General features: G+C 31.7%; 1 protein-coding gene across 1 annotated transcript; it reads right to left on the bottom strand.

Moving 5' to 3' along the window:
- Nucleotides 1-6220: 6220 nt before the first annotated feature.
- Nucleotides 6221-24581, bottom strand: Smp_002350 (asparagine-rich protein, putative; the record flags this gene model as incomplete). The annotated part of the gene is made up of 5 exons (XM_018791538.1): nt 6221-6282; nt 9018-9975; nt 11893-13176; nt 23386-23483; nt 24026-24581. The coding sequence occupies 5 exons, from the start codon at nt 24579-24581 to the stop codon at nt 6221-6223; spliced, it is 2958 nt and encodes a 985-aa protein (XP_018645311.1).
- Nucleotides 24582-62550: the final 37969 nt, after the last annotated feature.

The raw sequence follows: 62550 nt of genomic DNA, 5'->3' as shown, positions 1-62550 counted from the left end.
TCTCGTGTGCTTGTCAGCCAATCAGGGATAGAATCGTTTTCGTCTCTCTACCCCCAATTCGAACTCACGCGTACTAGCCTCAAGGTTAAGCCAGCCAACCTATCGAGTCATAGTCTTAATCTACATCAGACAAGTTATCCTCGGCACGAAAGCGGGCAGACAGATCAAGGATGTAACAGTTTCAATTATAAATAAGTTGAAAAATAAGTGGATTGTTCGTGGTAAAAGTAAATATATTTATCATATTCTAATAAGTACAAGGTGTTTGGCTTATTGTAGGCTGCTTCTTCAGAAAATAACTATTTATTTATCTATTCCAACTAACACGAAAAAAATAGATTTCTATGTGTGAGTGATTTACACTGATGACTAACTTGCAAACTTGATTGAAAGGAATCAGTCAGCATCACGTAGTAACAAGTATGATACTAATAACTAATTAGTAATCGTTTAATATCCTATCAATTTTGTTGTTCCATTTGACAATAGAATCCTCAAGAAAGATATTATGTCATTTTGAAAAATCAATACATATATATATATATATATATATATATATATATATATATATATATATATATATATATATATACGGGCTTCAGAAATACTATCGAGGTTTATTTCATTCGTTCAGAATATCTTATTTTTGGTCAAGTTGAAGAATGAGAATCAGTGTAATCCAGGGGCCGAATTTCTTTCTATTCGGGATTTTTCATCTGGTTGCACTTGTATACCGATGTTGATGTTCAGAAACTGATCAACTAAAGTCTTTAACATCAACAAAATTTGATGCCAACACATGAGAGCAATACCACACTTTTTTTATTTCAAAACCTATCTTTTCTTGCACACCATGATGTTTCTTTCTTATTGTGTGTTGGTCTGTAATATGTACACGACCACAACTGACAAATCAAAGTGCTTTCTACACATCATTAGTCTACATGATGCAATTGAATGCTTGAAGATTGATTTCGTTTCAAGTTGTCTTAACTTTGAAAAACAATATTAATAAACCTCAGAGTGGTCATGTGGTTTGGGTTACCAATATCCACGTGAGTAGTATATGGTGATGGTTGGACATTGAATGTATTTCAGTAGAAGATCGAATGGGAGAGAACGGGAACGGCACGCAATTGGTACGAAAATGCATGAACAATTATAATCGGAGACTATGGACGGATATTTGCAGAAGAAACAGTCAAATTGAGACAATTGATTGTTATTTTGCAAATTAACTATTCACTATATGGTTCTCATATTTTAATGAGATATTCTGTAATGTTGTGCCTAAAATACATTTGATTGTCCCCACTCGTGTTTTGTTCACTATAGTCACACCATACACAGTTTATAATAGAATGGGTTAATTTACAGTTCAATTTTTGTTGCCTTAATTTATCGATTATATTGTGCAGGATACCAGTTTGAGTCTCTCGCATTCTTCTGTTTTTAAAGGAACTCTGTTGTATACTGAGTTATTAGTTTATCAAATTAACTAATAAACCAACTATATACGACCTGAATAACAAATTCCTTGTAAAAGATTCCGTCTGTGAATTTCGTGTATTTAGTATTTAAATGAGAATTCAGGTTTGTACTTCTCATAATTGAACTTGTGTTAACGTAATGTGGTGTATATTCTAGTAGATTCCTATAAGTTGCAATGAAATACTTGTAATATTTTGCAAGTTGATATTGTAGTGTGGGCTACTTATATCCATATAAGTAGTATATGGCGATGGTCGGACATAGAATTTATTTTGGCAGAAGACCGATAAGGAAAGAACTGAAATGAAGCGCAATTGGTGGGAAAATGCATGAACAATGAAATTAGAGAAAATGAACTGATATTTACTGAAGAAACAGTGAAGATTGAGACAATTGATTGTTATTTTGCAAATTAACTGTTTGTTGTATGGTTATCAGAATTTAATGAGATGGTCTGTAATTTTTGCCCAAATACATTCTATTGTACCCAACCGGTGTTCCGTTCACTGCAATGTGATCCAAGATTTGTCAGGGAAATGATGAGAACTAAAATTTATGTTTGATTAAGATTAATTTACTAAAACTAATTAGTCATTTCTAGTTAAAGCTTTAATCTATCCTTATCTATATACTTTACACTTGTATACCATGTTTTAATCAGTTCAATACACTGAAATGGGATATTTTTCCTCAGCATTATTTTTCAACATCTGTCTCGAATGTGTTTAAAGTAGACATATATAAAAAAGCAAACGCTTAAATGAGTCTATCAGTCTTCATATAACAACATTTCTGTACTATATAGTTAATCAAGGGTATATGATACTTAACTGTTAAAAAGGAAACTTATACCAGGTGTTATTCATATGGATTTAAGTAGTTATATTTGTCTAGTTCAATTGCCTTGGGAATTAATGTCTATATTTTGAACTTGTGTGAATTACTATCTATTTTCTTACAACTGACCTGATTAGATAGTGTTTCCCATTCGTTCAAAATGTTTGTTTATACTGAATATAAAAATATCACATTTAAGTATTTTACATCTATAGAATATATGTGTATAAGAATAAATATGTTCAGTTTGATGTTTCAAATGTTTAACATAGTAGTAGTAGTAGTATACAGTTAGTAAAGCTGTGTACAAATGTTATTCTAACTAATATTATATGACATTGATCTTACTAGAGATATATACAGAATAGTAACATATAATAATAACTCCGCCTGTAGCTCCTCCGAGGGTTACTGCCGGTCCCAAGCCCGGGTAAAGGAGGAGGGTTGGGCAAACATATAATAATAAATCCAATTAGATAAACAAATTATTTTGAAAATGTATAGTGAAATATAACTGTTTTTATCAGAAGGGGTTTTTGTGGAGATTTTAGGAAATTAATAGTTGAATTCATGAGCTAGTTAAAGTCGGATCACCATGGGAAACCTGAAAACACTGGATGGCCGTTTCGTCTTAATATGGCACTACTCATCAATGCGTCTACGGTTCCGCACACGGGACTCGAACCCAGGACCTTCGGTGTCACGAGCGAAAGCTCAACCTATAGACTACGGAGCCCAAATCCAATGGTGTTAATGTCTAACTTTAACCAATCCATGATATTACGCCACCGTTGACCATTGTTTTCAGTGAGGTTAAGCGTTCCTGCGCAAGGCTGATAGATCCTGGGTTCGAATCCCGCGAGCGAGATCGTGAATGCTCACTATCCCGTACTAGTACAAGACCGTCCAGTGCTTGCAGGTTTTCCATGGTGGTCTAGCTTTATTGGCTCATGAATTAAACTATTAAATAACTGTTTTCATTGGACACTTTAAACATAAGTCTACTAATGTTGTGTTTGAATGTGTCCAAGTGTAAAATTATCAATAATTGGCAAATGGTGTTTTGGGATTTAATACTAATTAGCTTGAAAGTTAAATATTCCATTAGTTTTCTTATGTTTATTAAAGTCACTTTAGATTAATGAATAAATAAATTCTCAGTTTTGTATTCAGTGAAACAACGATCATGGCAATGTTTACCTTGTTGACAAAAGAAAACGTGTTGTTATCAGTTTTTCTTCGGTCGATAATAAACTGATTACTCATTATTTAGGGTTATTGTTATCTTTTATTTCACATAGAGTAAATCATTCTCAAATAAAAATTTTCTAATTATTTACCTTAAAGTATATGAATACATCGCAGTAATGATGTTGTGAAGAAATTTATCCTATACTAAATGTACGTTTGATCGTGACGGATATGGGTTATGAATAACATACCAGCGAATTCCATATCGTGGATTATTAGCTGATGCTAGGAATGGTTTCAAAAAAGTGGGAAGGTAGTCAGTTAATAATAAGTTGACGGTTCATGGGAGTAAGCTATATAAGAATGGAATATACTGGTCCATCACCATCACCTGCTTGAAGTTCGAGAGATACCGTAACTCAATGGCATGAGACGTTATCATTCAGTGGTTGAATATACTGCTCTAAATTTAATCAATGTTTTTTTCTTGCAAAAAGAAAACATGACAAAAACAGCATAAAGATATTTTACCATTTCGGTTTCTGACTTATTCGGTTTCACTGAAACGTTCAATAAAGTTTATCATTGAACTACAAACATATCACTATTTAATTAGTTGTCTAGTTATTTTATGAAACTGACACTTGCCCAACAAATCTGACCTTTTTACTATAAGGGGACTGTGAAAATTACCTGCATTATGGATTGATGTCAGTTTGGCTGGGGCAGCATATAATGGTTCATACACCTAACTTCAGTCAATTTGTAATATTAAGTAGCCACCAGTGGTCTAAATATTCAGCACTGTATGGGAGGCATGAAGGTTTTAGGCTCATTTCCCATCTGAGTCGTAGATGCGCTTTGCTGAAGTATATGTCAAGTGTTTCTTGCTTTTCAATATTTGTTTAACTAGGATCAATTGGTCTTGTAACCCATGAAATCTTACATAATTTTTCTTGTCTATCATACTATACCATATCGAATTTCATTTTGATCGTTTCTCAAAATGTAACTTTATACTGTAAATAATTCAATACTATGAATTATTTAAAATTTTACAATCAAAGGTGTGTTTCATTACACATAAATTGTACTGATATTTTAGATGCCAGCTCAGTGATTTATAGGTTAGGAGTTCGCGCGCGAGACCGGAGGTCATGGGTTCGAATCCATTTGATGTGAGATCTTGAGTACTCACTGTTGAGGGGTCTGACAATAGGATGAAACGGCCGTCCAGTGCTTCCAGATTTCCACTGTGGTCTAGCTTCAATTGACTCATGATCTCAACTATTGAAATTAGCTATATATCCACTAAACCCCTTCTGTCATTAAATAATATTAATTTACTGAAACTTATATAATCAATTATAATGAAATAAACAAAAGAATATTGTATATCAGCTACTTATTTGTTATATCTTTATTGAAATGACATATTTCACATTATGTAAATAATAATGAAAAGGAATGCTGAAATATAAATAAACAATTACAATAGGATTACATAAGCGATAAAACACCCAATAAGATCATATATATATATATATATATATATATATATATAGGGAGAGAGAGAAGGTGATAAAGCATACATGGTCTATGGAAAGCACCCAGCTGCGTCACATTGCAAGCCCTCACATGGAACCCTCAAGGTCAAAGGAAAAGAGGAAGACCAAAGAACACATTACGCCATTAAATAAAGACAGAGATGAGAAGAATGAACAAAAATTGGATAGAACTAGGAGGGAAGGCCCAGGACAGTGTGGGTTGGAGAATGCTGGTCGGCGGCCTATGCTCCATTGGGAGTGACAGCCGTAAGTAAGTAAGTAGGTAGGTAGGTATACATAATCTATCATTTGAAATCACTATATTCCACATATTATTACGTCATGGAATTACAATTTAGAAAACTAAAGAAAAAGAGAAATTATTTAAAGAAATCGAATTAGTTTTTCTTTCCTTGTTTGCTTGTTTTTATGTTTGTTAGAAAAAAATTGTACATAAATAGTCAAATCACAGATTGTTTATATCATCCACCTTCTTATTTCTATTTGAATTGTAGAAAATTATAATAAATAATAACATAACAAAACTACCTATAGAAATAATGTTTACAAATTAGACTACTTAAAAGTTAATTAGTAATAGGTATCAATGTCAAGTTATTTTTAAATTAATTGAGCATTAAGTAGAAAATTAATAGGAAGTATATATATATATATATTTGCTATATTCTAATAAGTACCAAAAATTGTGTGTTCTGGTGTTTCATGACTTCATTTAAACGATTTCTTCAGAGTAAACAAATAACCATAAGAAATTAATACAAGTTTAAATAGTATTTAAGAAACAATACAGAATATTTTTTTTAGCATTATTTTAACTTGTATTCATTTAATTTCAGTTACCTAGTCATTTTAAAGAAGTAGCTTACATTAAGTTACGAAACTTAAGGATACATAATTTCTTATATTCATTAAGATATAACAGAGAAGTGTATTCATTGTTAATTGACATATTCAACATCAATTTATCTTTCTTCTTATTTGATATCTTCATAATTCATGAATGACATTCTTTTTTTTTTTTCCTTTTTAGATTACTTTCTTCTAACTTTTACATTTGATCATCCTCTATTTCATTTGTTGTAAAGTGTTCGATCTCTTTATTGTGTTCCACTTGATATTAATTAATTAATCAATCAATCAATAATAGATGACTTTTGAAGTTCATTTGTACATTTCTTAAAATTGACTAGTTCATCTAAATAATAAATAAAAGAAATCAAGTGAAATGTATTAAAATTTCATTAAATAATGCATCGTATTATTAGAAATAATCATTAGAAATAATTATATGCTCACTAAGGACTAGCTTCAAAAAGTATATCCTAGAGTTCTAGTGAGAAGCAGTAACCAGTGAAGTTCAATCGGGGTCGGTTGTGAGATAGTAACTCACTGAAGACAATGGTGGAAAGTTGCTCAATTTCGTGGATTGATTGGAGTTAGACTTTAGCAACATCAGATGCTGTCTCAGTGGTCTAGTGGCTAAGCGCTCGTGAGCGAAAATGATAGATCCTCGTGAGGTGGGATCGTGGATGCCCACTGCTGAGGAGTCCGACAATAGAACGAAATGGCTGTCCAGTGCTTCCATGTTTTCCATGGTGGTCTAGCTTCAATCGACAAATGAATTCAACTATAAATCTACTAAAATCTCCACAAAACCCCTTCTGATAATCATTAATGAAGTAAATTTAAAGCTCAATTTATTAGAAACTACTAATAAATGTCACTAATTTATAAAATTCACTATTTAAACTTGTTTTTAATAACTGTGGGTAACTATGTTCTTATTCCTAAAGTAGAAACCTTAAATTAATGACATAAATCAACCTACGATGATTGGAGAGTACTGTGCTCTCGTATAACAGTACAAAACAGCATTGAAGTATTGTAGTGAACCAGAACATAAGTGAGGATAATCGAATGTAATTCAACACGAAATTATAGAATCTATTAGTAAAATCTGAGAACTATACAATAGATACTTCATTTGCAAAATGTCAATCAATCGTTTTAGACTTTATTGTTCTGTCGTTTCCACATCAATTATTTGTTGTTCTCGTTCTCTTTTCTCTGATCTTCCTAACTTTCTGCCTCCAGACATTTCACTTTCCATTGATGATACATCCTACTTATATTTAACGATATCAATAGCACACAATACAGTATAATTTTTAAAAATAAAAAAGATATTCGATACGTATAAATCATTGATTTTAAATATTGGACTTAATATATAGGAAGATTCAAACAAACAATACTAAGTGAATTTAAACTTCACCCCATTGTACAAGTAAGTGGCTAACAGGACTCAGTAGCTAAGTAGATAACGTGATGGCATTTGAAGCAAATGGTACTAGATTCGAGTCCAAGAGTGAACATCAACTCTGACATGCAGGTACATCCAGTTGACGAGTCCCAAATAGGACGATACGCGCTTCCTGGATTCCACTCTCAGTCACTATCTATCTTTGTTTACAATGCATGTGAAATAAGGCTATATCGAGGCAATACGCACAGTATGCACATATGCCAATAAGAGACTGATCAATTGCAGTCCTAAGCATCAATGGGAAGATTCAAACAAACAATACTAAGTGAATTTAATACATGATTTCAAGTAAGAATTATCTAAACAATTTTTTTTCATTTTTCGCTTGAATTACCTAAGCTTAAACATTGTAACTCATCAGATAGATGTGAGATGTATTATGAAATTATCTCATGACGGTTTATGGTTTTGCAGATTTACCATAGAAACCATTGAACTATCACTATGTTGTCCTACATTAAATAAGCAACCATTTGCTTTTAATATATTATATGATTTATGTATTTTGGTGTAAATAAGTGATAGAATAAAAATAGTTAGTACACTGGTTGGGTTGTCAGTCACATTATCAATCAAAGACTAACTCGGTAGATTGTATTCATGAGACTTACATCTAAGATTTAGTAAAATCGTTTTAGCAGCAGCTCTATGAAACTGTTCAGTTATGAGTACTTAAATAACAAACTGAAAACTGCCAAAAATAAGACTGATTTCAATCAACACAACACAGATTCCTCAACAAAAAAACACTTTCTATATGATTATTCATTTAACAACTCCGTGACTGCTTTTATTCTTTAGTGTCATTATAATTTTAGACTTCATCAGTTTGTCGCTAACCAACCTAGACTTCAGATATTTATCATATCAGTATGAGGTTGTGGAGATGGTTAGCTTTTGATTTAGATCGTGAATCGATTGATGTTAGGTCACCACTAAAAACCTCGAAGCACTGGATGGCCTTTTCATCTTAGTATGAGACTCCTCCGAAATGCCCATCCATAATCTAGCGCACAAACTCTTAACCTCTAGACCACTGAGCCGGCATTCAATGGTATTATTGTTTAACTTCAATCAATCCACGAAATTGCGCGACCATCTTCCATTGTCTGAGATAGATGTCTGTCCCTACTAGTAACGGCTTCTCACTAGAAATCATAAAGCTTAAAATATTTATAACGTTTTACGCTTAGAATAGTTTTGTTCGACAATGATATTCAAGTTATATGAATAAAATTTAGGTAAACTTATTTACAGTAATTCCCTAACATTTTTATTTCTATCAGAATTTATTTTTAAGTACCTAGAAAAACTAGGAAGCTTGATCATAATTATAATGTACTTTCCCGAATCATTCAATCATTAATGCATGAAATGCAACCGCAATAATCATTTGTTTAATGTCTACTGTAAGCTTTCATATAACTAGTAAATGATCCTGTGCAATTGAAGATGCTTACTTAGAAGTCGTAGATCTTTCTTTGCTTCCAAAATTTCCTTTTGTAATACCAACTCCGAACTACATTATTCAGTGAATCCTTTTATAGCATTTTTTAACGAAATAAATTATTATATACTTAAAAGGCTATTAAATAAAGACTTACTTTCTTTATGTATAGAAGAGCATAATGTTGTTGGTATCCTTTGAGTGGAAAGATCTGTACTTGGTACATCATATTGATGTCGTAGCAGTTCAAGATAATATGACTTCATATAAGTTTCAAGGGCTCCCGAATTTTGATTGTGGAAAGTATTGGAATTTGACAAACAATTAATTGGTATTTGATTTTTTAAACAGTATATCAAATGAAAAATGTCAGTATATGATTGATATAATTCAGGTATACTAGTATAATGCTCCAATAATTTACGATTAACTGAAACATTAGGCAGCCCTGTAGGACTTGAAAAAGCGGACTGTCTTTCTCTGAATGCATCTATTTGTTTTGTTATTGATATGTCTATTGAGCCAGTGTTGCTTCTGAATAAATTATCTCCACTTGTTACATTGGATATAAACTGTTTACTTACTTCATCAGTACAATTATTTGCGGATTCCGAATTACAAAGAACACATGGGATTGGAAGTTGTCCTGTTTTCCGTTTTTCTTGTGGATTTTGAGTGGACCAATTAGGGCAGTTACACCCTAGTGATATTGTATCTTTCTTTTGAATATCAGGAATTAACTCATCATGATGTGTTGCCGATGATGCCTTATTTTCGGAAGACAAATTTTCGATATTCAGTAAAGATGAAATGGTGAATTGTTTAGAACCTGAATTCGATTTACTCTTAGAGTTTGACTTTATTCCTGATGGGTTTACTACGTGTTCTCCCTCTCTCGAAATAAAGTTAGTTTTCCTATCTGAAGTTTTATGATCATTAGGGCAGTCATTAAAAAGTTCTGGATTAGACATATGTACAGAGTTTCTCTTATTTACTAAAGTATTTATTCTAGATTCCGGCATTTTTGGCAGTATTCCATCATCTTTTTCGTGTTTTAAGAGATCTGTCATAAAAGTGGACATCATAAATGGCAGAGATCCTGGAATACTTGAATTCTGTGAGAGAAATAATTTAAAAAGAAGAATTATTGTTTAATAGTTTATTAGGCATAAGAAAACACTTCACTTAACTCAGTTTATGTATTAAACTAAGAATTTTAACGATCATGTAGTTGTAGTTCGTACTTTTGCGACGTTCGAAAATCTGTTACTTTCTATTACAACTTGGGTAAGTCAAAAACGTACCTAAACGCTTCAGTCGATTTAACTGCACTCAACTGTACAATTATATAATGCAAACAAGTACCATTCAACGCAGAAGAATATTTTTATTCAAAACTGAAATATTTTATTGATAATGATAATATGCGGAGGCCTCTGGTTTGACGTATAAATGAAGTGCTCCCCTGGAGTAGTGAGCCCGACGTGATCTACTTCTGTGGCCAGAGGTCCCGGACCACAAAATATATATTATCAACTTGGGTACACAAATAGATTATTATAATTATCAGTCTGTAATAAATAGACTATTTTTAATGTAAGCCAAAATTTTCCACAATTCTACTTACAAAAGCTATTAGCAATCCCTGATTCATTTGTCCACAAGAGAGATTTTGTCAACCTGTCTTTCTATTAGTCCTGTTAACAGAATATTTTGTAGATGGATTGTATTGCACCAGTACCAGTATTCAAATAATTTTTTGTAAAGATCTGTTTCGATTGTTCTGATGATTTCAGAAATCTGACAAGATTTCAGGTTAGTTCTCATTACTTATTTTCAGACCGACTTCAGTTTATGACAAAAATATACCTTAGAGTTTACTTGATTACTCCAAGGCTACTTTTAGATCAGTCGAAAAATGTCCTCAAGCATTTTTAGCTGTGACGTTCTTGATTTTTTTTATGTATGAAGCAGTTTAAGATCCATTACATTTTTAAAAGGCTCTAAAACTTGGACTCAATCTAATTCTTGTCAATAATATGAGGAAAATAGTTCTGTGACCTTGAAGAGAAACCTTCCGTCACATTCAATAGCACAATCATTTCCATCAGTACTGTTTTTATTCTTGGTTTAATTTATACAGGAGAAAATCGTTATATTCTGTGCAATTTCTAGAGTTATTACTTTCTGTTATACAATACGGAAAGAATAGTAAGGTAAGGAATTCTTTAGAGTGAGATAATGGAAGTACGGCTTTTAAAAATTATCCTTATTTGTTACAACTATCATGTGTTTCATCTTTGAAAGCTACATAACCTTTGAACTATTTCTATGGTTAGAACATGTCGTAGTATACAAAGTTAAGAAATGATTAGCTTTCATTAAGAAAACTGGGTTATAACTGTTTTAAAATGTAATAAACCTGATCTTAAAGAGTTGCTTTATCTCATCTTTTCTCCAGTTAATTTTGGTACATTTATAAATTTATCAATGGAAAACCTAATATGCCTACCACAGACTCTAATAGATCAGAGATCAACCACAGAATCAATTAATGCTAACTTATATGAAAAATAATCACTAAGTTAAAAATCGTGACAGCTAGCTTGAACCAAAATACTAATATTATACTTAATTCTAATGAACAAATGAGAATTACTCGGGTTTTTTTCTCGAGATTATAGTAATTTCAAAATCAAATTACTAATTTAAGATTGATTTGTATTAGGCGGTGGACGGTGATTCATTTTCGTGGATTGGTTGAAGTTAGACATTACCGTCTCATTGATCTAGAGGTTAAGTGTTCGTGCATGAGATCGACAGTCATAGATTCAAATCCCGCGATTGAGACCATGGATGTACACTGTTGAGGAGTCTCCAAATGTGACGAAACAATCTCTCAGTGTTTCCAGGTTTTCTATGGTGGTCTAGCTTCTAATGACTCATGAACTCAACTATTAAATTACTATAACATTCACAAAACCCCTTTCTAATAATAATTATTTAAATGAGGATCTTTAACATTAACTTACAGGAGAAATTTGTAAATTTGGTGAGTGAGAATCTTTGTAAATATTTTGAGTTGAGAATTGTTGTATACATGGAACTTTTATATTCTTAATATTATTAGTTAATATATCACTTGTGAGACTCATCTGTGTATTTATTGAAGAGTCTAATAACTGATTTGATCTTTTACGGTAATCATTTACTGTTGTCTGTATTTCTGTAGGACTCAATCGATAATTTCGATGCGATTCATTAGCTGAAGTACTATTGTTATTATTATCTCTATTGCCACTTCCAGTGTGACAGCTGATGTCATTATTGGTACATAAACTTGAAGTCGATTTCATACTGGTTGATAACTTATATGAATTGTTTAATGTGGAAAATATTTGTGGCATTAATAATGAAGATATTGACGAAGTTGGCATGTTTGGTGATGACAAGAGAGAGTTCATTGAGACATAAGATTTCAAGAAATTATGAAAATTTTCTGACTTAGAAGGATATATACACGAAGAACATTTAGATATTGGAACAACTGTAGAAAATGGTGAAAATGAAGGCATCATTGAATTAGTGCTTGAAGGCATCACTTTTGAACCTAATGTTCCAATGTAGAATCTATCTTCATTATGGGGATATTCTAATCTATTACAATAATGTCTAGGTGTATCTGTAGGAGAATTTTGTAAAGGAAACGACTTTTGGAATATTGAGGGATCATCCCAATCTTCAGGCATAAGTTTTGATAAACCTTTTAAATCTTCAGTAATGCTTCTATCTTGTTTCACTTCCGGTAAGGTTCTATATTTTTTGGAACAAGAGTTCCGAGAGTATCTTGGAGTCATTTTCGTTGTCTGATAAAGCTTACGATCTAACTGTTTATCCTGTTTAGCCAATGGATGTCGAAAATCTGAATCTCTACTCATTAAGCTGTCATTTTTCGTATCGATATTTTTTAAACGATTCATAATTGAATGCTTTTCAAGTAGGCATTTATTAGTATTATTGAAATCGTTTGTCAAAATTTCACTCGATGATTTCACATTTGAAATTTCATCACAGTTTTTTGTAGGGTCACTTTGATGAAGACAATCTGATTTCCGGTGCAAGATATTAGGTATATCGGTAGAAGAATTGTAGTTAGCGACTCCAAGCATAGTATACTGTTTAATTAATTGATTAAATAATTTTTCCCTCTCAGATTCAGACATTCCTATCAATTCCACATGTCTTCGGACAGTATGACGCTTGATAGTATCCACTTTTCTTTGAGTCATCACTTTATGACAAACAAGACACATCACCTGAAAGAACAGATGAACAAAACAGACCATTTTATTTGCTGATTAACAATTTAACTACTTACAAATAATTTAGTAGTTTCAGAATAAACAGTCATTTCTTTACTTGTATGCAATAATCTATGGTTTAGTTTTCTCACTCAACAAAGATCAAATTAACTTGTACAATTCAAGCGCTAATCACTTACACCATATCACGTAGTATCAGCCAAATGTTAAACCATGATAAGTAAAATAAATGAACAAAGTAAAATCCACAGTCTAACAGTTTATCGTGAACTCACTAAAATTAGTCAGACCCATGTACAAGCGGTGTCTATATATATTTTCATATGTACATAGTACTTACAGAACATATAGTGTACTATGAAATTCATGTGTGTTGATTAAAAAGCAAACTTTATTTACTTAATAATCTATTATGACAGCAATTTTCTAGTTCTTCATTGGTGATCTTTTTGATGGATCAATAAACTTAATAAAACTATAAATTATGGTGTCATCTGTCAATTGTAAGGATGATACTTCTTAGATCATAATGTTAGTCAGTAGTGTTTACACTTAAAGACAATTTATTCACTAGAACATTATATATACAATGTAAATATATTGGATAGGTAGAGTTTGTTACGGTAAAAAGTATATGATTCTCGTTGTTTAAAGGATAAGCAATAATTGGAATAGAGATATTAACATTAAAAATGTTAGGTATAGTAATACTAGTACTAGGTATTCAAAAAAATATGATTATCTATTTGAACATTGAACATTAGCGGTCCTATTCAAACAAATAAGCGATCCATGCCATTTCATTTGACGAAAGAAGTATATTTTGGTAGTTGAGATCATGAATCAATTGAAGCTAGACCACCATGGAAAGCCTGAAAGCACTGGACGGCCGTTTCGTCCTATTATGGGACTCCTCAGCAGTGCGTATCCACGATCCCGCCTCGTGAGTCGATTTAATAACTTATATTTTAATTAAGTCTCAGTTAGTCTACTGTAATATGGAAAAACATGATTTAGTTAGATACTATGATTAAAAATAAAATCAAACTAGATAAGTGGTGTAGTATCATAGGGATTAAATCAATTGTACTACTGTGTAATGAGTAACACATTCATATAAAATCAGTATAATGTGCAATAATAAAAGTCGAGAATACCTAGAATAATAAATTCTAACCCTTTTGAAAAAAAATATTCTGAGCAAATTTTGATTTCATTTCAGATGTTACATTGACCATACAAAGAGTGCACTTGATAAACAAATATCCGAGCACTACTCAGGATGGTTAGCTAAAGGGGCATAGGAATCAATCAATAGCTCACTTCTCAAACACATAATCAGTATGGGTCACACCTCAAAATCCTCTACAAAATAAGAAGAACTGGTTCAAAAAAAGGTTTGGATGTGGAAATTGTGCACAGCCGAAGTTATAGCAATTCGTTATTTCAAATGTGAACACTGAGTACAGAAGAGTCATACTCAATCTCTTATTCTCTCACAGTCTTAGCACACCATTTAATCTTACAAATTACAATTGCCAATTATTATCTTCTTCTTTCCCTCTTTTATTACGTAGAAAGTTATATTTACTTTGTATTCCATAGATTATTACTTTTTATTACTTCCAAACTAGTACATCATGTAAGCTCTTGATAATTGTTGATTACTTTGCTGGATGATATAACCTTTTTTAATTCAATACTTATATACTTTAATTACATTGAAATAACAGCTACATGTAAAATGTTACCTATCAATAAGATTGTACAGTTTCAGAAAATGTTATCTCTGTAAAGAGAACTTTCTTTTGCTGAAATGCCTTCATTCTTATTTCAAAAGTATTGATGATAATAATAATCATATACTTTAAGTTAAACTAATCACTTGTAACTTATCACAATTTGGAAAGCTAACTAAAGTAAATGGGTTGGAGAATGCTGGTTGGCGGCCTATGCTCCTTTAGGGGTAACAAGGGTAAGTAAGTAACTAAAGAAAAGTTTTCCTTTATAAGTTAAATACAATTAGAAACTCGAAAACAATAATGATACATGCAATTTATTATTTATTAGCTTATATGAGAGTTTCTTTAAGTATATAATATGTCGGCTTTAATCTTGCTGAAGATTAACCATTATCATACTGATACTAATCAAATCCTACTTATTAATATACAATGTCGTTACCAGACAATATTATCATACGTTAGGTGATGAAATGAAATCAAGAGATAGCTTTAAATTTATGTTTCATATTAGTTCACACTTAATAAGCAATGCATCCCTACAATCTTCAAGAAATTAATGCTCCTCGGTAATGACAGTCAAAATAGTTCAATAGAAAAAAGTTTATGAGTTAGAAGTCAGATGATATAAATGTAAAACCCAAGGAGTGGATCAGTATTTTTCTATGCGTTTGGTTGAAGTTAATATTAACATCTTTAAATTCTGGCTCAGTGGTCTATCGGTTAAGTGCTCTGACGCGTGACTGGTAGGTCCTGGGTTCGAGTCTCGTGAGGCGGGATCGTGGATACACACTGCTGAGGAGCCCTACGATAGGGCGAAACAACCGTCCAGTGCTTCCAGGTTTTACATGGTGGTCTAGCTTCAATTGAATCATGATTTCAACTATATATGAAAAATTTCTATGTATTTGTTCATATTTTCTTGAAACCTGCTTTTAGTTACTTAAAATCATTTGTTGCACTTATTTCCCTTCATTTAACTGATCGAATCAAAACTATATTGAACACAGTACATTCTTTCTTATAATAATCCCCTGTAAAATTTATTCTATATGTTACACAGTCCTATAGTTAGAGATCTATACTTTTAAACCATTCGAATAGATTAACAGTCAAGTTATATCAATGTCAATATTACTGCAAATGACCACAACATTTTTCTCTTTTAAACTGTGATATTCAGTAACATTCCTATCCGGTATGAAAATTTTTTAATTTTAAAAAAATGAAAAATTTTTATAATTTCAAATTGATTTCACCTTGATCTATTATTTATGTATTACATTTTTTTTGTCTGGTATCCACTTGAAAAAAAACAAAAAACATGAAAAATTTCGATCAATTATCAATATCAATATTTAATTTTTTGGTTTTATTATTATCAACATAGGGATGATTAGTGACATTTTTGTATTCAACAGTCAATACTTAAAGTGTTATAAATATTCAGAAGGGGATTTGTGGAGATTTCAGTATATTTCAAAGTTGAAATCATGAGTCAATTGAAGCTAGACCACCATTGAAAACCTGGAAGCACTGGACGGCCGATTCGTCCTATTATGGGACTCCTCAGCAGTGCGCACCAAGTTGAAGTTAGACATTAACACCGTTGGATGCCGGCTCAGTGGTCTATCGGTTAAGGACTCTGGCTCGTAACTGATAGGTCCTGGGTTCGAATCTCGTGGGTGCGGGATCGTGAGTGCGCACTGTCATATATATATATGTATATATATATTCGTATGTGTTTATTTGTTGTTGTGTTTCCCTATTTGAAAGTATGTACATTTTTAGAGCGGGGTTTTGTGGAGAATTTTAGTAACTTTATATAGTTGACATCATGAGTGAATTGAAACTAGACCACCATGGAAAACATGGAAGCACTGGATGGCCGTTTCGTCCTATTGTGGGACTTCTCAGCAGTGTGCATCCACGATCCCACCTCGCGAGATTCGAACGAAACGGACGTCGAGTGCTTTCAGGTTTTCCATGGTGGTCTAGCTTCAAGTGATTCATCATCTTAACCATAAAAAATTATTAAAATCTCCACAAAAACACCTTTTGGTAATGATCACATGCTCACTATGAACTGGCTCCATGAGGTATTTCCTGCAGTTCTAGTGAGAAGCAGTGACCAGTGGAGTTGAACCAGGTCTGTTGGGAGATATCAAATCACTGAAAACAATGGTGAATGGTTGCTCAACTTCGTGGATTGGTTGAAGTTAGACATTAACACAGTTGGATGCCGGCTCAGTGGTCTAGTGGTTAAGCACTGGCGCGCGAAATCGATAAGTTCTGGGTTTGAATCTCTCGATGCTGGATCGTTGTTGCGCGCTGCTGAGGAGTCCCACAACAGGACGAAACGGCCGTTAGTGCTCTCAGGTTTCTCATGGTGGTCTAGCTTCAATTGGCTCATGATCTCAACTACATATACATTTTTGTTATATCCTAGTGAAGATTAAAGAACGGGTAACTTTTGGGATTTATGAATGAGCTAATATTCTATAAATATTCTTATTGTATAACTATTCAGTAATTAGATTGTGTATATCTTTATTTATCTTATTATAAGCTTCATTTCGATCTATAGATTATTATCATACTATTTACTGTTCGTAAATTACAGTCAGTTTATTAATTACTGTGTCCCATGTTGACAGCCACATTGTAGCTTGGTCTTGCATAAATGTTATTTCTTATTTTATAGTTCGTTGCAGTCTGTTTAGTTGATTTATAAACCCAGTATATCTGAAATAAATGGTTCATATAGTGGAAGCTGTCATTGGTGTTCTGGACTCCACTGGACGAGCTAGGAGGTGGTCAGAGGACCAATAAGGACGCCAGGCTGCTCATACCGGTCGAACGTCATTGGCTTGGCACAGTGTTAAGATTGGAAAAGTCGTATTTCGATTGATCAATAAATCACGTGATAAAAAGCCGAGATTAAATTCGCAATAATTTTTTTAAGTAGAGAAACAAGGGATAATTTAATGTGGGAGTGTGATGATTATTATACCCTTGTGTTCACTCTTTTCTGTTCTTCTCTTTTTTCCTTTTTGAGAGATGTAGTTATATGATGTAATCAAAATAAAATTATTTTAATGTTTTTTAGATTTTTGATTATTATTGTAGTGAATGAGAACACAAAAGGGGGCAATCGAATGTATTTCAACACAGAAATACAGAACATCTTAGTGAAATCTTAGAACCATATGGTAAATACGTCATTTGCAAAATATTCATCAGTTGTCTCAGACTTCATTGTTCTTCAGTTTTCACATCAATCATTCTTTGTTACCGTTCCCTTTTCTTCGATCTTTTTAACCTTCTGCCTCCAGCTATTTCACATTCGATTAATGATACATATTACTTATATCTTTCGACACCAGTAGCATATACCACATTATAATCACTTTTTGTTTACTTTATATTTATGTCATCACTCTTACCTATTCCATTATACTTTCTGTCTAATAGTTTATCCTTATCGTCATTAATATTTGTTATAATATTAATCGACGATAAGCATTATTATTACTATTATAAGACGTACTTTCTGGTTACATATATATATAGATTGACAATAAGTGATGTTGACTGTCTAAATTACACTATTATACACTAGTTATTAGGAATACATTGAGTTAGGTTAAGAATAAATGTTGTAAACCTTTGTCATCATCATCATCATCAATACCATTACCAGTAATGTCATTATCAGTTTTGCAAAGTTTAAATAGTAATACTCAAGAGGATTATTGTGTTTATGATATTACTTACTTACTTACTTACTTACTTTATACAAAGTGAATTACTAAAGAGGTAATATTAGTGATGACGAAAATGTTAATGACAAAATAGATAAAAGCAAACAAACATCAAATTCATTTGAATAAGAAGTAAACTTTGTTTGAAAGATCAAAAAGAAAAGAAAAGAAAGGAAGGGAAGAAAAGAAAGAAAGAGAAAATGAAGGCGGATATATTAACTTTGATTTGTGGTTAGCTCTTTCTCTATTACAAAACTTCAACTACTTTGAGTGTTTTCTTTAGTTAAATAGATGAGACAATGAGAAAAGAAAAAAACTCTAATCAAATGTATGTAATTGAAAAAATGGTGTCAATTAACTATAAATAATTAATGAAATGAACTGAGTTGGAAAAAAAGTTTGTCACAGTGTTACAATATTACTGTGTCATAACTATATAGTTTCTTGATAACGTCAACAGACAATTAGTGATTATGGAAATTGTTTTTGTTTTTCTCATTATATATACATAATTTTGTCCCAAGTAATATTAATATTATTGCATTCGAATATGATGGAACTATCTCACTGTATCCAAGATAAGTTAAACTTGAACATAAGTAACTTAAATAGTCTTTACACAATTATCTGATGATGTGTGCTACTGATGTTGACAGACATAAGTAGTATGTATCATCAATCGAAAGTGAAATGCCTGGAGGCAGAATGTTAAGAAGATCAAAGAAAAGAAAAGAAAAACAAAGAATAATCGGTGTGGAGTTAAAAGAACAATGAAGCCTGGGATGATTGATTGACATTTTGCAGAAGGAACAGTCAAGTTTGAGACAATTGATTGATATTTTTCAAATGAAGTATTTACTGTATGGTTCTCAGATTTTACTAAGATATTGAGTAGTTTTGTGTAGAAATACATTCGATTGTCCCCACTTGTGTTCTTGTTTACTACGATCTTATTATACTTTTCATTAAATAGTTAATCGTCAAAAATATCCCGTATTCTATTAGTGGTAAGGCGATATGAATATTTTCTATCATGACTTGGATGTAATAAAGAATAATATACTTTCAATCGAATCTAAATATCCAGAACTAAATACATATGAAGACTTATACTATCCTCAAATAATATTTCAGAAAATATTTGTTCTTTGTTTCCGTATAATACCAATCTATTTTGAGATACAATCCTCAGAATATTTTAATTCATTAATAACCAGTCGTAATTTTAATTTCTCCTTGAATTAGAATAAAAATCGATTAATCACTAGATTAAGAAATAATTATAATTTTGAGATTGTGAAGATTATTTGTAGCTCATGTGGATGATTTTAACTTAGTTTTGTTCTCTGAGCTGTATGGTTTAGTTGTGGAACTTTCATTGTTCTTCTGAACAATATCATCAGCATGTCTATCTGAAGTTTGTGCTGATGATATCGTTCAAGAGAATAATGAAAGCTCCACAACTAAACTATCCAGCTCAGAGAACAAAACTCCATAAATATAATTTATTAAGAACTAAAAAAATCTTTTGTTAAACAAAAATTCACTTGTTAAAGTATTTCAATGAAATCGATTGTATTTTCTGACTTTTTCAAAATAAGTAGTACACAACAACAAAACCAACAAACTAATTCATTAATTACTTCAATGACAAATAACATAAAAAATATTTTTCTCAAGTCTAATTATATTTTTTATCTATTTAATCTTAATCTCATAGTAACATGCCTTTTCTCGGATTTTTCTACTACTATTTAAAGAAGTTGTTCTTTCAAAGTTGAAATCATGAGTCAATTGAAGCTAGACCACCATCGAAAACCTGGAAGCACTGGACGGCCGATTCGTCCTATTATGGGACTCCTCAGCAGTGCGCACCCACGATCCCGCACTCGCGAGATTCGAACCCAGAACCTACCAGTTACAAGCCAGAGCCCAAAGTTGTTCTTATTATTATTGCTGTTAATTCATATTTGTATTGTTTGTTTGAATCATTCCATTGATATTTAGGATTGCAATCGATCAGTCTCTTATTGGTATATATACATCTTATAAGAATCGACTTGGTATTATCATGAGTCTCGGAGTGAACATCAACTCTGGAATGTAGATACATCCATCTGATGAGTCCTAATTGGAATGAGACGCTCATCCTATATTCTACTGCTAGCCACCATCCATCTTTGCTTACAAATCTTGTGACTTCAGGCAATATCGAGGCAATGCGCACAGGATGCACATATGCCAACAAGAGACTGATCAATTGCAGTCCGAAATAACAATGGGAAGATATAAGTAAACAACACCAAGTGGATTTAAACTTCAGCCCATTGCACAAGCAGGTAGCTATCAGGACTCAGTATCTAAGCGCATAACGCGATGGCTTTGGAAGTGAACGGTATTGCGTTCGAGTACCAGAGTGAACACCAACTCAAGGACAAAGGTACGACAGGCTGACGAGTCCTAAATAGAATGAAACGCGTGTACTGCATTCCACTGCTAGACACCATCCATCTTTGTTTATAAAAGAAGTGTTTAATTGTCATCTTAAATCCCAACAATGACAAACCTTTTATTATCATCAATATATTTTTTTCTAGTCCCGAATGTAATGTGAACATGTAACTGAACACCAAGCATATTGAAATAAATTTTCAATTATTCATTTAAACTAATATTATTTTAAAAGAAAAATTTAACTTGATGAAATGTTTTATTTTTTGAATGACCTATCCGAATGATAATGTAATACTCTAAGCCAATGTGTTCATCAGATAGCTATTTAATATTCAAATACACAAAAATATTATTCAATCAAAAACAAAACGCTTTTTCTGCTTAAGTGGAATCAACAATTATACGATTTTCACGGCTGAAATGACGAATCGATCTGAGCTAGATCATCACTGAAAACTTGAAAGCACTGGACGATCGTTTCATCCTAGTATGGGACTTCTCAGTAGTTCACATCCATGATCCCATAAGTGGGACTTGATTATTCTCATTTTACTCGTACTCTAAATATAACTATGATTATGAAAAATAGTAGACTGATGACTTTGTGAAATAATGGTAGTAAACTATAAATATATTACTAAGATTACTACTAATAGTTCCACAAACATCAGTAATTTGTATTTTAGCTATCAGATTAAAGAATATTACTTATTATACTTCCTTATCATGGTAATAGTCAATTAATAAACTTATGGAAATAGATTATTAGTCTAGTTTGATATACATTATAGTATAGTTATTTATTTATCGTGGATGCGCACTACTGAGGAGTCCCACAATAGGACGAAACGGCCGTCAAGCAGTGCTTCCAGGTTTTTCATGGTGGTCTAGCTTCAACTGACTTATGATTTCAACTGTGCAATTACTGAAATCTCGACAAAACCCCTTCTGATATTTATTTATTGTTAATTTGTACAAGAAAGTTAAACTTCTTCAATCAAAGTAACATAACAAAGAAATAAGATTGAACATTATGTTAGTGTACATTGGTTCAAGTTATCAATACTAGTCTATATTCAAACTATATTTTCATTTAATATTATAATGATAGATGTCATTGGTTACATTTCTATGTATGACTTAAAATATTTAGCCAAAATTAATTATGGTTGAACTTTAATATTAATGAGCAAATGTATAAAGTGAAAATAAATATATCATAATCTTAATAAAGAGTTTTTGTAAAGAGTGCCAAATTTTATAATTTACAACAAGGAATAATATTATTTAGAGAGGTATTAAGAGATAGGTTACATTGAAAAGTTATTTGGTCTTAGTATAGGACTCGCCAAAAATATGCTATGATTAAATCAGGGACTCTTAGGTCTTGTGTCGAATGATTAACCTTTAGACGACTGAGCTGATAATCAAAGGTTTACATACTTCAGTCAGTTCACAAAATTACTTGATTATTTGTCAATGCCATCATTACATAAATGCCTAACACACGATATGTGTGAACTCTACTGGTTATTTCACATAATCAATAGAAGGATGATAACCACTAAGGACTAGACAATAATTTCAGTAGTTAATATTCACAGATTAATTAATTTAACTGATGATATTTCTTCTTTGATCAGAATAAAATACCGATTTAAACAGATCACATTGCATAGAAAAATAATTAAGTGAATTTTGTCATTTCTAAATAATTGAACATTTACTCTATTAGCATTAATAAAAACCCAACTTTCAACTATATTCCCTCATACATACATACACACATATATGACATTGATCACCACACAGTGATCAATCAACTGTAAATACATATCAGTCTTACAGGAGGTTAGTCGCGGCCCGGATAGCTCAGTGGTAACGTCTCTGACTATGAAGTTGGGTAAAGTGGGATCGAATCCGTCAGGGAGCATCGGTTCCCTCAAAATTACAAGTACACCTTGCTACCGAGTGCCAAGTAGCACGAAGCTTATCTCAAGGATTTTCTACTGACTACCTTCAACCAGCATCATATCTCAACATAGTGAACACAATTTCGAGTCAGCTAGACTGGTGGCCATATTGCAACTTGATCAATGCGATTCGATCTACACTAAGAAGGACCTGACATACATAACATTGATCACTACCCAAAATGAATATATATATATATATATCCTTCCTCAAGATATATTAACATTAGTAAGTAAATATTCTATAATAATAAATTAACAACAACTTACTTCATAAAGTCCATATGGTATAACAAGCCATAAATGTTTCCATTCTTCACGAAATCTTCGTCTACGATCTTTTTCACGCCATGTTAAATATTTATAAGCTGCACGACAATCAGTAGTTTTTTTTATTACATTATTATTATTATTATTATTAGTAGTAGTAGTAGTAGTACTAGTAGTAGTAGTAGTAGTATTAGTAGTATGAATTTTATTCTCATTATTATTTTCATTTATAATATTTTTAGATATTGAATAATCTATTGTAGTAATTATTGTTGATATATTATTGATTATTTCATGATTATTGATTTGAATATTTTTATTGATTTTTGATTTTTTTCTTGTTATTGAATTAGTTTTTTTATATTTATTTTTAGTAAATAAATAATTTTCCTTAGAGATACTATTTGTAATTAATTGATTATTATTATTATTAAATTGGGTAATAACATTACAATTATTATTATTACTATTACTATTATTATCATTACTATTATTATTATTATCATTACTATTATCATAGTTACTAATTATAGATTACTAATTATAGAATGATTTAAATCAATATTTTTTATATTTTCTGTTTTTAATTGTTTCCCATTATATTTTCTAGATAAATTTGAAATATTTTTAGAATATTTACGTTTTAATAATTGTCCATTATTCATTTGTGTATTAATGGAAGAATTTATTGAAGTTGTTGTATTCTTCAATAGATAAGATGATTCATCTTGGTTCATCTGATTGATTGAAGAATGAATATAATTTGATTGTAACTGAATATGTGATTGATTGAATGTCATTATAGGATCTTTAAGACTATTCATTGAAGAATGTATAGAATAGTCAAGTGGATCACCATTTGTGTTGTTATATGTATTAATACTGGGTGTATTGATACTTTTTAATGATTGAAATATATTTGAACCATTATATAAGTATTCATTTAATGCTGAACTAGATGGATCATGAATTGAGATTGAACATAAGTTATTTGCATTAGATGAAATTGGTTTGTAATATTCTGATGTATAATTACTGCTTGTATCAGATACAACAGAAGTGTTACAACTAGATGTCCATGTACAATCATGATTATTTAATGTTGACCAATTATTTTCGTAATTTTGCATTTTTAAATCTATTGACTCACTTGATAATATTGATGATGGCTTATAAACATCATGATTTGTAGACATTTTTTTTATTAAATAATGCAAGACTTGTGAAAATAGAGTAGTTTGTCCTATTGCAATCTTCTACTATACGTCTTTTATTCAACGATGTGTTCTAAACAGAAAAAAAAAACATGGTAATGTAGTCAGTGATCAAACGTATTTGAAAATCATTCAAAAACCAAGTCATTAAGTGAGAATTCTTGTCATTGTATTTACTTTGTCTTTTAAACTATAAGTACAACGGGATGCATATATCACTTCCTGATAAGAATAACTAGATAAGTAACTAATTCAACGTTCCCATCACTAGTTTTCATAATTAAAACTTTCTCAATCATTTTCTATGAATGAATTATCCGGTAGAGTATTGATGTTTGTAATTTTCAATTATTGGAATTCAGAACTGTAATTGATCAATCACTATTGTTGTATGTAAATGCTTAGTAGATTGTTTGAATACAGCATTACGTAACAATTTTTTAAAAAGTTCATTCCAGGACAGTCGTCTGGGATAGTGTATTCAAGTTACAAAAACTTTCCTTGTAAAATAAAATACACAATATTGTACATTCATTTGTATTGCTTGTACATTGTGTTGTACACTATATATATTGTACACTATTCAATTCATCTAATCTGTGGTGTAATACTACTTACAATAAGATTTTGTTTGCTTTAATTTAGGTGTTAGGTAAACGACTACCCACGTCAGCCGAAATTAGATAATGTGAATCTTTAAATTTTGTATGATTATCTTAGATAATTTAAATAAATGACCTCTTAGATCTAAGAAAAGAAATGTAAACAAACATATTAAATAGTGTTTCATGTGTCTTTTTTTTGTCTATTTTATACATAAATAGGGGATAATATTCTGTAGATCTTGTAAAAAAAATCTACTGCTTGTCATTTTACACCATGTGATCATAGATAAACATTAACATCATCATCATCATCATCATCCTTCGTGAAAGTATTCACTGTGGACACACACAAAAAAAGGTGAGACACTTATATATACACATAGATTGAATTTTGATAATAGTTCTTCCCAAATACCGCCTTCAATATCTTTGTCTATTTGTTTTACAATAGATATATAAGGGTATTCACATATGATTCACTTGTCTTTTATCTATCATACATACATACATACATACAATGTAAACAATACATGATCAAATAATGAATGTCTTTGATTCTTTATTAACTAATCACCATATACACTTGGTATTGTTTGTTTGAATCTTCCCATCATATGTGTGTATAAATGTGTGAAAACAAATTTAACACCTCTTTTGTAATATTATTACAATAATAATAATATAAAGAAAAGGATAAGACATTGTTTTGTTATAAGTAAGGGTAAATAAGATCTACATTAGATCATGTTTATTGAAACCGTTATGAACATAACTTTCTTGGGTTTTTCTTCTTTTGAAGTTAAATATTGTAAGGTTGAATCATGGGGGGGGGGTTACTTTTGTTTTCATCTACCGATAAACATTTACAATATGTGACTTTTTTTATGATTGTCAAAATGAATCCATTTTTTCTTTCTTTTAATTTTGTTACTAAACTTACCGTCTTAGTGATTGATATAAACATGGTTGAATCAAATCTATTCTATTTAAGATATATACATATATCAACCTAAACCTCAATACATGTCATTTATCTGTCAATTAATGATCAATTTGTGTATATTATGACCTCTTCAATGTTCTATAGACAAGTAAATACTGATATTCATTATAAGGATATTGAAGATGAAATCATTGTAACCTTGACTTGTATAGTTTTCGTTGATTGATTCATGTATAAGAATGATACCATATACCTAAGAGTCTAATATTTTTTTCATATAATTAAAGTGGGTTAGTTAGGAAATGTATGGTATAAATAAAGGCTTTGTTAATAAGTTCGATGGTATGAGGGTGAAATGATAGAGAGATTAAAATATGGTTAGTAACAATTAAGAGATGGAAAATTTATATCAATGGATAAACTTCATACTTTGGCTAAGATTATTATTTTGGGAATAAAAACATTTTCACAGTTAGAATTCACTTGGTATTGTTTGTTTGAATCTTCCCATTAATGTTTAGGACTGAAACTGATCAGTCTCTTATTGGCATATACGCATACTGTGTGTATTGTCTCGATATAACCTTAATTCACAAGCAGTATAAGCAAAGATGGCTGGTGGCTAGCAGTGGAATCCAGGAGTGAACACCAACACTGAGATGAAGGTACATTGAGCTGACGAGTCTCAAATAGGACGAAACGCGCGTCCTGGATTCCACTGCTAGCCACTGTCCATCTTTGCTTATTTTCACAGTTAGTTAGTAGATTTTTGTGAATTATGGTTTCAGTATTATTGTTTTTTAGCTTCGATTAATCTCGAAAATATGTTTTGTTACTAGATCAACCTAAGCATTCATTTATAACTCTATCTTCATTAATCAGGTTCATTTCTTGCAAAGTATTATTCAAATAAATCAAATAATAAACTGAATTACGCAACTTGATCTATCGACAATACGTTGGCAGAGTATCACATTAAGTTACTGAGCTAGTCACTAGAAACTGATTGATTAAACATTTTTGCTGCTATTTGAAGTCTAATAATCATCATCTGCTCAATTTACTAACATTGGTTATGATTATAATCATATTAATAATCTTGTCAGCGGTACTATGATTTATGGTCGAACCAATCAGGCAAAAGATAACAGATCCTGGATTTTGGCGCGAAATTAATTAATCCAATTGGCTAAATAAAGTTTCAGCATTATAACTGATGTCAGTTCGTGAAAACTCTAAATCTTGTTCCTAACCCTAACTGTCAACTGTAAATCATTGTTCTAATTCCTCATACGGACTTATAATCTTCATTTGGTCTTAGTTATTAGGCGGGTACTCTCAAGATCACTTTAGGGTCTCTGAAAGGTCGTCTATATATTATAGTCTTATCATCTTTTCTTCTTTGGTTAAAAAAAAATTATTTTCATCTAATTATGTGATATTATCATAAGTAATTTTTCTCTATCCTACCATGAAAAATAAAGTTCGTCTTCTGAACACATGGTTAACATAGTACTCATATAATGTTAACTACTGTCTAGAGTCATTAAATTGTCTTATACTGATAGGAATCAATAATTTATTGATTGTCGATTGATCAATTAAAGTCCAAACGATCAGTTTCTTTTTCGAACTCATAATATAACAAATTACTTTGGTTTATGTAATACAGGCTTTCCGGTGTTTTTATCGTTTTAGTCAGCAAAATGTCCTGTATCTAAGTTTTTGTAGGTTGGGACACATCAGGAAGGCATTTCTGGAAGATTTAAGGGAATAATAGGTACGAAATAACATTTAACAGGGATCCAAGGATTTCCTCAGACTACAGAGACGACATCACCAGTAATAGAAACCATCTAAACTGGGTACTAGACATCTGCTTAGTCCTAGTGTGAGACTCATCATCTATGTTCATCCACAACCCCATGACCAAGAATTGAATGTAGTCTTGAACGCTAACACTTAACCTTCGGATTATCAAGTCCGGATTCAATAGTGTACATGCCTAACTTCAATCAATCCACAGCACTAACGGACGATCTCCTATTGTATTTGGTGGATAACTGCCTCACAATAGACACGGTTAAACTTCAATTTTCATGACTTTTCATCAGGAAAGTGAATTTCCTCCTAGAGCTAGTCATCAATAAACACATGATAACTCTCAATATGAGTTTGTGGAGATTGTTAAATTTTGCTGAAATCACGAACCTAACGAATAACATTTTTATCGATTTCGTGACATGTAATCCATAATAAAAAAAATGAATTTCTGTGTGATACCTAGTTAATCTATAACTCGTAAGAATAATATGTAAATAAAGTGTACAGTAATCCAATTGAATAAGAAAATATAGAACCCTATAACTGAACCCATCAGTTTTAAAGGTAATATATAATTTTTCAGTGAACCCAACTATTTTAAATTCATATTGAATACAAACAATAAATATGTACACTTGATCAATCTGTTAGGATGAAATAGCTATCTATCTATGCTTCCAACTATTATCGGATTTTTGAAGGTATTACTAAAAAACTATTTTAAATACATGGTTGTATTATGTAACTACTAACCTATTATCTACAATTAGAACTTGAATAAGTTCAGTCCAATCACAATAGTATGATAATAATATTCATATGCTAAGGATAAGAATAGTCTGGTTATCACTAAGATGGGCTTGACATGCATAACATTGGTCCTTATTCAGTAATCAATCAATTAGAAATACATTACGGTCCTACAGTAGGTTAGTCACAGTTCAAATAACTCATTGTTAATGTCACTGATTGTGAAGCCGGATGACATGAAATTTAAATCAATCAGGAAACATCAGTTCCCTTAAGATTGCACGTATAATCTACTGATGATTGCTAATTAACATGGAAACTAGAGTGGGGTTTCTTCTCAACAACCTCCAACTACCAGCTTAGTATTAACATCAATATACAAATAATAATGGGAAAAGTCAAACAAATTTTCAATGTTAGGTTTGTTTGTTTGACTGTTTTAGATTAATAGTTGAGATCATGAGTCAACAACATAACCTTGATGAAATGGCTGAGAATTGATTTCAGTAGTGTATATACATCCACTAGTTGTTTTATTTTAGATTCTAAGTTTCAAAATTATCTTACTCCTTTATTCCACAAATTCTTTCTTTATTCTTCAAAGATATTGTCTATACTTTATTCATTTTTTCTACTGCCCCTAGTACTGTTACTACTCATATTATTATGGGACTTATCTTCAATATCTCATGAACATGTCATATCTATTTTACCACTGAAAGATGTTTCTGAACGCTGACTAACTAAGCCATACTAATATAACATATTAGTAGATAACTTCCTGATATTTGAATACAATGTCTATAATAACCAACAACAACAAAAATAAAAAAACCAATCCATAACTTATGAACAAGATGAAGCAGTTCACGTGGTATTGTTTACTTGAATCTTCCCATTCATGTTTAGGACTGTAATTGATCAGTCTCTTATTGAAATATGTGCATCCTGTGCGTATTGCCTCGATATAGCCTTACTTCACAAGTATTCTAAACAAAGATGCCTGGTGGCTAGCAGAGGAACTCAGGACCCGTGTTTCGTCCTATTTCAGACTTTTCAGACGGATGTACCTGAAACTTCACCTGATTGCACAAGCAAGTGGCTATCAGGACTCAATAGGTAGGTGCATAAGGTGATGGCTTTGGAAGCGAACGGTATTGGGTTCAAATTCCGTAATGAACATCAACTCTGAGATGCAGGTACACCTATCTGGTAAATCCCAAATAGGACGAAACATGCGTCCTGGATTCCACTGCTAACCACTATCCTTCTATGCTTGTAAAGAGAAGGGATATTAGAAGTTATTTGGTTTGAAATTAGTTTCGATCACTGACTGATGGTTAAGACCGACTGATCATTTATTCCATGATAATAGTAAACTCGACAGCAATGTACATTCACAAAATCATGTAGAATAGAATCCACGATTATCAGTGAGTAGTCAATAAAGTTCAATCGTATATTCTGAATGAAGAAAATATCGTCGATCTAGTCCAATGAACACTGAGCGGTATTAATAATCAATTGGTATTTTGAATATTAAATTAATGAATTCTAATTCAGTAATCTTAATGTATTATCATCCCTCGAATTCGAATCTGAAATATAATTGAAATATTATTTGCAGTCTTATGTTAAGACTTATTGATGAATTTCAATGACTTTATTGCGTTTCTATTTGGTAACTAATTTGAACTCTAATTATTACCATAAATTCCTTATTAAATCTAACCTTAATTATCTACAAGTGCCAACATTGGTTATATTCATAGAAGTACTTAGCTTTTTATATTACTAAATGAGTTTATATTCATGCACAGCACAGATTGTAGCTGTATATACGATATATTACATTTCAGTTCTTTATGAAATAATAACTGAACTAATTAAGCCTATTAGTGTTTGAAGTAAAAAAAAAATACTGAATTGTAGTTTCCATATGAAAATCAATAAAGGGATGTACGTACAAAGAGCTATGATGAGTACCGGACAGAGGGGTATGCACACCCTGGATTACAGCTCAATTCGTCAAGCGGAAAAGTTTTAGTTCAGTGAAAAAATAAAGCACAATATTTTTAAAATAAATATGGTAACTGTTATAAATAACACAATGTTATTATTTTTCAAAACTAAACTAATAGGATTTTTTTAAGTAATACGAAACATCAGAAAGGGTTTTTGTAGATATTATAGTAATTTTAATAGTTGAGATCATGAGTCAATTGAAGCTAGAATACCATGGAAAACATGAAAGTACTGGACGGCTGTTTCGTCCTCATGTGGGACTCCTCAACAGTCAGCATTCACGATCCCGCTCTTGAGATTCGAACAATGGAAGATGTGTCGCTCAATTTCATGAGTTAATTGAAGTTAGACATTAACACCATCGGATTCGGGCTCAGTGGTCTAGATGTTAAGCGCTCGCGCGCGAGAGTGATAGGTCCTGGTTTCGAATCTTAAGAGGAGGGATCGTAGATGCGCACTGTTGAGGAGTCTCACAATAGGACGAAACGGCCATCTAGTACTTCCAAGTTTCTCATGGTGGTCTAGCTTCAAGTGACTCATCATTTTTTTATTGCTAGTAATCTGCTAAACGACGAGATTACAGATCAATTTAAAATTGTAGAATTTACCTGGCATAAAACTCATTATAATATTTTCTTAAAAAACTACGTTCTCATTAATATTAGAGTAAAAACAACATTCAGGAAGCTTACACCATTCATTAGTGTATCAGTGAATTTATTGTTTATTCATTACATATCACCATTAGATTTTATAAATGTAAATTATGAATTACGCCTGATAACCAAGACATTGATACATAAGCAAATTATTCTGTATGGTGTAACTAAACACATCGTAAATATATATCACAGACACATTGATATACTTAAAGTTATTTCAATCGTTTATTTAAATTATCACCCTTGTTACTAAGTGACCAATACTGTTAACATCGCTGAATGTTTTCTTTAGATCAGGTGTCTTATTTTTTTTTTTTAAACTCGGTCTACGGTATGTTGATTATTATATTTTATAGCCATTAACTGCTACAACTCCGAAAGGAAAGATTATATATCTTTTTTTTATGCTCCCTCTTAAGTTCCTATGCTTAATTAATTAGAAACAGCAAAAAATCAGTATAGTAACCGATTCTCTCCCAAGCATATGACGTATAATTGATGCTTCATATATCACATTTTAACATTACAATTATATAAAATAGGTCTTATATACTGTGAAATAAATCCAGTCAGTTACATAAATCCATGTTTCTGTCATAGACACAATTTTTATTGTTTAGTATAGGTATAGATAGTATATTATTAGTTAAGTCCTATATACCAAGTGATTACCTGTAAAAGTGTCCTAAGTTCATGTTTACTAATTTAAAAAAAGGTTCATATAGCATACCATACTACTTAAGTGAAGACTTGTATCAGTTAGTCAGCTGAAACGTAGGACCAGGCACATATATGCATCGGTCCAAGTTGTCATACCTCGTTACCACAAGATGAACACCAAATTCATAGAAGTAGTTAGTTTAGTGGTGGTAATATATAAAATAAAAAAATTGTATATAAGGATATAGTATAGGAAGGAAGACAGATATGAAGCAATTTTAATCCCAAGGTTTAAGGGAGGATAAAGAGTGTAAACATCTGCACCATGGTGATCAATTCTGAGCCATGTCACCCAGAGTCTCCAACCAGTGGTAACGATAGTCACGCGGACCCCAATCAAGTAGTCTGAATCCACCAACATGGCTCAGACAAGAAGTTAGTGACTTCAAGCTCTGATGCCATGTTTTGGTTTAGCCGCCCCTAACTCTCTTCCAACCATCGCCAATACTAGTCAGCATAGCGCGTCGAGGTAATCGGTGTTCAGGCATACGTAACACGTGACCCAACCATCTCAGTCGATGAAGATTCATCACCTCATCAACTGATTTACCATCATTCCCTAATACCCTGTGTCTAACCTCACTATTACTTACTCGGTGATCCCAGAAGGTGCGAGCAATATTTCTAAGGCATCTGTGGTCAAATACTAGTAACTTACAAGTATCTTGAAGACTTGTATGCAGAATAATAAACAGATTAGGTAAATTTGTTAATAAAATTTTTAAAACTGAGATCTACCATTAACATACTGTTTAATAAAACTATAACCGAATACATGAAATAACACAATTTGCAAACTACAATAATTAGAAACTACTTACCAAAAAGGATGGTTACAATTCTAGTTGACTTTCTTCTGTTGTAATTTGATAATTACCAGCATGTATTATTAAAGGGGATTTATTTATGCTTATGTGTAATAGTTAGACAATAAATAATTGGTTTCTAGGTAAACTATTTATTCACAATTAATTTTTTCTTTGTTAAAAGGAAGGTGCGTTGTTCTTTTGATGATATATATATTGATGTATATATTTGTCAAAGTGTAATATAGATGAATAAAGGGGGATTGTCACAGCTTTTTCAATGTGTTTTGTAAGAATGATGTGTGAATTATAACTAAGACTTTTCTTTTCATTTGTTAACTAGCCCCTTAGTTTTATTCAGTTGAGTAAAATTCATCTCATTTTCATTGAGAGATATAAAGTTTAATACTCATATCCATACCCCATATAAACCATTCTAATTTTCTTCTGGTAAATAGTTGGAGGACAAGTGATTGTATTAGTCTATAAGGTAGAAGGGGAAGAGTTTTCAACTAAATTGGCGTATCAAGAGCCATTATTGAAAATTTATTTAACACCCCCTATTATTTTATTGTATGTTCAACCACACACCTAACTACCCCACCCTATCCGCCTAGTTAGTATTTGGCAAAAGATGATTCTCGCTAAACCTAGATGTTCCATTGTCAATATGTCCCTATATGTCTTATTTTTTTATGCAGAAAGAATGTTGATATACTATTAGACACATAAACATGTATGTCTGTATATTGTTTGGCGTAAACAAACAGGCAGGTCCATGGCCCACTTTAACATACATACATCTTGGTACGGTCTATAATCAGGTTGGTTAATAATGACAGCCAAGCGGCGATTCTCTAACCCCATTTCTCTTCTTTGATCATAAATAAAACATCTTCCTAAGGAAATAAATCTTTCCTATCCCCCCATAGGAAATAAATGAAACGTCCTCACAAATATTGTTGCCCAGATTCAGAAAAGCCTAAGTACCGTACAATGTTAGGTTGAGAGAACATTACACAACTACAAAATTATGGTAAATGAAAGTCAATGTTAAACATGTTTAAAATTCGCAATCAAAGGAGTGTAATGCCTCTTCAAATTTACTTTTTCTCCTATTTATGAAATATTTCCGTGGAATGTAAGGAATATTACTTTATCGCCAGTCTGTCTAAGTATCAAGACACTGTTCCCGCTGGAATCAGTGTTAACTCTGTTTAATAATATACACACTAATATTTGATTGGATGAAACAAACTACCAATAGAATTCAAATATGAAAACTGATGCACAAAGCAAATGAACATAAAATCAAACAAATTACACTATTCAATAATAAAATTATCAGACGAAACTAACAGGTACCTGCCTGCCTGTCTTTTGTATACCAGACAACTCGGCGCCATAGTGAATGATTCTCCTGATTGGTTCATTATTTTATATTTCCAGATTATTCAATGAGTTATTTTCCTTAATTTTGTTCAACAATGTGTATGGAAACTGGGACAAAAGTCGACTGTTGAAATCAAGAAAATTAAATGATTAATTCTTTGCCTAAAATAAAATGTCATATTAGAAGTGATGAATTCGTTTGTGAAGAAATAAAAACAAACATTCAAATTATTTTATTTGAGATCATGAACCGATCAATGTTAGACCGATATTGAAAACCTAGAATCATTGATCGGTTCATGATCTCAATTAAAACCCACCAATCATCACAATCCAATACTGATAATCCAAATTACTGCAATTTTTATGGAGTGTAAAAAAGTGACCAAGCTATGTAGAAAGGCTATCTTACTAAACCAAGGTATTTAGTATTAAGAACGTAATATAATAGTTTTACAGCTAAAACTTGGCTGTAATTTAAGTGAAGTTGATTTTATCACCAATAATAGCTGATCAGATATATAGTGAAATCACTAATAATTCGGATGAGACGAAATTTCTTATTACATTTTTGACGTTGACACTAATGGATACCAGTTTAAACCAATTCCCCCAAGAATGAATATAGGTATTTCTGATGGGTTCACATCAGCATCTAAACAGTGTTTAAGTATTTCTATTGATCACATTCAGTCGTTTACTATCAAAACGTTTATGGAATAATTATAGCATAGATCGTTGATTATTGACTTATACATTAATATATGGCGTATAAGTTGAAACTTAAGTCGATTTTAATAATAACAAAACTCATTAAATAAACAGATTACTCTTAAAACACACTGGTACATTGGTATAAAAAAAATGGTAGTATTAGTATTTTCTTGTAAGTGAATAACTGTCATAATTTATTAAATATTTTTACGTTTATAAGTAAGATTAGAACAAACCAGATTTCAGATGAGGAAGAAATCAGGAAGAAGCACTGGAAGTAAATAGTACACACATTGAGGAAATCACCCAACTGCGTCACAAGGCAAGCCCTCGTATTGAATCCTAAGAGCCAAAAGAGAAAAGGAAGACCAAAGAACACATTACGCCGAGAAATGGAGACAGATATGAGAAGAATGAATAGAAGTTGGATAGAACTAGAAAGAAGGTCCAGGACAGAGTGGGTCGGAAATGCTGGTCGGTGGTCTATGTTCCATTGGGAGTAACAGACGTGAGTAAGTAAGTAAGTAAGATTGTTTTCAATAAAGTACATTTTTATGTATGCAAGCTTGATTATTATCTACAAGTTGTTATACTAACTTATATGTATAAACAAATTGAATGTTAGAGGAGGAAGAGTTCCACAATTGGACGAAACGGCCATCCAGTGCTTCCAGGTTTTCCATGGTGGTCTAGCTTCAATTAATTTATGATCTCGATTATTAAAATTACTATAATATCCACAAAAACCCCTTCTAATGTTATAATTATTAGTTGTGTTTTCTGTTTTTGTTTTTATGTTTTATCAACTTTATTAAAATTCAATTTCACTACAAAGTTATTTACATTTATTAATTCTGTAATGAATAGAAATGAAATTACTTCCAAATGTTTGTCTGTTTGTATTTTCTTTTCTTTCCTTTTTTTTCCTTCTTTTTTTCTTTTTTTCTGTATTCTTCATGTTCAATCATGTACTCGTCCAGATTAGTAAGGTCATCTTGATTTTTTTTAAAAGAGTAAGAGTAACAATATAAATTATTATTTTTATTTTAATAGTAGAGATCATGAATCACTTGAAGCTTGAAGACCACCATGAAAAACCTGTAAGCAACTATTAAAATCACTGTAATATCCACAAAACCCCTTCTGATATTATTTTTATTACAAATGACGAAAATGAATCATACCGTTTGATTAAATTTTTCTCTTTGAAACTATTTAATTAAAGTTTAATTATGATTGTAACTATGTACCAAATAACAACAGAAATCAATTATCATTTTAACAATATGATGACCATCATTCAAATATTGAATATATATGTGTATTTTAACACAAATCCATTTCATGCATAGTTTATGGTATATAACGAGTTAATTTATATTATGAATCAGAAAGGGGTTTTGTGGAGATTTTAGTAATTTTATATAGTTGAAATCATGAGTCGATTGAAGTAAGACCACCATGGAAAACCTGGAAGCACTGGACGTCCGTTTCATCCCATTTTGGGACTCCTTGGCAGTGCGTATCCACGATCCCGCCTCACGAGATTCCAACACAGGATCTATCAGTCAGCACTTAACCGATAGACCACTGAGCCGGCACAATAGGATGAAACAGCCGTCCAGTGCTTCCAGGTTTTCCATGGTGGTCTGGCTTCAATTGACTCATGATTTCAACTTTATATAATATTACAAATATTAGATATAATAATTATTCAATTTATGTAACGTTCAAAAGTTTATGGTTTGTAGTCAAATTCACCATTCAACGTTTGAGTTTTAATTCTTTTTAACCTCTGATATGTGGTATAATGTATGTGAATTAGCTCACAGAATTACTACATTGGTTGAGTATTTTATGCCAAAATGTGTTACAGTAATATTGTAATGTGAAGATGTAAATGAAAGTGCTGATAGGAATAAAGAAAGTAATCGCATTTCTGATTTCTGGCATTTTCATTTAATTAAATCTCACTAGCTAATTTGAATTTGCTGGAACATTACCTTATAGAATATTCAGTTTGGTTTAAACGGCTAATATCTTTTTTATAAAGTTACAGTGAAAATATGTTAAACAATTCAGTATTTCTTTGGTTCAATTAGATTCGGGATAGATTGTATTGATTGAACGTCAATAGTGATACTTCAATATCAACTATAAAACGAAAAATGTCAAATCAAAGACCGAAAACTTACGATAACTATGATTATAAGATGAATACATTCAAAACAGAATTGCATTCATTCACGATAAATATTTAATATTTAACTAACTTCTAGTCTGAGTCATGTTGGTAGATGTAGACTACTTGGTTGGGGTCCGCGTGACTATCGTAACCGATGGTTGGAGACTCTAAGTGACATGGCTCAGAATCAATCACAATGGCGCAGGTGTATACACTCTTTATCTTCCCTTAAACCTTCAGATTAAAATTGTTTCATATCTGTCTTCCTTTCTATATTATATCTTGATATACAATCTTTCTTTTATATATTAACACCACTAAATTAATTACTTCTATGAATTCAATGTTCATCTTGTTGTGCAAATGAGATATGGCAAATTGGACAGATGCATATATGTGCCTGGTCCTACGTTGTAGCTGACTGACTAACTGAACATTGAAGATTTATAATATTCTACACAAATAACACTTCAAGTTGTAATGTTTTATGTAAGTTGAAATGTGTATAGTTTTATTCATTCAAAATAGTGGATAATTATCGTAATGGAAACTGACAGAAAAACAAACAAACATATTTTTGTATAATAGAGTATTAATGTCCAACTGTGAACTTAAAAGGTTTTCTTGTATCTATTCATCATTAATAAAATCACTAATTATAGACACTTTGGACTAATACAAACAATAGCATGAAACAATACTTCTCATTTAAACTGTTGTTTATGACTGATTTCAAATTTTACAGTTATCAATAATATACATATTTATTATTGATAAATTATAATCAAAGATGGATCATGGTTAGCAATGGAATCCCGAATGCATACTTCGTCAAGATTTGGGACTCGCCAAGTGCATGTATCTGCTTCTCAGAGTTGATGTTCACTCTGGGACTCGAACCCCCTTCCATTCGCTTCAAACGCCATCACGTTATGCATTTAGCTACTGAGTCCTGATAGCCATTTGCTTGTGCAATGTGGTGAAGTTTAAATTCACTCGGTATTGTTTACTTGAATCTTCCCATTGTTCTTTAGGATTGTAATAGATATAAAACATTTAGAAAATAATTAATTATGTTCAATCAATGGATAGGCAAATTATAACAACTTGGTAAATTCTTGTCAATTTCTATCAAATAAGGTGATTTCATTAAGGTATTTTGTGATTCAATAGTATTTTCTATCATAAACTTAAGTCAGCTGAAGAAACTGAACTTAATAGTTATTTTTTAGTATGATCATTTTCAGTAATAATTATTGTCTGGTTATGAATGAATAGCTTGGGGAAGAATCATCCAAAGTTCATCCAAGAAGCCATTGTCTGTGGAATCGATCAAACAGTAACTGAGATAGTCTAACTGGTGACTTATAATGATAATCACTGTGAATCACAAAAATAACTGATATTAACCTCCGAATTGTGACTCGGTAGGCTAATGGTGTCATGCTCAAAATAATACCAAAATTTATTGGTTGTACAGTTCTAAGAAGTCTTGAACTAGTTATCTAGCACTCTTTAGATTTCAATAGATTTTTCAAAAAATTTGATAGGTGATGTAAATATACGGCTTAGTTTTCCTCAAGAAAGAACTGTAAACATTGTGGAAAGTACCGTATTCATTTAATTTTGGGAGTTCTGAATCTTCCACATATACACTAATTTGTCAAAATCACTTTTTAGTAATCATTATCAGTTTTATCATTTTACTTGCTAGAAGAACAAAAATTTACTTCTATTTCTTCTACCTGATTAATTAATGGTCTCCCTCGCGGCGAGAGTATAATTTATCGACGAACCAATCAGATTTAAGATATCAGGTCTTAGATTTTGGCGCAAGATTCATCCACTCAATTGACTAAATATCATTTAGGCATTAAAGATGATGTCAATTCGTGACGAAAACATTGAATCTAATTTCTAATCCTAACGTTCAACTGTAGATCCGAATCCTGATTCCTCACACTGATTGATAGCTCTCAGTTAACCCTAGTAACTTGGTGGACATTTTCAAGGTCATTTTAGCGTTGCTCAAAGATCGCTCACAAATTATAGTCTCACCATAAATTATATAAGTTTATACGTATCACTCACCAAATTACATACGTAAGGCCTTTTATTTATTTCTAGAAATCAACGTGTATGTGGAAGATTTAAAAAAGATACCTAAAATAATTTGTAATAAATTAGAATAACCAAGCTCTGACACGTTGTCCACTAAGCAACTGAGTCCAGAAAGCTACTAAGCTGTTCAACGAGTATGAAATTATGAGTAAGGATTTATATTCTCCGCTTGCTGATATGCTAAAATTCGTGACTATATTTAGACAATCCGCTCATGATTCGCATATGGTAACAAAGTCTAATTATTTGAAGTTCTGAATATCAACGAGAAATCACAAACTACTTACTTTTACCAATATAAATTTTGTCTAGTTCTTACTTATCATAATATGGACATTAGTCCAGGTGACTAGACAATGAGCACAGTTTTTTTAATCGGGTTTAAATCCTATAAAAGGCATCGGTTCCTACAAGTTTACAGATACACTTAAATAATGAGTTCTACGTAGCACTAAACCTAGACCATCACAACATCAGAAAATGTAATGGACACGGTTTCAAGTCACTTGGTCATGTTGTATATTATTCAATGGAATTCCATATGTACTGACTAGATAAGTCTGAGACTGATTAGAACTTGATGATCGATCAATGTGAATCCACAGCAAAAATGATTCAATCTGAAAGTTCCCATAAAATTGGTAAGCAAAGATGGATAATGGATAGCAGTGGAATCCAGGACGCGCCTTTCGTCCTATTTGAGACTCATCAGATGGGTGTACCTGCATCTGAGTTGATGTTCACTCTGGGACTCGAACCCAGTACCATTCACTTCAAACTATCGCGTTATCCACTCGGCCACTGAGTCCTGATAGCCACTTACTTGTGCAATCGGGTGAAGTTTAAATTCAACTTAATATTGTTTGTTTGAATCTTCTCATAAGATTGTTGAAAGCTGGGAATTTTAAAAGAAAATTCGATGTGAAGCCACATATCCCTAAATCCAGTAGGATCTATTAACTCACTTAATTCTTCATGACAACGTTCTAATCATAAATGAAAATCACACATACCGTAGTATATTCTTTTGCAATCCATTCTAGAAATTCAACTTAGATATTTGTTTGTACACAAAATCAAATGGATAAATAGACATAAAAAGGGAATTCAAATGAAATAACTTACAAAGGTCAACTGTCAAAGTAAAATAGAGTCTATAAAATATTTGTACTCATTTGTAATATCAATTGTATATATACCAACTAAATAGTTGACAATCCAAAAAAAAAACCTACCAGAAATAACTTCCATATTCATAAGTTTCCGGTATAAAGCGTTCATCTTAATACAACGCAAACTATGTATATCTATACTCAGGGTAGACAAATAAGCTTCCAGATTATTTATTTATTTAATTACATTATATCTTCCTAAGAACATAAATTACTAGATTCAACATATTTGTTGAACTAAACAGTTATGTACTATTGGAGACATTTGTTCAACCTGCAAACAACGTTTGTTTTAAAGTTAATCGACAGTAATAATTTACAATTTGAGTTTCCTCATTTACTTATTTATTTATATAAAACAAAAGACTATTTATTGATATGATGATTATTGTCTACATTAAACGTATTGAATATATCTGTTTCCATTATTTTACAATGATATATTTATTTTATTAAAGAAAAAAATGGGGGGGGGAGGGGAGGGAACAAAAGTTGAAAATTGTAAACTTTAGCAACAAACAAACAAACAATGTAATTGACTTGTAAATACTAATACTGGGAAATACAAATAACTGTAGTGTTGATACATTGGTAAATCATGACAAACATGAATTCATAGTTAATTTATTACTGAAATTATTCTTTATCAGTAATATATATATATCGAATATATAAAAGTAATATCATTAATTCTAACAAGATATCTAACTGTTATTTGTTCGTCCAATATAAGACAATAAAGACAATTAAAAAGATTAAGAATTATTTATTGAATTCATCTTATAGGTTCTCTTTATAAATAGAACTTAAGGATTGATTTAAGTAATTCACAATTCTTTTTTTTCTTTTTTTTTCCTCTTTTTTTTAAAAAAAGCAAATAATTAATTTGTATCAATAAAATTAATGTATTAAAGTAACTAGAAAAAAAATCCGAATTAAGTGTATAATTTATTGGTCTACTTTATATTTTTTTTTAATGAACTTCGGATGTAGCTCTCTTAGGGTTACTGTCGGTTTTAAGCTCAGGTAAAGAAGGAGGGTCGGACATGGGGTCAGTAATCCTATTCGGAAGAAAACAACCAGTAAGTAGGTTAAATCCTTTGGATAATATTTTTTGATTGAGATTATGAATCGATTAATGTTAGACCATTATTGAAAACCTGGAAGCACTGAACGGCCGTTTCTTCCTATTTCGGGGCTCCTCATCAGTGCCTATCCACAATCCTAATCGTGGGATTCGAACCCAGTGTGGTGTGTGCTACTGATATCAACAGATATAAGTAGTATGTATCGTCAATCGAAAAGGGGAAACCTGGCAGCAGAAGTTTAAGATCGAAGAAAAGAGAACGGGAACAGCGAATGATCGCTGTGGAAATAGAGGAATAGTCAAGTTTTAAACAATTGATTTACATTTTGCAAATTAAGTGTTTACTGTATGATTCTCAGATTTTAGTAAGGTGTTCTGTAATTTTGTATTCAAATGCACTCGATTGTCCTTACTTATATTCTCGTTCACTAAACCAGGACCTTTGGTCTCGCACGTAAACGCGCACTGCTGAGAAGTCACACAACAGGACTAAACGACCGGTCAATGCTTCCAGGCTTTCAATAGTGGTCTAACATCAGTCGATTTACGGTCCCAATCAAAAACTTAATACTCTCCACAACACCATACTGATAATGTTGATAGTATCTATTATCAATACAATTATTCTATAAATTTTTAACACTGTCTTCGGTATCCAATTGTTCATTTACATTTCTTATTGACATTTTTAACAAACATTTAAAAAATTGATCACGCTACAATGGATATGTTATAATGACAATTAATGAATAATCCATTTTCAAGATGTTTAATATTAATGATATTTGAAAAAAAGAAAACAAAAGCAGTATTATAACCAAAGATGAATAATGGCTAGAAATGGAATCCAGGACGCGCGTTTCGTCCTATTTGGGACTCGTCAGATGGATGTACCGGCATCTCAGAGTGATCAATCGCAGTTCTAAATAACAATGGGAAGATGCAAGTAAACCATACCAAGTGAATTTAAAAACAGTATTATGTTTTAATTTTCTATATAAATAAAAAACTGAAATTTTCCACATCATGATGATAAAATTGATTTTAAGCGGAAATTTTATATGATAAACAAGAAAGTGAATGTTTCTTTTTTCTAATAATTATGATTGTTTAACATTTACTAACTTTCATTGGCTTTTGAGATTTTCGAACTTTACATATTGAGAAATTTGTAATTGATTACGTAAGATGTAATAACTTTTCACAAACAAAGTTTATCCACATTCCATTCATTCACAAACTCTTAGATATACGTAAATAATATCATTTCCGTTAATTCTGCTTTTCTACTCCAAAATTTAAACTCTCATAATATGATTTTTATTCTTTGTAATTCATATTTTTGACAGATCGACCTCATTTGGAGTACAACAGAATATCAAGGATTACTGGACATTTATTTTCTTCTAGTATAAGGCTCAAAAACCTAAATCGATAACTCTATCAAGACTCAATTCTAGGACCTTTAGCTGATAGAACAAGGGGTTTAACATTAGATAACTGATTTATGTAAAATGGTACATATCGTCAACATTGAGCATTAACGAATAAACCAGTACATTTGTTTATAGATTCATCCATTGAGAATAATGTGCAACGAGTTAAATTGAAGACAGACAAGAAGAATCTTCTAACATAAAGACTACAAGGTAGCAGTCTCAAATTACATCAATAGATTATTTAGAATTTCAACTAGTAGGTCATAGGTTCCAGTAAAGGATTGTGTACTTCCATTTGGGAAGTCAGGTGTCGTTACTGGTCCTAAGGTAAATAAAATGGTCGAGTACATAAACCAGTACTTGATAAATGAGTTATAACAACATTATCTTACTGGTCAACCAATTTCATATCATTTTGTTATTATTGTTTTTAGTGTTTTATTAACGAAGCTTGTAATCCCATCAGCAGATTGAGTAATTCGGTATCACTAACCCTTCTGCCTACTACACCTCGGTTTTCTCAATATATCTTCAAATGCAATATATATATATATATATATATATATATATATAAATGATGATTTATCAGGAAAACAATAAGATATATTTTGCTTAAAGCTAGATGATTAGACGTAATCTTTTATTTCATAGTGACTCCTAGTTCTTCTTCTTTTAAAATATTTGTTTATTAATATCAGTGATATGGTTCTTGTTCCTAAAAGGATAAATTAAGCTAGAATATACGTACCACTCTTTACTTAAGTTTCTAAGTAACATGATGGAGCATTTCTTTAGTATGTATACAACAATCATTCTAGATAGTAAAGTCCAGGGATTTCCATCCAGTAATAATGGGACTCATTTGGAATTTAATCACTTAAAAAGCCACTTCTAGCTAATCTGGGAAATCAGTCTCATATTGATATGTGAAATTAGAAACTTAAATGATAAATGATTATATCATAAAGTATTCATGGTATTAAATTCTTTATGGAGTACTAGACACATGAAGTTGATGTTCATTCACAGATCATATGACAACTTCCACTTCTTTTACTATTACCATTATAACTGTTACTACTAATAACTTACTGAATTATGTATGTTTATGTGGTGTACAGTATTCTCTGTAGTAAATGAATATCAAGTATGCTGAATAAATTGTTTATCATTACCTCAGAGAAATATCAATAAGGGTTTCATTTGTATATGTCCCTAACTAAACTGTCGATAACTTTTATATATGAAACTACATTGAATTGAATTATTATTTTTCGATTAACTCAAATCATACATCTGTCAAATTACCGACTAGAAATAACCACCAATAATATGCTTTCACGTACACAAACATATTTACGTGTGATAAGCATCAAGTATTTGTTTAAAAAATAGCATACAGACAATGTCTTTTCATTTCTCGGCCAAAATGGTGGTGAATATAATGAAATTGAATGTGTTTGTTGAAATTATAAAGCATGATGCCATTTTTATTCGTTTGCTTTAACTCGGATAAGTAAATAAAAATAAATAAATGTCCAGTGAATTCAATCAATTGATTATATTAATTTAGGAGATTCATCAACATTATTCCAAAGATGGGAAGTGGCAAGCAGTGAAATTCAGAACGCACGTTTCGTCCTATTTGGGTCTCGTCAGCTGGATGTATCTGCATCCCTGAGTTGATATTCACTCCGAGTTCCAAATAGGACGAGATGCCTGTCCTGCATTCCGCTACCAGCCACTATCCATCTTTGTTCAGAATGTTTGTGAGTTAAGACAATATCGAAGCAGTATGCACATTTGCCAACAAGAGACTGATCAATTACAGTCCTAAACATCAATAAGAAGATTCAAGTAAACAGTGCCAAGTGAATTGACATTATTCCGTTTGAAATCAATTTTTACTGGAGAACCATTAAAAGCCAGAAAATAATTGACAACTTCCTAGTCTTAGTTTAAGATTCTTTAAAGCTGGACATTCACGATCAAGTCACAGCACAGAGTCAGAACATTCACGTTGGAAATGTGACCCACTGAGTTTCGATCGATCGGTTCAGAGGTTGAAAGTCTTGAGTTTAATCACAAAAACATTTCATATCTGTATATTAGTAGGACGTTATAAACTATTTCTTATCCGACTAACAGAATGATATTATTCCATAATAAATACGAATTCACTTTATATCATACACACATATATAATAGTATTATACTGATCTGGATACACTGCGACTTCTAAAAGTGTCTAGTATCTGAAATTATACACTTCAGTCAGCACTCCTGATAAAAGATGAATTGAAATGATTTAGACTACTAAGTATATCTAAGAATAATTTCAACTGTTGTAGATTATAAAAAAACCTTAACAACAAACTTAAGCGAACAACACTAACATTTCTTTCTCTTACTTATGTTCTAATTTATATAATAAGGATTTCAATTAAATTTATTGTTAAGTTTAATCGAGAAACATCATACTCTAACAATTTCCACTTCTAAAATTTGTCATTAATTAACTTAGATTTTTCATATCATGTAAGTTATCATATATTCCTGCACTGTCATGTACAAACTCAAATTTTGTAGTTAGTCCATGTCTTGAGGGGGGGATAATAGGAGAAACAAAATTAGGATTACGTAAGAAAAAAACATATTTAAAAGGTAGCCATGGATTTCGTAATACTTATTTACGTATGTTCAGTTTCACCTAGTTAGTGTTTCTGTAGTTGGGAAATGTTTATGAGGTGTGATTACTAGCCTCGTTTTTATTCTGGTATTGAGCCTGGAACAGCCACATTGAGAGCTACAGGAAGAGATTTATTTATGAACATTACCAATATGAAATTTCTTGACCTTGGATAGCATGTTTTGTTCCGACATACAAGTACGATAATGTAGCCTATACCTTATAGGATAAGCTGTCATGTAGAATGCCTGGTCTACAATGTACATATATTTCATACAGTGTTTGATAATGTTGTTCGAATTATGTTATATGTTGTACCTCGAATCAAGTGTAGTTTCTTAATGGATAACATCCTTAGAGTAATGGATTTGCGTATCAGATAACGGAGAATTTAGGGCGCTGAATAAATTTTGATCATTCTGTAAGCTTTATAAGGCGGTATACTCTTGATGCCTTCCTACACAAAGAACGTAATTTCGTCAAATCTCGAGTAAAAGAATTAAAATACGTCATTCAGAGGAAATTTTGCATCTAGGACTTTGAGACATACATTTTTACTTGTAGCATAGGAAAAGACTATGTCTACAGACAATCATCCATGTGTTCCTACTGAAACTTTATCAAACAACTAAGTATTTTCCGCTCTGGATGTTGGAATGTATTACACTTATTTCGTCTAAATTAGAAGTGACTAGCTGGATTAAAATAGATCCTATTGTTGACATTTACACTGGGGTTTGAGATAAATATTCATTGCTGAAAACACTAGTGCGTTTTTTACTATAGATGTTTGTATTTTACGAATTCTTTGTATGCAGGATTGCATTTGATTGTCTAGCTGATGGGTTCCAAATCTTACAAAATGTTCTGTCTGAATCTAAACGCTAGCTAGTGTCAAAAATGCGATCAACCTAAAGCTACAATTAATATATCCAGGCTTGTTTTCATGGAGCCTATTTATTATCATAGACTAATCAAATGTAATCTTAATTATCAGGATAGGATTGTGGAGATTATTGAGTTTTAATTCAGATCGTGAGGAGTTCCATACTAGGACGAAATGGCCATCCAGTGTTTCCAGGTTTTCAATGTAGATCTAACATTGATTGGTTCGTGATCTCCACAAACATGTACTGTTAATTATCGTGTTCTCATTAGTAACTAGTTTCAAGAAGTAATTCTCGGGGTGCTAGTGAGAAGTTGTGACCACCAGAGTTCAACCATGTCGGGTGTGAGACAGTTACCCATCAAATAAATGGAAATGGTCGCGCAATATCGCAGATTGATTGAAACTAGACATTAACACCGTCGGATGCCTACATATGTGGGTGAAGCCTCAGGTCCTGAGTCCGAATCCTACTTGGATGATCGTGGATAATCACTGCTGAGTAGTTTCGTAGCAGGAAGAAACGACTGCCCAGTGTTTTCAGGTTTTGAATAGCGGTCTAACATTCAGGTGATATAAACTCACAAGTACTCACAAGTGCTTCGTAAATTACCCAAGTATCTTAGAACTTGACTATCTAAAGTTGATATCCATAAAAATGTAATTTTAATAGCTGAGATCATGAATCAATTGAAGTTAGACCGCCATGGAAAACCTGGAAGCAGTGGACGGCCGTTTCGTCCTATCATGGGACTTCTCAGCAGCGCACACACGATCCCCCCTCACGAGATTCCAACCCAGGACCTATCAGTCTCACTCGCGAGCGCTTAACCACTAGACCACTGAGCCAGCATCCAATGGTGTAAATTTCTAACTCCAAGAAGTATTTCCTGGAGTTTTAGTGAGTAGGCATGAACAGTTAAGTTCAACCGGGTCTGTTGTGAGATAATAACTCACTGAAAACAATGGTGAACGGTTGCACAATTTCGCGGATTGGTTGAAGTTGGTAAGGCGCTCACGCGCTAAACTGATAGGCGGGATCGTGAATGTGCACTGCTGAGGAGTCCCTTAATAGGACGAGACAAACGTCCAGTGCTTCCAGGTTTTCCATAGTGGTCAATCTTCACTTGATTCACCATCTCAACTATTAAAATTACTATAATATCCACAAAAACCCCTTCTAATTAAAATGTAATTTCAAATAACCATGAGAATTCAATAATCAAAAGTAAGAAAATTTTTATAATATAACCAAATCAAACAATTTATCACACCCATTTGTCTAGACATTGAATTCCACCATAACATTAATAAATATAATAGACAAAAAGGAACTATTTATACTTAATTAAACTTTTATATGAACTAACCTGTTAGATTTATGAAAGGTGTTAATTCACTATACAAATAGTTGATTATTATTATTATTATTATTTTATGTTAATTATCCCTTTTGGGGATTTATACTAATTTTTTATCTTGGTAACTATAATAGTAATAAAATTAAATGGGATCATGTAAAGGGTTAGATGGTTACAAATAAATTTATACATTTTAACATAAATTTATTTTATGCGTTTATTTATTTATTTTTTTAAAATATAATTAAAAAAATAAAAAAACATTTTTTTGCACTTATATTTTATATACTACTAATATATATGCAATAAATAGTAATATTTAATAAATCAACCCATAGTAGTCATTTGAAATAAATTGTAAACAGTTAAAATTGTTTATTATTGAGAAGTTCAATCAATAAAAATTTTAAAAAATAATAATAAATGTCTACTTTTCTTTTTGTTCGTTTTTTCTACTTTTTTTTTCTATTTTTTTTTTTACAGTTATCCAGTATTTGTTGTGACGCGTTTGGTTTTTTGTTGTTGGTGTTGTTGGATATAAAAGTTGAATTATGAAAAAAAACGAGAATGATTAAAATCAATTCAAACGAGTTCCATCAATGAAATAAAAAAAAAAAGAGTAATAATTTATTAGGATATATTATTACTAAACAAGTTTCAACATGATTGTTTTACAATTACACAGATACATGATAAACAACCCCTTTTACATTATTTTGATACTAACCGTATATATACATACTATAAATCTTCACTACTCACATTGAGATTAGTATCAAGTGTTTATTGTTATTATTATTATTATTACTCTAATCTTTAGCTGAAAGTATATAATTATAGTAAAGAGGTTCATTTTTTAGTTTGTATTACTCTAAAGAATGTAATTACATGTAGAAAAGATAATTTAAAGAGATAAACATGTATATAAGAAATTTCGTTTTAATTAGAGGGAATAGTTTCACAGTATTTGAGCGCCGAGTTGATATAAGATATGTAAAATGTCAGCGAATGCATTTGAAGTAAATCCAACATTTCGTCTGGCAATCTGATCCAAGTTTTTTTCAAGGAAAAATGTAATTGAGCATATCATCAAAGTATTTAATTATACCCGGATTGTAAACACTGTCGGAAGTATTCAAATTAACATACTGAAGTTGGTTCTTAAAAACTAGTAGAAAACAATGAAATTATTACGTTTTAATTTATTACAATTTATAGTTGGCGGCCTGTTTAAACATCTGGGCTACCTGTTCCTGTCATCTAGATATTTCAACAAGTTATCTAATTTCGTTTGTTTTAATACATCATTATGACTATTAATCGCACAACCTATTCAGGTGCGTTTCCGAAAAGTGTAAAACCTTTCGCTGTAAAGCTTACAAAAGGCCAAATCAGAGATATCGTGATTGCTTCTAATATGCAGCGAGAAGAATGTACATTATTCAGATGTCGATTGACTGGGCTGCTAACTTATAACTGGAGATCACTCAATAATTATCGTCAGGATTCACGAAGTAAGAAATGGAAACTTGTTGAAGTACTTTGTATTGAGAATTCTATATTGTACCAAAAATATAATACTGAATAAAGCTAATAATAATAAATAATAATAATGAAAATACAGTAATAATAAAAGTTAGTAAAACCACATGTTTCATTATTGTACGAGACGAATTATTGCATAATAAGTTTGTATGGGATTCCGCTGTTTTGATAACATTGCTGATATATATATATATCATATTATTTGGTGTAATTAATCTTAGTTTTAAGGTAACATGGTGGTTGGAGGTGGTCAACAGGAAACCCTGGACCCGGGTTTCGTGCTACTTGGCACTCGTCAGAAAGGTGTACCTGTAATCTTGAGGGAACTGACGCCCCCTGGTGTCGAGCCACCTAGACTGGTGGCCACATTGCAACTTGATCGATAACATTCGATCAGCACTAAGGACTTGACACGCATGAGATTGATCACCACCCAGTGATCAATCAATTGTAATGTTAGTTTTCTGTGAGAATCGAATTACAGATTATGAACCTTAACTTTGAACAAGTTTTCTATTTCATCATTCAATTTAGTTATCTTTTTCATAAAACTATTCATCAACTATGGAGAAATACTTATTGAGGCGTAATGAAAAACAGATAAATAAATGAAAATCTGTCCACCTGTCAATTCAATAAATCAAAAATCTCTTCATTAATCGTTACTGTTTTTAAATAACTAACCTGTTTACTTACTAACCAACAGTAATTTCCACGATGACATGTTGTAATAATAATAATAGTATATTAATTAACAGAAGGGGTTTTGTGGAGATTTTAGTATTTGCATAGTTGAAATCATGAGTCAATTGAAGCTAGATATCAACATTATTTTGAGTTTGCTTTATCCGGGTGTTAATACTTTTGTGTCCTCTCAAATCTTGTGTAAATTTATTAGTCAAACACTCTGTCATGAAATGAAATCGATAAGTCAGTAACTTTTATTATTACTTTTTTTTTCATTGAGATAAAAGGAAAAAAATTCAACTCAAACATCATAAATTATCATTTTGTCAATAGATTTGAAAAATTTATCTAACTTCAACCAATCCACCGTATTGCACCATCATCCACCATTGTCTTCGATGAGCTACTATCTCACAACATTACTAGTTGAACTCCACTGATCACGGCTACCCACTAGAACTCCAGGAAATATCTCTTATAGTCAATCACTAGTGATCACATAATTACTATAATCTTCATAAAACCCATTTCAGATTAAATATTCGTTTATCATCTCATCAACATATTATTATGTTTACAAAAATAAGTGTCAAACTCAAAACAATCACTTATTCGAATATTCGATACATTTCCAGAAATGATTTCAAATTAACTAAAATTCTACTCATAAATATTTGGTCCCATTTGTATACCCAGAGAGAGATTAACACAACTCATCACTAAAGAATATCAACATATTATTTTTAGTAATTTGTATAGAAATATATTCTGTTAACCAATTTGTCATTGCCAAACAAATCACTAAAGTGAGATAATGAATCTATCTATCTATCTATCTATCTATCTGTCTCTATCACTATTTATCTATTAAGCTTCTTAACATAATACAAAAAATCATTTCATAAATTATCAAACACATTAAAGAGAAAATTTTTTTATTTGAAAAACGATGAAAGTGACTATAATTTTTTTTGAAAAAAAAGGAAAACAGAAACCAGTATCAAAAAAAAAACTAAAAATACAAACTACTGGGGAACAAAAAAAACCTCAAATATATAAATCACTTTATTTTTCTGGAAATCATGAAATGACACTTTTTCAGGTAAAAAAAAATGCGTCAATATTTTGATGAAAAATGAGGAGAAAAAAAAGAGGAAGAAACGATGGAAACAAACTTTTCACAACTTTTTTTCCTTCTAAATATTTAGGAAAAATAAATTATTAGTTATATGAGTTGGTTGTTGTTGTTGTGTGTGGGGGGGGTGTATGTGACAATTCACAATGAAATAAATGTCCATTCTGATAAAATAAATAAATCTATATGACAAAATAGTTTAGATGAGTTTTTAATGAATGAAAATTTTTTTCGGGGGGGGGGTACAAAAAAAAAATCAAAATTCAAAAGAATAGGGAATGATTTGAGATGAGATGAGTCAATATTATGGTTATGATTAGATATTTGATAAACTATACTGTCATATTTCTATCATAATATTAGTAAAGAAGTACAATTAATAATAAAATGATATGATTATTTTGTTATTTTTTATTATTAAAAAGAAAACAACTAATTAATTGCCTTTAATGTTTTGAGTTTACTAGAAGTTATATTTCATAAATGAGTGTGAAATATATGGAGAGAGATAAGATATTGTTGGGACGGCTTTCGAGGATTATGATAGAGCCTCCAGAAGCCTTAAAGGAGCCGAAGAGTTCCCATCCAATCAAAAGATGATGGAGCTTTCTAGAATATCAATGTAGCAGGCTACTATTGGAAAAAATAGCATAACTTGACTCTTTGAGGATTGATTGAACACTAATGTTGATATAATAAACTCTCATATCTACAAATACCCATGATTTCCCATACATTTTGATTCTTACGCAAAAAGCATTTCTCCAGTCATCTGTTGAAAAGAGATTCCTTCGCTGAACTTCGTGTTTTTAATTAAATTAATTATTTTATTAATGGAATTCATGAGTCAATCTAAGCTAGACAATCTAAGCTGGACAAAACCGCCATCTATTACTTCCAGGTTTTTAATGGTGGTCTAGCTTGAATCGATTCATCAATTTAAATATTAAAATTACTATGATTTCTACAAATTCCTATTCTGATAATTAATTATTTTATATAGTTGAAATCGTGAGTCAATTGAAGCTAGACCACTATGAAAAACCTGGATGTACTGGACAGCCGTTTCGTCCTATTGTGGGACTCCTCACCAGTGCGCACCCACGATCCCGTCTCACGAGATTCAAACCCAGGACATACCAGTCTCGCGCCAGAGCACTTAACCGATAGACCACTGAGCCGGTATCCAACGGTGTTAATGTCCAACTCCAACCAACCCACAAAATTCAGCAACCAATCACCATTGCCAGCTCAGTGGTCTAATGGTTAAGCGCTAGCGCGTGTGACTGATAGGTTCTGGGTTCGAAACCAGTGAGACGGGATCGTGGATTTGCATAACTGAGGAGTCCCACGATAGGACGAAACGGCCGTACAGTGCTTCCAGGTTTTCCATGGTGGTCTAGCTTCAATTGACTCGTGATTTCAACTATATAAAATTACTAAAATCTCCACAAAACCCACTTGTGATAATTATTTATTTATTCGAGATTGTACACAATCACTGTGAATGAATGAACGAATGAATAAATGTGAGAAACTGTTCAAAAATGTCAAAATCTCTCATTGTTTTACAAGAATCTATGAAACACATTTATAATTTAAACACTTACTATGGTGGTATATTTGAAATAAAAAAAATTTATGTAAAATAAATATCATCCAATATGTTTATAACTTTTGATGGATTAGTGTGAGAAAAACTAATGAATCCGTGTACTTTGACAGATTGATTGTAAGTAACTTTAATGTAATGTGCAATGTGCAAGGATAAATTAAAATTGAACAGTGTTTGTTATGTATATATCATTTGGTATTGGAATGAAAGGTACCAAAATACACGTTTTTTTTTAAAAGTCACTGTACTTGTTTCCTTTATATCTATGGTTCATTAACCAAGGGTAGCTACAAACTGAAAATCTACAATTTGAGTTATGATTTATCAAAGGAGATTTTGATAGTTATTATAACTTTGTTGCATTCAATTATCATAGAACTGTTGAACTACCAAATATAGAAAATGAAATTCACTAATTGAACCAGATATTCAACATTAAATAATTGTTAGTTGAGAGAGATTTTTTGAATTATGAAATTACTAAAGTACATAGAATCTTACAGACAATTTTCACAATTAGTTAATCATATTGATGGTGAAATCTCTAAGAATTGCATTGGATTATAGATTTATTAACTCAAGCAATCGATCTTTTTTTATTGTTTTTGAATTTCTTGGGTTCCACGGTCTTTGATTGCAATTCGAAATAGAATTCGCTTAGTTGTGTGATTGAATTACACTCATAAACAACAATTTTCTTAATAAAAAACAGTAATTTGTAATACAATGTGAGTATGGTACTCTGCTTCTCGAGTTCCATTGTTTTCGTTTCAAAAATTTGATCTTTTAATTTAGGGACATTTTCAGTGGTCTGTGGAAATAAAACGACAGTAACTTTCAGGATAATCACTAAATAACTGAACTGTTATTCAAACTATCAGTTTAAAGTAATGAGGATATGACTTCTGTATAATCGGGCACATCTCACCACAAAATTATTTTCTACGATTAGTCTTTTCTTCAGGAATCCTAGAATGAATCTGCATGACAGGGTTTCATAATAGATCAATTCAATTCACCAAAACCCTACTAATATACATCTACGTTTATCCCAAATATCAACCAATTACCTAATACTCTATAATAGAAATTAATTCTGATTTCATATATCATCTAAAATCCCCCTCTGATCACTTATTCATCATTGATTTATTCTAGATCGACGGCACCATACCACATGATAGAACTTTATCCGTTGTGTAGTTGTGTTTGGTTAATTGGCGTATGACTGAAAAGTAAATCTATGTAATAAATCATCATATAAAGAATATAATAGTTGAATTCATGAGTCAATTGAAACAGGATCACAATGGAAAACCTCAAAGTACTGAAATGCCGTCTCGTCCTACCATCGGACTCTTCAGCAATGCACATCCATCGTCCCACACACGGAATTCGAATACAGAAACTTCGATCTCATGCGTGAGCGCTTAACCCCTACACCAATGAGTCGGCATCCAACATTGTCAATGTCTAACTCCAGCCAATCCATGAAATTGCGTCACTGTCCACCATTGTTTTCAGTGAGTTATTATCCCACAACATTACTGATTGAACTCCACTGATCACGGCTACCCACTAGAAGCCCAGGAAATACGTCTTGAAGTCAGTCAATAGTGATCAGGTGATGCTTATTATCATGGATTCTCAGTGATGAAACAAAACGAACATGGTTATTAATCCTTCATTCGATAAAAAACAACAAAAGAACAATCTTCACAATTAATTATTAATTCAAAATCGGTAAAACATTTAAAATATAAGAAAAAATCTTCATGTCATTCATACTTTTAAATTAAACTAAAATACATATGTCACTCAAATAATTAAAACAAAAATGTTGTTCAGAAAAACAATAGAGTGTATACCTAATGAATATTGAATCAAATCTGAGTATTTATTACTTTCTACTTGATATTGATACATGTATGAACTAGTTAGTACGTTTTATTGTATTGCTGAGATTAAATAATAAATAAAAGAGACGTTTACTAATTATAGTTCTTTTTTTAAAAAAAAAGGATGTTCCATTTTGAAGTAAAATGTATCAAGGAAGATGTTTATATAGGTATGGTTGGTATGTTGTACAATAAGTAGGTGTGTGTAATTAAACAACAAAATGCTTGTGCTTGTAATCTTGAGGAGAATGATGCTCCAAGTGAGTTTCATTCAAGTCAATCAGCCTCACAGACAGAAGTTACAATGGAGATATTCAAATCACGATTGACCTCCTACAGAACTGAAATATTCATGATTGATTAATCATTATGTGGTGATAAATGCTGTTGTATATTAATCTTTAAGGATTGTTGAGTTATTTATATTAATGGCCACATTGGAATTTGATGAATAGCGGTCAATCATGACCAAAGGGACTAAATAAAATCGAATTACTTACTACTGAAAGATGAATCAGTTCATATATCTTTCATTGAAATCATGAACCGATCAATGTCAGACTACTACTGAAAACCTTGAAGCATTAAGTAACCGTTCTATCATAGAATGACACCCTTTGACAGTGTACATTCACGACCCTGAAAGCGTGACCCAAACTCTGAACTTTCGGTTTTGTAGAAACATTTAACATTCAGACCACTAAAATGGCATCCAAATGTGTTAATGTCCAATATCAGTTAACCCACGATATTGCAATCTTCCATTTCCATTGGTGTTTAACTGTCTCACACCTTACATGTTTTAGCTCAGCTGGCTACGACCTCTCACTGAAATTCTGAAAATTTTCTGGGCAGTGTGACTGAGGGCCCTGGACTAGACACCCGCTTGTAAGATCATAGATGCACAGTGTTGAGGAGCTCCATACAATGACGGGAAGGCCGTCGAGTGTCTCCAGGTTTACGATGGTGGTTTAAATTGAACCAGTTCTACTACGAAATGAGAAAAAATATAAGAATAGCAGTAATGTTATGGACCAATTTTATCTTAGAATGGATATTATACAGTTATGTAAACATACTTTCTTATAAGCTTTTATTTCAAAAGCCTCAAAATCTACTGGTCAGTATTCCTTTCCAAATTTAAAATATCATCCAACTTCATGTAACTGCCAACTTTGCTAACCTTGCAACTTATCTGTTGAACACAATTTTATGTATTAGAATCTGAAACACAATAATTTTTAATGGTTGAATTCATGAGTCGACTAAAGTTAGATCACCATGGGAAACGTGGAAACACTGAGTGACCGTTCTGTACTAGAATACGACTCGGCAGTGCGCATCCACGATCCGGCTGGAGTGATTTGAACCCAGGACCTTCGATCTCGTGCTCAAATGAAAATCTAAAATCTCCACAAAATCCCCTTTCTGATAATCATCATCATCTTATCACTTCTGACTGACTTCAAGACGTATTTCCTGGGCTTCTAGTGGGTAGCCGTGATCAGTGGAGTTCAAGCAATTCTGTTGTGAGATAGTAACTCACTGAAAACAATGGTGAAGGGTGGCGCAATTTCATGGATTGGTTGAAGTTAGACATTAACACTGTTTGATGCCAATTCATTGTTCTAGGGGTTAAGCACTCGCGCGTGAGATCGAAGTTTCTGTATTCGAATTCCGTTGACGGGATGATGGATGTGCATTGCTGAAGAGTCCGATAGTAGGACGAGACGGCATTTCAGTACTTCGAGGTTTTCCATTGTGATCTAGTTTTAATCGACTCATGAATTCAACTATTAAATTACCAAAATCTCCACAAAACCCCTTTCTGACACTAGTTTTTGTTGAAAACTAGTCATTTTGTACCCAGTTATCTAAATTAAATTAGGACACAAATGTTAAAATTTAGGTATTTTCCTTATAAGGTTACTGATGCATCTCTATTGAAACATGAAGATACTTCTTTCGTTGATTTGATTTCACCTAATCAATAGATACTAATAATTGTCGCTATAAGTTAATTCATTTTGTTAACAGGTGACTACAATTCCATCCACCCTTCCCCCCTCGCACACACACCGTAAATAACATTGGTAAATACTTAAGTATACACTTGTTATTATACAAATATTCCATATGTAATTTCTAAACAAGCATCTGTTTTTATTAAATGTCTGAAATTTTCAACAACAAAAAAATTAGAAAAAAATAAAAGTGTCTTCAAGTAAATTTGTCTCTTTTGTTTAGAAGTTCCCCAAAAAAATAAAAGAATAAAAAGAAAACACTGACAGTACATGTTTCATTGTTTAAAATGCAATAAGATCCTTAATTTTTATTGAAAGTTATACAGGTGTTATTCTCATGGGTGTGAATTTTCAGACGTGTTAGAAGTTTTAAAAGTTTTCCTTAAAAAAATTATAAAAAAATAAACAAATAAATAAGTAAATAAACAAACAAAATACACAATAAACTATTCAAATTTATTTACATAGTTGAGATCATGAGTCAATTGAAGCTAGACCACCATGGAAAACCTGCAAGTACTGGACGGTCGTTTCGTCCTATTATGGGACTCCTCAGCAGTGCGCATCCACGATCCCTCCTCGCGAAATTTGAAACCAGGACCTACCAGTCTCGCGCCAGAGCACTTAACCGGTAGACCACTGAGCCAGAATCCCATGGTGGTAATGTCTAACTCCAACCGATCCACGGCAATGATCAACCGTTCACCGATTGTCTTCAGTGAGTTACTGTTTCACAACAGACGTGGTTGGACTCCACTGGTTACTGCTTCTCACTAGAACTCCAGGAAAAACTCATGGAGCCATTCACTAGTGAGCATATTTTGATTATTATCAAGAAAGGAATTTTTATGGAAACTTCAGTATTTTCATAGTTGAGATCATCAGTCAATTGAAGCTAGACCACCATGGAAGACCTGGAAGTGTGGTGTGGTCTACTTATATCCATATAAGTAGTATATGGTGTGGGTCAGACATAGAATGTATTTTGGCAGAAGACCGATGAGGAAAGAACTGAAATGAAACGCAAACGTCTGGAAAATGCATGAGCAATGGAATAAGAGAAGAAACAGTGAAGATTGAAACAATTGGTTGTTAATTTGCAAATTGACTGTTCATTGTTTGGTAATCAGAATTTATTGAGATAGTCTGTAATCTTTGCTTAAATACATTCGATTGTCCCCAACCGGTGTTTTGTTCACTACAGAAGCACTGGACGGCCGTTTCGTCCTATTTTGGGACTCCTCAGCATTTATTTACTTAGTTGGATAGTTATACATATATATATATTTATAAGTAAAATATATAAAATAGGAAGTACTATTCATGAAAAGTTATTAAAATCTAGTTTATTACCAAAACTTTAGTTTATTAATAATTATACAATGACATTTTCATAGTTTCTTCTTTTCTTTTTTTTCTTTTTTTTCTTTTTTCATATCCAGTAACAAATTTCTACATGTTTTTTTATATAGTAACACATATGTTTTGAATTTTGCAAAAAAATAATCTTTTTTTCCTAAAGAAATTCGTTTATTTATTAAGAAGTATATGCTCACTAGTGACTGACTTCAAGAGGTATTTCCTGGAGTTCTAGTGAGAAGCAGTAACCAGTAGAGTTCAAGCGGGTCTGTTGTGAGATAGTAACTCACTAAAGACACTGGTGTATGTGCCGCTTATTTTCGTGGATCGGTTAGATTTAGACATTAACACCGTTGGATGCCGGCTCAGTGGTCTAGAGATTAAGCGCTTTCGCGCGAGACTGATAAGCCGTGGATTGGAATCTCGTGAGGCGGGATCGTGGGTGCGCACTGGTGAGGAGTCGCAGAATAGAACGAGACGGCTGTCTAGTGCTTCTAGGTTTTCCATGGTGGTCTAACTTCAATTGACTCATGATCTCAACGATTGAGACTTTTTTTATTGATTTTCAATACCAAATATAACCAATTATGTAACTTTTTTAAAAACTTGTATACTCAGCTGGTGACAACTAATTTATTGTTTAAAACAAAATTATGAAGTGTTAAGACTATATATTAAACACTTTACTTGCAAATTCTTCATCAATTATCTCAATTTTCATCGTTCCTTCATTGGTATTACAATTACTCTCTGTTTCCTTTCTCTTCGACTCGATCTTTTCAAACTTCTGTTGCCAGGAGTTCTATTTTTGATTGGTGTTACACAATGCTTATATATGTGGACATAAATAACATGTACCACACCTATATTTTATTTATGTTAACTGAAATGTAAACGTAGTGAATGCCGTTATGATTAGTGATGCTTATTGGTTTTAAAGTTCGAAGAACTACAATCAATAACTTAACTATTTATTTACGTTTTTCTTTCTTATATATCCATTTATTATTACCTTGTAACTAGAATTGTTTGACTTTTAGCTTTCTTTTGATGACAGCATTAAATTTAAAAGAAATTTTCAACAGAAATTGATATTAACGAAAGTATAAAAGTAAGAAACATTAGGACTAAACGTATTACATTGCTAATATAATACCTGTAAGTTACCGGGTTAGGTTCCAGTAGTCAATATCTTTAATTTCAGTCACTGAGGCAATTCGGTGTGATCTTTATATTATACCACTGATATTTTACTACTCTTTACTTCCGAATCGGGGGATTTTACTGGATATAGCTTGTCTCTGTAAGGACTTTGAGAGTATTAATTAACAGACTATGAATTATGTTAGATTACAACCTAGTACCTTTTTTATTTTCTGAAGTTACTCTTGACCAGTTCGTATTAAAATACTTAACCAAAGAAAGATTCGTGATTAACAACTCAAAAACTAAATAGTATTATTAGCTGAATTTATGAGTCGATCTAAGTTAAACCACCAATCAAAACCTGAAGGCACTTGACGGCCGTTTCGTCCTAGTATGGGGCTCTTCAGCAGTGCGTATCCACGATCATGCATGTGTGACATAACACAGGACCTTTAGTCTCGTACGCGAACGCTCAAACTTTTGACAACTAAGGTCCTTCGTGCGGAGTCGTACGTACTGAAACGAAACGGTCGTCCAGTGCTTCCAAGTTTTCAATGATGGCCTAACATTGATCGATTCATGATCTCAATCAAAAACTCAACAATCTCCTAAACCCCATACTAACATGAAGTTGAACATTAGTGTTCACAATAATCCCAATAAAGTATAAGAATTTCAGTCTCTTGTACATACACTATCTCTACGGTACCAGTAACAACAAAACGATTTGTTGGAATCAGGCGTATAGAGCCTGCTTTGGATGAAATCTATTTATTCCTTCTGTATTGGTTGTTTGAATCTTCCAATCGACGATTAAAACTGTAATCAATCAACCTCTTTTGGTAAATGTGCATCCTGTGAGGATTGTTTCGATATTCTCATTAAGTCAAAGTAGTAAAAACAGAGATGAATAATGGCTAGCAGTGTAATTCAAGACACACGTTTCGTTCTACTGTGAACTTGTCAGATGGATATATCTACAATCCAGAGTTGATGACCACTCTGGAACTCGGGCCCTGTACCTTTGGCTCTAAACACCATCACGTTATTCGCTTAGTTACTAAGTTCAAATATACATTCACTTGTGAGATTAATAAATGAATCCCTACAAGAAAATTACAGTTATGATATTCTTTCATTTGAAGTTTTTCTTTAAAAACAAACCCAGAATATATATATGTATATATATCATGAAAGAACGAATTTGAGTCATCAAAATGAACTATTAGAATACTAACCAATCGACGATATACAATGACAAAATGTAACAAAGTGATAGATGCCTAAAAGACCAATTTTTTGACTAAAGCCCCTGAAATGATTTAGTATTAATAATAAGATTACCAACCATAAAAGTACATTCGATTCTCCAACAGAATAACGTATTTTATACCCATAGTATAAACATGAAAGTAACATGATAAAATATCACAGACGATTGAAAGATGTCAGTTTGTAAGTTATTCACTCACTAATAAATTAAAACTTAACTGTCAAGTCTAATTCTTACCTATCATGTTATCAACAAATTTTACTATTTATTTTCACCAAGACTTTCTTTTATACGTTGAGAAAAACAACAATAAGCAAAAAACAAAGGGGTAGGCCTAAATTATAGAATCTAATCAGATTCACAAAACATCACATATTTGTTTACAGTTTTTATCATCTATAATACCCTTGTAATAATCTTATCTAAAATAAATGATCTCATCATCGAATCATGTTTATAAATATGAATTTATCATTCGAAACCATCTTTTATTTAGACAAATTATGCTTAACATATATTGAGATACATATTCATTGATACCCACCGCATCAAATTTGATATGTACCATTGACAAAAGCAGATATAAAACAATCTCATTCAATGTTTTTTACAAGTATTTACATACTACAATGCAATGTCTCATATATATGTAGGTACCGCCGATCGACGATTCATTCAGCTTGAAATAAGTAACATAAATTGAATTCCCGAAGAAATCAGATTGTATTAGGATAAAGGAATGTTTCTTGTACTTAGTACTTTGGCTTTTAAACAATCGTAATTGAATTTATTCACAGTTAAAATAAATAGAAAATTTTTTCAAACATATTTGAAATAGATCAGAGGGGGTTTTGTGGAGAATTTAGTATTTTCACTGTTGAAATAGAAGGGGGGTTTTGTGGAGATTTTAGTAATTTTATATAGTTGAGATCATGAATCAATTGAAGCTATACAACCATGTAAAACTTGGAAGCACTGGATGGCCGTTTCGTCCTATCGTGGGACTCTTCAGCAGTGCGCATCCACGAGTCCCACAATAAGACGAAACGGCTGTCCAGTGCTTCCAAGTTTTCCATTGTGGTCTAGCTTCAATCGACTCATGATCTCAACTATTAAAATTACTATAATATCCATAAAAACCCCTTCTGATGTTAATGTAAAATTGCTTATCAGTTTACTTTTAACTATCTACCGAAATTACTACTACTGTTGTTGTGAACGAGAACAGCAGTGGGGACAATCAAATCTATATTAATACCCATTACAGAATATCTTGGTAAAATCCAAGAACCATACATTAAATACTCCATTTGTAAAATATCCATCAATTGTTTCAGACTTTGTTGTCCCTTCGTTTTCATACCAGTCACTCTCTATTCTTGTTTTCTTCTCTTCGACTTTTCCAACCTGCTGTAGCAAGGCATTGGTGATACATACTACTTACATCTGTCGATATCAGTAGCACACACCACACTACTACTAATAATACTAATGTCACTCATCCTTTAAACGGTTAATTATTTTAAAAGCTGAGTTTTTGGAAGACTTTCATCCTCTCTATCTTATTGCTATATTATACACTTTTATTAAACAGATTACTTATTAAATACAAATTAACACTAGTAATATGTCAGTCAGTCAATTCCATTATACAACTCATCAGTCATTTAGACAAACTTTATCTCTTCATCTCTTTCTCTTACTATTTTCACTCTACAATTTGTTTTTCTTCACATATAACAACAGACCACACAAGTAAAATTTAAAAATATCTTTCTAATTTACGCTTTATTCATTCATTCATTAAGTTTATTGTCATTTATTAGAGAGAGAGAGACGGAGGAGATAAAAACCATTTAGTAGATAAGGTCTAGACATTATTCCTTTC

Source organism: Schistosoma mansoni (assembly GCF_000237925.1).
Source record: "Schistosoma mansoni, WGS project CABG00000000 data, chromosome 2 unplaced supercontig 0171, strain Puerto Rico, whole genome shotgun sequence".
Classification (NCBI taxonomy): domain Eukaryota; kingdom Metazoa; phylum Platyhelminthes; class Trematoda; order Strigeidida; family Schistosomatidae; genus Schistosoma; species Schistosoma mansoni.
Note: the sequence above shows the minus strand (reverse complement) of the source record. Positions and strands in the feature narration are given on the sequence as shown.